The following is a 70,487-nucleotide window of genomic DNA, read 5'->3' as shown; positions in this document are numbered from 1 at the left end:
CCAAAAGCAGAAGAAAGAAGTAGAAAGAAGCAGCCGGGTGGCCAGATGAGGCGCGTGGGGCAAGTTCCCCCCCTTTCTGCCCTTTCCCCCCGTCTCTCCTCACTACCTCATGTTCGCAATGCAAGCGATGCAAACCTTGTATTCCCGCGCAGCCTGGATTAATTGCTTTGGAGGTGACATTTCTCTGCGGACCACCAAAATTTTCTCGCGGACCACCAGTGGTCCCCGGCCCACCGATTGGAGACCACTGTTCTAGACCAATCCCCTTTCTCAAATAGGACAGCCTATACTATTTCACAGGTGGCTGTCCAGTCTCTTTTTAAAAACCTCCAGTGACGAAGCCCCCACAACTTCTGAATGCAAACCTGGTTTATGGTGCTCACTTTCCGGATGTTTCTCCTTAATTCTGCGGGATTGTTTCTTGTCTTTGGAGAATAGCTTGGACTCCCTCTTCTTTGTGGCAGCCCCTGAGATATTGGAACACTGCTATCCTGTCTCCCCTGGTCCTTCTTTTCTCAAGACTAGCCATACCCAGTTCCTGCAACTGTTCATGTTTTAGTCTCCAGGCCTTTAATCATCTTAATTGCTCTTCTTTCTGCACTTTTTCCAAAGCCTCAATATCTTTTTTGTAATTGACCAAAACTAAAATGCAGTATTCCAGGTGTGGCCTTACTAAGTCTTTATAAAGTGGTACTAACACTTCGCATGACTTTGATTCTATGCCTTTGGTTATACAACCAAGGATTATATTAGCTTTCTTGGCTGCTGCCGCACACGGCTGGCTCATGTTTAAGTATTCTAAGGACACTTTGGTTGCCAAGTGCCCAAATGTTGATCACATGATTGTGGGGATGCTGGAACAGTTATGAGTGTAGGGACTGGCTATAAATCATTTTTTCAGCCCTGTAACTTGAAACGGTCGCTAAACTAATGATTCTAATGGACTTTTGTTCCAATTATGCTGTTTGGACTGTCTTGGTAGAAAAAGGGAAGTTTCTACTTCCCTCCAGTTCATACTGACAACTGCGACTTCCGCCATCTTTTCCCTGGTTAGAGACGACTTGTGGGAAAGAGGATCTTTGAATTTAATTGGCACAGTATTTTAAATCTGAAATGCACTGAACATCAATGACAACGTATGTCTGGGTTGCCTGCATTGCAGACCAAGCGTTTGTGAGTACTTTCAACATTACTAGTTATAGCAATGTTGTTTTTTCATCTTCATTGCATTTGGCCATGTTTATTTTTATTCTCAATCTTCCACGCCTGTCGAATGGGAATATTTACTGATCAGCTCCAGAAAGGAGCAATTGTGAAACCCATTGATCATTGGGGGAATCTGGGCTGACGACCTTTGACGTGTTACAAACAGCAGCTGCTCATCTATATTATATAAAATCCAAGTACCACTCACTCATCACGAAATCTCCAGAACCGTAAAGCCTACAAACTTGAAATTTGACACGTATGCTCCTCTTGGCTTCTAGGTGCTCGCTAAGAAAGGATTTTTCGAAATAGCAATGGCACTTAGACTTATATACCGCTTTATAGTGCTTCACAGCCCTCTCTAAGCAGTTTACAGAGTCAGCCTCTTGCCCCCAACAGTCTGGGTCCTCATTTTAGCCACCTCAGAAGGATGGAAGGCTGAGTCAACCTTGACCCTGGTGGGATTTGAATTGCCAAATTGTAGGCAGCTGGCTGCAGAAGTAGCTTGAAGTACTGCACTCTAACCACTGCGCCACAGAGGCTCTAAATGAAATGATGAAATGACCATCAGATCATTAGTATTTCTTATACAGTAATTAACACGCTCTGATGCTAAGGAGTTCTTACTCCCCTTTCCCGCCTGAAAAGAACTCTGTTCCAACTGCCAGTTGCCTCACATTCTATTACCTCAGCTCAAACTGGCAGACCTTCCCGTCCTTCACTCAGGCGCGGTCTGGGGCTCCTTACAGTACTAAACGTTGCTACCTCACCAAAATGTCTACGCCTTCCACCTATAGAACTGCTTCCAGACTCAAGGCGGCGGGAACGATATTCCCTTACGTGTTTCAGCCACCGACCGCCACTGAGCCAACCGATTGTGAACCGAATTTCTCCTGCATAGCCCACTCACATAGTTTCATCGCGAAGCACGGATATCCAGCTAATAGAACATTAAAAAAATCAAAGAACAATAGCACTTAACATTTAGACCAGGGTATCCCTAACCACCCCCCCCCCGGTCCATGGGAAAAAAACCCTCTCCACAGAACCAGTCCCTGGTGCCCAAAAGGTTGGTGGCCACTGATTTAGACTTACACCAGTAGTCCTCAACTTACGACCACAATGGAGCCCCAAATTGATAGCGCCAAGTGAGACATTTGTGAAGTGAGTTTTTCCCCGTTTTGAAATCTTTCTTAACACGATTGTTAAGGGAATCACTGCAGTTGTTACATTAGTAACCCGGTTGTTCAGTGAATCTGGCTTCCCCATTGACTTTGCTTGTCAGAAGGTCGTAAGAAGGTAAAAAAAATATTCCCAGGACATTGTAACCGTCATGAGTTGGTTACCAGGCATCTGAATTTTGATTGTGTGATCACGGGGGATGCTACAACGGTCGTTAAGTGTGAAAAATGGTCATATAAGTCCCTCTTTTCAGTGCCGCTGTAATTTTGAATGGTCACTAAACGAACTGTTGCAAGTTGAGGACTAACTGTAGCGAAACTCACTGAAATGTTTCACTTAGCAACGGAAATTTTGGGCTCCATTTCGGTCGCAAGTCAAGGACTGGCTGTATTCAGACCTGTTTAAAGCTGAACACAGAGGAATACATGATTACTTTGCACACACACACAGCCAACTTCTTCTCAGTGTCCTGACCTGATGAAATTCCACAACCGAAGCAACGTTTCTTCACCTCAGCAAATTTAAGATGTGTGAACTTCAGCTTCCAGAATTCCCCAGCAGGGTACAAAAGAAGCAATTTTCTTCCCCTTTTGGACAATGGGGGGAAAAAAGGGGGGGAATTATTGCTTGATCTCCAGAGCAAACACAAAAGGAGAAGAGAAGACTGGAAAGAGGAACAACCCAGAGGGAAAAAAAAAAAAAAGGCCAGTCACAGCAGAGAATGCAGAAAGTGAAACTGTGGGTCCAATCCGACCCTGAACAGTTGTTTTAATTTCTTTCTACTGCTTGTATCTTTTACATCTGTAAACTAGAACCGAGCCGCCTGCTAATTACTTTTGGAAACACCACTTTGAATTGGGTGAGAGTTTTCTTCAGCTAAAAAAAAAAATGGGTAAAAATAGAAGAATATTCTAGATTCTTCTAGAATCCCCTTGTTTCCAGATTTTGGAAGCTGTAACCCCAACATGTGAGAAGGGTTTCAAGCCAGAGAGAACTTCTCAGGCCTGCTGGTTTCATCAGATTACGAATGGTTTTGTGATCTCCCTTTCTAAAAGCATCCTTTGTTTCCGGCAGGGCAGCACAGAGCTCAAAACTTAATATTGGGATGGGAGACCAAAAGGAAATCCCAGCGTTGCAGATTAATCTGGGAAGTAAACAAAATACATTTCCAGAAAACAGTAGTGGTTAATTAAACCACTTCTGTTTTGCCCATGAGGAAATGGTAGGATAATAAAAGCCCCACAAGCTTAACTTTAAAAAAAAAATCCCTGCTTTATGAAATAACCCAATTAATTATTTTTTGAAAAAAAGCTCTCTTTGTAACTGCCCTTGAATATTCAGGCTCTTCTGAAGTAAGATTATAGGTAGTTCTTGACCACAACTGAATCCAAAATTTCTGTGGCTAAGTGAGACAATTGTTAAAGTGAGTTTTGCCCCATTTTATGACCTTTCTTACCACAGTCGTTAAGTGAATCACAACACTTAACTGTACTGTTAAATTAGTGGCAGGTTTGCTAAGAGAATCGGGCTTCCCAATCGATCTTGCTCATCAGAAAGTGACTGAAGGTTACAGAAAGCTACAAAAGGAATTCACACGACCTCAGTACACTGCAATCATTGTAAACCTGGGTAATCCTCAATTTAGGACCACAATTGAGCCCCAAATTCATGCGGCTAAGTGAGAAATTTGTTAAGTGGGTTTGCTCCATTTTACGACTTTTCCTTGCCACGTTTGTTAAGGGAATCACTGCAGTTGTTAAAGTAACACGGTTGTTAAGTGAATGTGGTTTCCCCATGGACTTTGCTTGTCAAAAAGTTGCATGGACACTACAACTGTCACAAACGTTGTCAAGCTGTCAAGCATCCAAATGTAAATCTGGTGACCCTGGGTATGCTGCAGTGTGAAAAATTGCATATAAGTCACTATTTCTAGTGCGGTTGTGCGATGACCCGGGGCGTGGCCCCAAAATAACAAAGTCACAAAAGTAGAATAAATTCCATTTAATATCTCCAACTTGGCCCCCGATGTCCAGTTATCATCAGCTGGAGATCAAACTCTTCCAAAAACAGTCTACAAAGGGAAGAAATGCAGTCCAAACCCAAAATACAGATAAATTTTTTAAAAAAAAATCAACACAAACCACGCTGAAGTAAATTAACATGACAGGCCAGGATAATAACCAAAACCCAGATAAGCCTCGACAAAGATAATGCACGCTTTGCTTCCAGCAAGGTGCTGTGTGCAAACGCCCTTCTTATATCCTGTTCTCCCAGCTGCAACTAATGAAAGGCATCAGGGCCCTTTTCTCTCCTGTAAGCCATGTTGCTCCCTTCTCTGTTCCTCCCTGCGTGCCCTAGATTGAAGAGGGGGTGGCCCTGGGTTTTCCTCTGACTGCCCAGCTGGACTGTGCCCTTCCCCTGTTTCTTCCACAGCCACCAGAGCCACCCTCCCACTCCCTGTCAGCTGCTCAATCTCCCCCTCAGAATCAGACTCCAACAAGGGCATGACAGGTTGTAACTTCTGCCATTAAATGAACTGTTGTAAGTCAAGGATTTACCCGTACAGCAAAAGTACCACAACCACTGCCAAGCAATGTCGTGTTAAGTGAGGTATACAACACTAAAGCAGAGACTTTTGTTGAGCAACTATGAAAATTTTGAGGAGAGAAAACACACACACACACACACACACACACACACACACACACACACACAAAAACGGCCCTTGGCCTGAAGCCCAAAAAGGACAACCCAGTCAAACCTGAGGAATGGCTAAGGTGAGAAGAGCCTTTTGCTTGAAACTCTGCAGCATGGCTGCCAGTGAATGGCTCAGTTCACACAACCCATTAAACCAGCAAAGGGAAAAAAAAACCTAGAAGTTGCATTTGCGAGATCTTTACACTCTGTGAAAACCAGTTCATTATTCACCTCTTGTGTGGCTCCGCGCATTGCGGAAACCTCCAAGTAGGTTAATTTATTGACTAGGTTAAACGTCTGTGGAGATTCTCAGTCACATCCAGGCCATGGTTGTCCCAAAGGTGCTTTTTTAAGAGGCAACTGGACTAAGAATGAGAATCGAAACGCTTTCAAAAGAAAAAAAACAACACAATACACCTTTGGGATATTGACCAATATTATAGACGTTGTGTGTATATAGCCATGAAGGGGCCTTCTACCATGAAGGGGCCTTTGGGCCTAGATTTCCGGCAACCACGGAGGATGATCAGGTTTGTCCTCACACCAACCAAACTGCAACCTAGTTACCAACTATGAGGCTAGTGTGTTGTGCAACTCACTAGCCCCATGCCTTGTGTGGTTTGCTGCATTGTGCAAAGGCTGGAAAAAACGGCTCCATTGAGGAAATCATCTCTTCATTAACCACAGATGTTGTCACACAACCATAGCAGGAGAGTTAAAAACTACCCTACTGAGCGGGGCTGCGAATCAGACAAAGCCGGGTAGACAATATTAAGTTAAGCACCCTTGAGAATTAGGCAGCCTCCTAAGCTGCTAGTCCTTTGCAGAAAGGCTGCAGATGAGCACCCTTGGTTTGCATCCCAAAGCAACCCACAATCCTTAAACTGCCAGAGGATAAAACAGGTAAATCCTCGACTTACAACAGTTCATTTCGTGACCGTTTCAAAGTTACGACGGCACTGAAGAAAGGGACCATTCAGGTGCTTTGGAAAATAAATTGATACCCTGTTTGTGGACCATTTTTCACACCTAAAACCATTGCAGCATCCCCATGGGCACGTAACCAAAATTCAGACACTTGGCAACTGAGTCATATTTGTGACAATCATAGCATTCCGGGATCACACAATCACCTTTTTTGCAACCTTCTGACAAGCAAAGTCACTTAACCACCAAGTTACTAACTTAAGGACTGCAACAATTGACTCAACAACTGTAGTCAAGAAGGCCGTAAAACGGGGCACAGCTCCCTTAGCAAATGCCTTCCTTAAGAGCATCTGCACCAGGACAAATTTCTTGTGTGTCCAATCACACTTGGCCAATAAAGAATTCTATTCCATTCCGTTCCATTCCATATTTTCTATTCTATTACTTTTCTATTCTGTATTTTCTATTCTATTCTAATTCCATATATCCTATTCTATTCTCTACATTCTATTCTATTAATTTTCTATTCTATATTTTCTATTCTAATTCTATTCTATTCTGTTCCATCTATTCTATCAGCAGCAATTTGGAGCTCCATTGTGGTTGTACGTCAAGGACTACCTCTATCTCAAAATTTGAGACCACTTCTTGAAGTATCCAAGAAAAAAAGGATCTGGGGTCTGTCTGAAAACAAACCTGAAGCCTTAAAAAAAATGGGACAGCCGGTATCCTCCCCCGGCGGGAGAGGAGAAAACTTTTCAGAGGGGGATTCCGCTATTCAATTGGACTTGTACTCATCTGAACTGAATCAGAATAAAGGTGGACATCCTATCCCACTTCAGACAAGTGACTTATCTACTCTCTTCTTAAAAACCTCCAGTGACCAAGCATCCAGTTTCTGAAGGCAAGCTTTTTCTGCTGGTTAACTGTCCTCACTTTTCGGAAGTTTCTCTTAAATTCCAGGTTGCTTTCTCTCCTTCATTAGTTTCCATCCACTGTTTCTTCTCCTGCCTTCAGGTGCTTTGGAAAATAAATTGATACCCTATTTGTGGCAGTCACTCAAATACCAAAATACTGCTATCATGCCTCCACCTCATAGTCCCTTTTTTTTTTTCTGGACTAGCCAAACCCAAATCCTCCAACCGTTTTTTTTTTTTTTCATGTGTTTTAGCCTCCAGCCCTTTAATCATCTTAGCTTGCTCTTCTCTGCGGGCTTTTAGAAGTCAAGCTGCAACCTTTGACTTTGAAAAGGGCAGACCGGGCTTACGAATCCATTTGCAGCCTTCCCACAATCATTTTTAAGATAACCAAGTTAAATCAGGCACCTCTACAGAGCTTTTCAGTCCTCCAGGGTCATGGAAATCATCCCCCTCCAAAACCCAGAAAGCCTCTTGGAAAAGGCAAACTATAATGCGTTTGCATTTTATTTTTATAGTTATTTATCGACTCTTTCCTAGTATGATTTGATTGCTTATTGTACCCTATGACTATCATTAAGTGTTGTACCTGATGATTCTTGACAAATGTATCTTTTCTTTTATGTACACTGAGAGCATTTGAACCAAGACAAATTCCTTGTGTGTCCAATCACACTTGCCCAATAAAAAGAACTGTATTCTATTCTGTTCTGTTCTGTTCTAACCTTATGATTCTTGATGAATGTATCTTTTCTTTTATGTACATTGAGAGCATTTGCACCAAGACGAATTCCTTGTGTGTCCGTCCAATCACACTTGGCCAATAAAAAGAATTCTAGGTACAATGAAGAGGGCATTTCATTTGTACGAGGTGCAATGGCAATAAAGTAAATTAAATACGAAATACGAAAAGCAACCTTTGGGTTAAACCCGACATTGCACAACCCAAACCCTCGACCCAGCCTAGCGCAAAAACCCAAAGCTGGCAACAGCAAGTCGTCTGAAGTACCCATCTTCCTCTCCCAGAACGGTATGGCTGTGGCTGATGGCCTTGGCTTGGTTAGACCTACTTACCTCTACGATTGGGTGAGAAGTGGGCTTCATGCGGGCTTGTGCCCGGTCTGCCCCCTTCCCTTTAAGGAACCCCAGACCCGATGCACCCCCCTCCGCTCTTTTGCACTGACGAGTCCGGCTCCCCACCCTCCGCCCGCAGCCGCCGCCGTCTCGGCTCGACTACGCACCGCCTTGCAAACTGCACATCCCGGAGTCTCAGGAGGAGAAATGCGCCGCCCACCCCACCCCCCTCCCGCACGCCCACAAATTCCCACGCCGCTCTAGGCCTCCAGGCTCGTTGGTTTTAACCGCGGCAGCTCCGTGGCTGGTAGGTCCCTCTCTCTCCCCCCTCTCTCTTTCTCCCATCTCGCATTTCCGGCCCCGGGGGTAGGGAGGGGGCCGGAAGGGGTTCCTTCACGTGATTCCCGTGGCGTCACGTGATCGCCCTTCCCTTGCAGGCCCGAGGAAGGGGCGGGGCGCAATGCGGCGCAGAGAAATGGGAATAAGGCGCCAATTTGTGATCCCCGACTTCTGACCTCCCCCCCCCATGGAGCCCAAAAGTTCTGTTGCTAAGCAATCGACATTGCTCAAGTGGACTTGGCCCTGGTTTATGACCTTCGTTGCTGAGGTTGTTAAGTGAATCGCCGCAGTTGTTAAGTTAGTAAGGTGGTGGTTGTGCGAATCTGGCTTGGCTATTGACCTTTGCTTGTCAGAAGGTCACAAAAAGGGACTCCCATGACCTTGGGACACTGCAACTGTCATAAATTCGATGTCAACTCATAAAAATATTTCTATGGTCTTTTAAGTGTTGCCAACAGAAAAGGGAGAGGGGAAAGGGGTTTGAAAGAGCACCGTGGCAGCTTGGAAATCAAAAGTGCATTCCATAAATAGTTTTTCAAAGATAGTTTCTAGCTGACTACTGTTTCTGCTGTGCAAAATTCTAATTGGAGAACATGATTGATGACTCTGGGCTATGGATGTGTCCCATTGGAGAATATGAATTACAATACACTCAGGGGTGGGGGGAAAACCAGGGTCAAGGGTGACAATGAATGATGTGTCGAGTCGGCTACACCCAGGCAGTGCCGGACATGTTAACTCCCAATAAATCCTTTTGAAGTTTTGGAAGTTTGGCTCAAGACTCATGATTTAAATGGGGGTAACTGCTGGAATCCTGGCATATGAGTTAATTACCAAGCATCGTGATCGATTATGTGACCATGAAGGATGCTGCAACAGTCATAAGTGTGAAAAAATGGTCATAAGTCCCTTTTTTCAGGGCCATTGTGACTTGGAATGGTCACTAAATGAACTGTGGTAAGTCAAGAACTACTTGTATTAAGTTGCCAAACCTAGGAATTGAGAGAGAGAGAGAGAGAGAAAGAGAGAGTTTAATCTACCCAAATATCCTCTGCTGGATTTGAATCAGTCATGGTTTTTTTTAATCATTTTAATGTACAAGTGGTCCTCTACTTAGGACCACAATTGAGCCCAAAATTCATGTTGAGTGAGAAATTTGTTAAGTGAGTTTTGCCCCATTTTACAACTTCTCGATTAAACATTCTCCTCCAGATGGTGGGGAGGCAGAAGTAGAGGTAGAGACGCCAGAAGGTATGAGTTTCCGACTCATTTTAAACGATTCAAGACCTTCAAATTCTTTTAAACTTTAATCCAATTGGTAAGGTAGACAATTATAATCCAAAATGGAAAAGCCCAATAGTAAAAAGCCCAATGGTAAAAAGGAAAAAAGAAAAGGAAAAAAAATTCTTCAGGTTCTTCTGGACCCTAATCCAATTATGAAATAATCCACAATAAAGGATAAAAATAAAAAGAAGGAAAAAGCCCAATGATAATAAAAAAAACAAAAGAAAAATTTCTTCAGGTTCTTCACACCTTAATCCAGTTAAAAAATCTCAATAATAAAAAAAACCCAAAATAGTCCAAGAACATGGATGGAAAAAGCAAAAATCCCAGTGGAAAAAGGGAAAAAAAGAAAAAGGAGAAAAATTCTGAGGCTTTCCCTTTAAAATAAAAAGCAAAAATAAAAATATTGCTAAAATAAAAGTTTACAGTAAAGCTGGTAAGGAGCGGTAGCACAACTAAAAGAAGATAAGAAAACACACTGCACTGTGTTTAATTGTCCAAGGCTCTTATTATGACTCTCTTCTCCACAAGCTTCAAAGCCAAACTTCAAGTGTTAAATTGTTGATAGAAGTCCGGAAGAACATCTGTAATAATATTCTGCCACGCTCTTCCCTCTTATCTTATCAAGTTGAAATGTCCTTGAGAAGGAGTCTTTCACAGTTCTTTCCACTTCAAGTAAAATATTTTCAAGCCTCTAGTTACAAAGTTTCTTAATTCTCACTTTCCCCCTCCTCCCAGGAAAACGTAATTGAGATTTAAAAAGAAGAGAAAATATATACTTGTATATATAAAAAGAAAAATAAGCAAAGGGAGCCTCTAGTCTTAAAAAAATTAAGGAATCAAGAAGGAGAATAAGAAAGTAAATATATATATAAAGGAAAATTCAGTCCGGTTAACTGCTAAGTCACAACAAAGTCCAGTAAAAAAAAGTAAGGAAAAAAAAAAGCCAAGCCTCACTTTGACGTCTCCCTTTAAAAGTCGCCGCTTATTCAGTTTTGTCAAAAATCTCACAGGTTTCTTCTAATACTGTTACATTTCTCTATCCTTACACTTACCTACAAACATCTGTTAATTTTCAGATTTAGGACGCTGTAAATTAAGCCTATGGACAAAAAAAAAACCCTTCCTAACCCAATTCTCCACATACACTTATTATTACCGTTGGTGAGTCGCACAGTCAGCCTGATGTTTACATTAGATGTGATATTTTTATCCCCAATCAAGTTCTTCCCAAGAGCCTGAGATAGGCAGTATTTTTAAATAATATTACAGGTATTGTTAGAGTGTAAACTATTTCAAATAAATGTCTATGGAGATTCACTTTGGGATGGTTGTCCCAAAGGTGTTTTTTTTTTTTCCAGAGGCAACCGGACTTTCTTCTTTTTCTTTAAAACCATTTCACTTTGCATCCAAGAAGATTCTTCAGCTCTGACTGAATGGTGGGGAATGGAAGGATTTATATTCCTTGCAGATAGCTGGTCATTTGTATTCTTTTAAAAGAGTCACTGAAGCTACTTGGAAGTTTGTCTATATCCTCAGGGTCACCTGAGTAGTGCAAAGGCTCCACACCCATTTGGAGAAGTGAAACATTTTCAAAGGAAAAACAAATACCCAAGAAAGTCCAGTTGCCTTCTGGAAAAAGCATCTTTGGGACAAACGTGACCTGGATGATTGAGAATCTCAATCATCTAGCTGGTTGACCTTGGATCAGTCTCTCTCTTTCAGTCCAACTCACAGGGCTGTTTGGGAAAAATAGGAGGAAGGAATATTAGGTATATGTACCACCTTGAGTTATTTATAAAAATAGCACAGGATTTTATGTATTTATTAAATGTATATGCTGCCCATATCGCTGCCCCTCTGGGTGGCTTATAAATAAATGTTATTATACAGGTAGTCCTTGACTTACAACAGTTTGCATATTGACCATTCGAAGATACAACGGCACTGGAAAAAAAATGACATGACCGTTTTTCAAACAACCGCTGCAGCATCCCTATGGTCACATGATCAAAAACCAGTTGCTTGGCAACTGGCTCATATTTATGACAGTTGCAATGTCCTGGGGTCAGAATAACTGAGTTGGAAGGGATCTTGTAGGTCATCTAGTCTAACCCCCCCAAAAGCAGGAGACCCTACATCAGGGGTGTCAAAACTTGATTTCATTGAAGGCCGCATCAGGATTGTATTTTACCTCGGAGGGCCGGAGTGGGCATGGCCAGAGTGGATGTGGTCAGCTCGACATCACTCGTATCAGGGGTGCCTGTGGTGGCCCGAGCCCTCTGCCAGAGAAAACAGGCTCCTGAGCTCTGTTTTCGGCTGCAACGGCCTCCTGTAAGTAACCCTCTGCCAATGAAAACAGAGCTCAAGAGGGCTGTGTGCAGCCCACCCGAGTTCTGTTTTTCCTAGCAGAGGCACCCACAGGCCAGTCTTTTGCTGTTTCCAGGGTGCAGATCTAATCATCCCACGTGCCAGATCTGGCCCCTGGGCCTTGAGTTTGACACCCCTGCCCTACATCATTTCTGACCAACGGCAGTCCAATCTCTTCTTGAAAGCTTCCAGTGATGAAGCTCCCACAACTTCTGAGGGCAACTTCTGTCCCACCGATGAATTGTTATGTCAGAAAATTTCTCCTTTTTTCCAGGTTAAATCTCTCCTTGTTCAGTTTCCATCCATTATTCCTTGTCTGGTCTACAGGTGTTTTTTAGAAAATAGTTTGACCTCCCCCACCCCTTCCTCTGTGTGGCAGCCCCTCAAATATTGGAAGACTGCTATCCTGTCTCCCCTGGTCCTTCTCTTCCCTAGACTAGCCAGGCCCAGTTCCTGTAACCATGTTTTAGTCCCCAGTCCCCTAATCTTCCTGGTTGCCCTTCTCTGTACTCTTTCTAGAGTAGGAGTCCCCAAATTTGTAGACTTCAGCTCCCAGAATTCTGGGAGTTGCAATCCACGAGTCTGAAAGTTGCCAAATTTGGAGACCTGTTCTAAAATCTCAGCATCTTTTTATAGTGTGGTGACCCAAACTGGATGCAGTACTCTAGGTGCGGTCTTACTAAGGCTTTAACAGAGTGGTATTAGCACCTCCCTTGATCTGGATTGTATCCCTCTGTTAATGCAGCTTAGGGTTGCATTAGCTTTTTTTGGCTTGTTTTTTTTTCTGGGTCGTAGGGACTCCATCACTAGAGGCTTTTAAAAAGAGGCTGGACAGCCACTTGTCTATAATGGTATCTGCTGGTGTTCTGCTGGAGGAGGGGGCTGGACTAGATGACCTCCAAGGTCCCTGATTGAAATTCTTTTAAAAAAAACAACAACAGATGACGTTTGTGGGGACGGGCAAACCAAGTGGTCTCCCCTTCCACAACTCGTGCCCGCAACGTGTCGCGTGGAAGGAACAACGGGGCAAGTCGTCGAAGGACGGGGAAAGGTTCCGCGCTTCCTTTCGGCGGCCGAAGCTCGGCCCGCCAAAGGGGTTTAAAAAAAAGAAGAAGAAGAAGAAGAAGGAGCAGCGCGCCGGCTTCCTAGAGCGGCCCCCCGGCTTCCTAGAGCGGCCCCCCCGGCGTCTGCGTCAGCGCGGCGCACAGAACGAGCGAGCGAGAGCCAACGTGAGAAGGAGCGTCCCAGCCCTCGCCTCGAAGCCCCGCCCCTTCCACTCCCCCTCCCACCACCACCACCACCACACCACCACCAACTCTTCTGGATTTTGAATTTCTCAACTCGGGAGGTTCGGCTGTGAGTTTCGGAGGCTGCTTTTGTCCGGCGGGAGGGGGGAGGGAGGAGGGAGGGAGTCGGAGAGGGAGGGAGGGGGGCGAGGAGACGGAGAGGGAGAATCGGGGTGGAGGGGGGGGAGAAGGAGGAGAGAGGCAGGATGGTCTAGTGGTTAAAGGCAGCGGGGCTGTAGGTAGAAAGGCGAGAGACGGCGAGGTCTGGTGCCGCCTTGGGCGTGAAAAGCCGGCTGGGCGACTTTGGGCCGGTTGCCTCTTTTCTTCGCTCCTCTCCACGGCAGGATCGGGAGGGGAGCCGGTGGGGCGGTGATCTGTTGGTCCCAAGCAACAGGGTCGATCCTGGGGTGATCCGGGGGGAAGGAAAAAGGGGGGAAAGGATCTCCTTTGAGGGGGGTGGGGGTGGGGGGAAGGATCTCCTTTTGGGGGTGGGGGAAAAGGGGTCTCCTTTTGGGGAATGGGAGGGATCTCCTTTGGGGGAATGGGGGTGGGGGAAGGGATCTCCTTTTTGGGGAGGAGGAGTGGGGGAAGGGATCTCCTTTTGGGGTGGGGGGAAAAGGGGTCTCCTTTTGGGGGAATGGGAGGGATCTCCTTTGGGGGGGAATGGGGGTGGGGGAAGGGATCTCCTTTTGGGGGAATGGGGGAGGTATCTCCTTTTGGGGGTATGGGGGTGGGGGAAAGGGGTCTCATTTTGGGGGGAATGGGGGAGGGATCTCCTTTTGGGGGAATGGGGGTGGGGGAAGGATCTCCTTTGGGGGAATGGGGGTGGGGGAAAAGGGTCTCCTTTGGGGGAGGAGGAGTGGGGGAAGGGATCTCCTTTGGGGGTGGGGGGAAAGGGGTCTCCTTTTTGGGGAATGGGAGGGATCTCCTTTTGGGGGAATGGGGGTGGGGGAAGGGATCTCCTTTGGGGGGGAATGGGGGAGGTATCTCCTTTTGGGGGTATGGGGGTGGGGAAAGGGGTCTCATTTTGGGGGAATGGGGGAGGGATCTCCTTTTGGGGGAATGGGGGTGGGGGAAGGGATCTCCTTTTGGGGGAATGGGGGAGGTATCTCCTTTGGGGGTATGGGGGTGGGGGAAAGGGGTCTCATTTTGGGGGGGAATGGGGGAGGGATCTCCTTTGGGGGGAATGGGGGGTGGGGGAAGGATCTCCTTTTGGGGGGAATGGGGGTGGGGGAAAGGGGTCTCCTTTTTGGGGAGGAGGAGTGGGGGAAGGGATCTCCTTTTGGGGGTGGGGGGAAAGGGGTCTCCTTTTTGGGGAGGGGGAATGGGGGCTGGGGTGGGGAAATCCAAAGTGGCCAGGGAGGGGTCCAAGGCTGGTTGGGTTTTTTTTGGGGGGGCTTGGGTTGGGATTGTACAGGTAAGTCCTCAACTTACGGCCACCAGTCGAGCCCAAAACATTTCTGCCGCTAAGCGAGACCTTGGCTGCCTGGGTTTTGGTCCCCTTGCACGACCTTCTTTTGCCAGGGAGCTGTCAAGAAGGGCAGTTTCGCTCGCTTAGTGACAAACGTCGTAAAGTGAATCCGGCTTCCCCTCCCCACCCCCAATTGACTTTGCTTTGAGGAAAAACACGCACGCACACGCACGCACACACACACACACACACCCCGAGATACTGCAACCGTCGTAAATGTGTCCGTCGATGGCCAGGCCCATTGTGACTTTCGATCACGTGACCCATTGGGGGGAGGCTGCAATGGTCGTAAGTGTGAAAAGTGGTCCTAAGTCCCTTTTTCCTCTCCCCTCCCCCTTTGAACGGTCACTAACCGAACTGTTGTAAGGGGAGGACTATCTCTCTGTGCTGTAATTAGTGCTCGGTTCTTTTCTTTTCGACCCAATTCAAAGCAAAAAAAAAAAGTATTTTATCCAGGCTGATCCTTGTTCAGGAAAACCAAAGCAGAGTGGGAAAGAAAGAATAAAAATAATTGTTTTTAAAAAAAATTGTTTTGGAAACAATTTCCCATGGGCTTGACCTACGACCACACCTGAGCCCCAAATTTATGTTGCTAAGTGAGACATTTGGGAAGTGAGTTTCGCCCCATGTTATCATCTTTCTCCCCACTGTTGTGAAGGGAATCACTGGGGTCATTAAGTTAGTAACCTGGTTGTTAAGTGACTTCGACTTCCCCGAATTGACTTGGCCGGTCAAAAAGTCGCAGAAAAAGGGCGGGGCACAGCAACAGCCACCATAAATATGAGCCAGTGAGCAAGTGTCTGAATTTTGATAACGCCACAATGGTTATATGTGTGAACAATGGTCCTAAGTTGCTTTTTTTTCAGTGCCTATCAGTCCGAGCTCCATTCAAAATCCAAGAAAGAAATACTTCGACTCCATAAATTAGAGTAAAGAAACTTTTACTGAATTTTAAAATGGTAGAATCTAAGAAATTAGGTGCGCAGATCACATATACAAAGGGGTGAAATTGATCCCACCCACCCCCAAAGTCCAAGATCTTCCTCCAATTAAAAGTCCTGAATGGGATCATGTGGGCATCTGCAGGTGGTGATGAGGCTTCTGTCCGTTGACCTTGACATATTTTGATAAAATTTAGAAGTTGCGCAGTAGAAAGACAGTTGAGCAAGGAAAGAGAAACTTAAGAACGAGAATTTTATACTCCCCCTCCTCCTCCTCATTTACAGCACAGGGATGTTACACCTCCAGCTTTCTCCCCTTCCAATCCCCCCCTCCCCGTTGCTAATGACAGCCGAAAGATGCAGAGCAGTAGTAGCAGTCACTAAACGATCAGTTGTAAGTTGAGGACTACCTGTATCAACCTAGCACGGGATGAACAAGCAGAAAGGCCATCGTTCTGTAATCCTGCTTCCTTCCTAGGACCTATTTTGCAGAAAACTAGCAAAATCCTTCCACTTAAGGCTGAGGATAAAAAAATAATACCACAGCTATTATTTCTTTGAAGAATGTTGGCCTTGGAGAGAGTTGACTCTACAGGTAATCCTCAACTTACAAACAGTTCCTTTAGTGACCCTTTGAAGTTACAACGGCATGGGGGAAAAAAGTGACTTATTACGGCTGTTTTTTTCAGTTAGAACTTTCGTAGCATCCCCGTCACCACGTGATCAAAATTCGGATGCTTGGGAACTATTTCATACTTACGACTGTTGCAGTGTCCTGAGGTCACGCGATCCCAAAGTCAATGGGGAAGTGAGATTCACTTAACAACCGGGTTAAACTAATTTAACCACTGCAGGGAGAAATAATGAAATAGGGCGAAACTCGCCTAACAAATTTCTCAGCAGCATAAATTCTGGGCTCAATTGTGGTCGTAAGTCGAGGACTACCTGTATTTGTATCACCTGAGAAATCATAAATTATGGCTAAAAAAACTGATCAAACGGGCATTTAAATTCCTTCCTTCCTTCCACTCTCCCTCCCTTCCTTCAGTTGAGGATAGAAAATTCTACAGCCATTGTGTGAAGTAGGTTGCTTTAAGATTCACTTAAATGTGCAAGAGAAATTGTAAAACAGGGCAAAACTCAACACATTTCTCCGCAACATAAACTTTTGGGCTCAATTGTGATCCTAAGTCAAAGACTACCTGTATTTGTATCACCTCAGAAAAGCATTTAACTTCCTTTCTCTTCCTTCCCCTTCCTTCCTTCCTTCCTTCCTTCCTTCCTTCCTTCCTTCCTTCCTTCCTTCCACTCTCCCTCCCTCCTGTCCTCCTTCCCTCCCTTCCTTCCTTCCTTCCTTCCTTCCTTCCTTCCTTCCTTCCTTCCTTCCTTCCTTCCTTCCCTCCCTCCTTCCCTGCCTCCCTCCCTCCCTCTCTTCCTTGGTTGAGGATAGAAAATTCCACAGCTATTATTGTATGAAGTAGGTTGGTCTGAGCCAGAGTGACTGTATTTGCATCACCTAAGAAACCATCAAGGATGGCTTACAAGCTATGACAAAACAGGCATTTAAGTCCTCTCCTCCCCCACTCCCTCCCCAACACAGCCCATGATGGGCTCATAATCCCACCACCAGCCCACCAGGATGTGGATTAAAGTTGAACCTAACTCTCTCAGCTCTTTGTTAACACCTTCCCTTCCAACATTTTTCCCAACAATTTGCGTTGTTTCCTTTCTTCTCACTAGAGAAAGGAGAAAATGGTAAAATAGTGACAACAGTGGTGAGAAGTCCTTGATCTTCCAGATGTGGTGCTTCAACTGCCAACAGCTGCACCTAGACTCCTCAAAGAATGTGCTGTGGGCACCCAGTTTCCGCATACCATTTTTCTCAAACTCGGCCAATTTTAAGGCGCTTCGCCCTTCCAATTCCCAGAATTTCCCAGCCAGCTAAGGCCACAGATCTTAAAAGTTGTTGCGGTCGAGAAACATTGAGCTAAGGGGTAGCAATAAGCTTACATTTGCTCCATCGTGGTTTATCGAATGAACCACCATCAGCTGGGTTCATCCGATGATCTTGGTCAAAACAGAAGGTGTAACATTTGATTTAGCACAGTGTGTAACCCAGTTAATGGTTGGGTTTTTTTTTTTTTGAATGGGAGAGCTGGAATTCTTTTTATCCAAAAGCAGGTTCAGCATTGTTTATATCTGTTCTGACCCACGCCTTTTTCCAACAAATCAAACACAATCCGAAAGGAACAGAAACCTTGTAATGCTTTTACAAAATAATTAGCTGTGATAAGCACAAGTCTTGCCAAAATGCGCGAGACTTGCCAAAAGATAACAGACAAGAAATAATTTGCAATACAAGAATCTTCAAATACAAACTCAGGATACTGGAATGTCCAAGAGGCTGGAGTTTCAAAACGTCTTTGCCTTCTGCAAAGTATGTTCGCTTCACAGCTGGCTTTTATCTTCTTGAAGGAGGGGCCATTACCTTGTAGCCTTACTCCTGAGTCGCCTGTGCTATTGTAGCTGCTTTTTCTTCCTAGCAATCCTGCACGCACACGCACTTGGCAAAGGCTCCTCGGGAACCTCCTCATCGCTGTTGCCAGCCCCTACAATCTCTGAAGGCAGCAGTCCACTCCCTAATGGTCCTGGCCCCTCATCTGAGTCCTCGCTCTCCTCAGCCATCCGTACCTGCTGCCGGCTAACCACAACAAGATCAAAACAATCAGATACAGGTAGTGCTCGACTTATGACCACAATTCATCCCAAAATTTCTAAGTGGCTAAGTGAAATATTGGTGAAGTAAAATGTATCCCATTTTACGAACTTTCTTGTCCCTGTGGTTAAGTGAATCACTGCAGTTGTTAAGTGAGTAACACGGTTGTTAAACGAATCTAGCTTCCCCCATTGACTTGGCTGGTCAGAAGGTCGCAAAAGGAGATCCCGTAACCCGAGGACATGCAACCCTCATAAATATTGCCAACCCTCTGAATTTTGATCATGTGTCCATGGGGATACTGCAGTGGTTGTAAGTGTGAAAAACAGTGATAAGTAAGTCCCTTTTTTTCAGTGTCATCATAACTTTGAACGATCACCAAATGAAACTGTTGTGTGATGACCTGGGAAGCAGCACACACGTAACACATTCACAAACGTAAATAAATGTCCTTTAATGTATCCAGCTTGGCCCAACTGTTCAGTTGTTCTTGGTTGGAGATTAAACTCTTTCCAAAACAGTCTCCAAAAGTAAGAAATACAGTCCAAACTTAATGAGCAGATAAAGGAGAAATAAAAAACCAAAACAAACCCATACAAGGAATTTCCACAACAGACCAAGATAATTAATTACAAAAATTACAAGAAGATAACAAGGCACAGTCCATTGGAAGAATGCCAATCAGGATAAACCTCAGCTTTGCTTCTAGCAACGCTGTGTTTTAAATGCCCCTCCTATATACTATTCCCCCAATGAAGGGGATCTTGGCCGCTTCCTCTCCCATAAGCCACGTTGTTCCCTTCTCCGTTCCTCCCTACGTGCCCTAGGATGAAGAGGGGGTGGACCTGGGTCTTCCTCTGACTGCCCAGCCGGCCTCTGCCCTTCCCCAGCCTCCTCCGGAGCCAACCTCCAGAGCTACACCTCCACTCCCTGTCGGCTGTTCCTCCCTCAGAGTCAGTCTCCAACAGGGGCATGACATGTTGTAAGTCGAGGCCTACTTGTCCTGGACTCGCATGGGCCCTCAGCCTACAGCCAGTCAATGCGATCTACGGTCACACTGAGGGGAAGATACAGTCAACTCATAAAACGTTCCTATGCCTGTTTTAGTAGTTGCCATAAAAAAGGGGGCGGGATCTGGAAGAGGAGTGCAGCAGTTTGAAAGCAAAAGTACATTCCAACTCTTATCTTTAAAAGATTGTAACTAAAATACCAGAGCTTTTGCCCATGAATATATTTAATTGGAGAACATGAATGATGACACCCAGCCCATGAACGTGCTCAATTGGAGAATCTGGTTTATGAGACACCCAGGGAGGGAGAGGGGAAACAGAGTGACCGGGGACTGTACATTTCGTATGCCAGAGTTGGCTTCACACAGGGCAGTGCCAGTATGCCACCGCTAATGAATCCTTTTGAAGTTTGGCTCGAGAATCATATGATTTCATTAGGGCGATTGCTGGAATCCTGACAGATGCCCCATTTTGGTAAGCGATAGCAATTGTCCCTGATAATTATCCATTGATGAATGTCAACTGACTTTATTTATTTGTGTGTCTTTGTGCGTGTGTGTGTGTGTGTGTGTGTGATCCCAGGCATACCCCAAGGATGAAAACGGAAAAGGAAGCTGCGGGCAGCCCCACTGCTGAATCTGAGGGGAGCCTCCAGCTTGTGGTGACCGGCATTGTGGGAGAGGATTTGCCTGTAGCGATGCCGTCGCAGGTTAAAATGGAACCGGAAGAAGGACAGGTGAATTCTTGGGAGGACCGGTGGCAGAATTTCCTCAAGGAAGCCGAGTCCTCTTGCTCCATGTGGGGGAACATGGACTCCTCGGAAAGACACCAGGATCTCCGTGGGAGAAGGATCATCACCGTCCCGCCCTCCTTCAAGCAGGATGAACACCCCGATTCCGAGGAAGCCCATCGCCAGCATTTCAGGAGGTTCTGCTACCAACCGTCCGAAGGACCCCGAATGGCTTGCAGATGGCTGAAGAAATTCTGCTGGGGGTGGCTGCAACCAGAGAAACGCACCAAAGACCAGATCCTGGAGCTGGTGATCCTCGAGCAGTTCCTGGAGATCCTGCCTCTGGAGATCCAGAGAAGAATTCGGGGATACGGAGCGGAGACCTGTTCGCTGGCAGTAGCTCTGGCGGAGGAGTTCTTGATAAAGCAGCAAGAGACGGAGCGGCCGGAAGAACAGGTGAGAGGACAGGTAGCCCTCGATGTACAACACTCCATTTAGTGGCCGTTCAGAGTGACAAAAACATTGAAAAAGTGACTTACGGCCGTTTTTCACACTTATGACCTAAGTAGCATCCCCACGGTCACGTGATTTACATTGGGATGCTTGGGAATGGACGTCCTGATCAGGGCTCCCACCTGCCCTTCAAATAGGAGTTGTGAGTCCAGGAAGATTCCCCCCCCCAAAAAATAAATAAATAAATAAATTTATGCATCATTCTTGAATGGGAAAGTGTGACCCATCCAAGGTCAAAGTTGAGGTACCCCCACCCCAATGACCCCTAAGGTTCTTTCTAATGCTAGAGTTGTTTTTAATCTGGTTGTTCATGTTTAATATTCTTTAAGGCAAGAAGGGGACTCGATGGCTCAGTGACTTAAGACTCTGTGTCAACTCAAAAGATGCTCTTTTGGTTTTTCTAGTTGCCAGAAAAAGTGATTGTGGGAAAACAAGGCATTCTTGAAATGCCTAGATAATCACCTCAGCGGCCCAAAGTTGTCGGAGCATAAGAAGGTTATTGGAGAACATGATGGATGACTCTTGGAGACGGATGTGTCCCATTGGAGGAGTCACATCCAGCGGGTGGGGGAAAGACCAGGGTCAAAGGGGAAATGTATAATGTGATTTAGTACCAGGTGCACCCAGCAACGCACCAACATGGCAAGTTCTAATAAACCAATTTATTTTTCCTGAGATGCGGCTAGACTTTTGCTTTGAATGACGGGGATTTGTTGGAGCCCTGACACTCTTGAGCTTGTCGATCGGAAAAGTCGGCAGTTCGGCGGTTCAAATCCCTAGCGCCGCATAACAGAGCGAGCTCCCGTTACTTGTCCCAGCTTCTGCCAACCTAGCCATTCGAAAGCACGTAAAAAAATGCAAGTAGAAAAATAGGGACCCCTTTGGTGGGAAGGTAATAGCGTTCTGTGCCCCTTTGAACCTTTATTCATGCCGGCCACATGACCACGGAGACGTCCTCGGACAGCGCTGGCTCTTCAGCTTTGTAACGGAGATGAGCACCGCTCCCTAGAGCCGGAAACAACTAGCACGCATGCGCGAGGGGAACCTTTACCTTTAAGGCAAGAAGAAACCAGAATACAAGAAAAACGCCCTTGAGCAATACTGTATATCTCAACATTCAACAATAGCTTTCAAATAGCACTAAATTTATCAAAAGAGAAGTTATTGTTGTTAGTTATCAATTCGCCGTTATAGCATCTGTAGTAACATCTGATAAAAATTAGTCTGGATTTGAATTTTAGCAGTTAGAACTTACCTCAGCATGCCAATTATCTGAGGATAGATTGTCTGAAAATTTCCACTTTTGAGCAATTCTTAATTTTGCAATCAAGGGTAAAAATACAATTAACTCCTTTGTGGTTGGTTTCGACCGTTCTCTGTCAAAAAAAAAAAAGGTGTAATAATCCCAACTCTCAAATTCTAATCTTCTGTCTTTTTTCTTTCTTTCTTTCCCTTCCTTTAGATCCCAAGTCCAGCTGATGAACCGGCTGGAGAATTCTGTGATTCTGGAGAGCCTTTGGTGGGGACCCCAGAGAGACCTCCCTATAAAGAGATGAAACTGGAGGGAAACGAAGACGCTTCCTTATTAGGTCAGCATTTTCTGTTTCTTCAGCTCTGGATTCTAGGTTAAGAAGACCAAATACTTTTTAGAATCCTTTTTAGAGTAGTGATTGGAACGTGTGTTCTGTTTAACTGTGCTTGATTGTTGGCTTTCAATTCCCGGATTTTTTGTGATTGTCAATCCAGTATGTCAGTGTTCCAAGTAATGGACCCATCGAACTCCGAGGCAGGCAGATTCCTCAAAGAACAGGTTTATTGGATATACCTTATTGTTAAGGTAAAAGTTCCCCTCGCACATACGTCCTAGTCGTTCCCGGCTCTAGGGGGCGGTGCTCATCTCCGTTACAAAGCTGAAGAGCCAAAGATGTCTCCGTGGTCATGTGCCCAGCATGACTAAACGCCGAAGACACACGGAACGCTGTTACCTCAGGTGGCTTTTACCTCAGGTGGCTGTTACCTTCCCACCAAAGTCGTCCCTATTTTTCTACTTGCATTTTTACATGCTTTCGAACTGCTAGGTTGGCAGAAGCTGGGACAAGTGACAGGAGCTCACTCTGTTACACAGTGCTAAGGATTCGAACCGCCAAACTGCCAACCTTTCTGATCGACAAGCGCAGTGTCTTAGCCAATGAGCCACCGCATCCCTCATTGATTCAACTGGTGAAGACTGACTTTAAAATTTCCCGCTGTTTTCACTTAATTAAAAACTAAAAAGTTCCCCCCCATCCCCAGTCAGTCGCATTATCCAATGGGTTGCTGGCTGGTTGCTTGGTTACTCCACTCCCCCTGTCTCAGCCACCCGATGAAGTGACCTTGGTTCCCACAGGAAAACTTTCTGACGGCCAAGCCAGGCTATCTACTTCCTCTCTCCCTTCTGCCTTGGGGCAACCATGAAGCAGCAAAAAGATGGCTCCAGCAAGGTTCACTTCAGGGTTGACATAATACATGTTAGCCTATGCAGTTAGGGCAAAAGGGTTAACCTTTCCATTTTCCTCTTTTTTTTATTTTTTATTTTTAAATCTTTCTAGGCGTCAGAGATCATGGCTGAGGGAGCCACTTATAGGGGTGTGACTCACGTTTTGGGTTTGCCCTGTGTGCAGGGGGGGGACGCTACCGCTTCTGGCCGGTTCTAAAGAACCGGTAGCTCTGAAGAGCAGCAGACACCAAACCGGTTCTGTGTTTGCTGCTGTTTGGCCCACCCGCCTGCCTGGGCTCCTATCTGTCCTTTATTTCCTGCTTTTTCAACCTCAGCTGCTTTGTGCGGCACAACTGAGATTGAAAAAGCAGGGAAAAAGAGGATTTTCAGCTGTCCGGGTGGCACAACCGATGGTTTTTTTGCACGCGCAAAATGTAGTCCCGGAACTGATAGTAATACCAGTTGAATCCCATCCCTGCCTGTGTGTCTGTTTGCATATGTGCTTTATTCATGCTATTTATTTAAATATTGACATTGTTTCGTGTAGTTTTTCTCAGCCTTTCCAAGATTTGTGACGTGTGGACTTCAACTCCCAGAATTCCCCATTGCCAGTGTGGGAAGTTGAAATCCACACATCTGGAAAGTTCCGAAGGTTGAGAAACACTGGAATAGCTAAGTTATTCAGTGTATATGTTCAGCTCTGCATAGTCAAACTTATGCTTACAAACATTAACATTTTAGGAATTATAATACAGGTAGTCCCTGACTTTACGACCACAATGGAGCCCCCAAATATCTGTTGTTAAGTGAGACATTTGTTAAGTGAGCTTTCTTGCCCCATTTTACGACCTTTCTTGTCCCACCATTGTTAAGTGAATCACTGCAGTTGATAAGTGAGTGACATGGTCGTTAAGTGAATCTGGTTTCCCCCGTTGACTGTGCTTGTCAGAAGGTCGCAAAAGGGAATCACATGATACACACACCCCACAGACACTTCAACTGTCATAAATGTGAACCAGTTGCCAAGCATCTGAATTTGGATCACAAGATTCAGGGGTTGCTAGCAAAGGTCGTAACTGTGGGAAAACGGCCACAAGTCACCTTTGTCAGTGCTGCCGTAACTTTGAACAGTCACTAAATGAAGCAAGTCAAGAACTACTTGTAATATTGACATAAACCAGGGGTGTCAAACTTGATTTCATTGAGGGCCGCACCAGGGTTGTGTTTTACCTCAGGTGGCTCACCCACCTGAGGTAAAACACAACCCTGGTGCGCCCTCAGTGAAATCAAATTTGACACCCCTGGCTTATGTCAATATTACAAGTAGTCCTTGACTTACTTCATTGTGGGCGTGGAGGTGGGTATGGCCAGCTTGACGTCACTCATATCGGGGGTCCCATGTGGTGGCCTGAGGGCTCTGCTAGGGAAAACAGAGTTCCGTTGGCTGCAGGAAGGCCGTCACAGCCAAAAATGCATGCAGCCCTTCCAAGCTCTGTTTTCGCTGGCAGAGGCACCGTGGGCCGGTCTTTCACTGTTGTTTCGAGAGCGGCCCCGCAGGCCAGATCTAAGGACCTTTTGACTGAGTTTGAAACCCCTGGCATAAACCCTTTTTTATCTTTAAAGGCTTAAGTTAGCCAAATCATCAGAACGTTCATGATCTGTATAAATACAGGAGAACCTCCAGTGACGACCCTAATCCGTTCCGAGAATTCGGTCGCCAACCAATTTGGTTGTCACCGGAAGCGCATGCGCTTTAAAAAAAAAATGACTCGGAGTGGAAGGGCAAATTGCGGCGGCTTTGTTCGCCACCCGAGCACCTGTTTGTGTCAAGAGGTTAAAAAAAAGTTGGCCGTCACCCAATTTGGTCGTGAACGGAAGCGTTTGCGACCAGAGGTTCTACTGTATTATTGCCACCAAACAATATGGTGTATTACTTGTGTTTTTCAACAATAACATAAAACAGTATTATAACATTGTACATTTCCCACCCGCCCCTTCATTCTAGAAAGCGACCAAGAGGTGTATCAGTCTATCGAGGAAGATCAGACAGATACTTTTGACAAGTCAGAGATCGAAGATGTGGTCATCGACTATCCCGAAGAAAACGAAATGCAGAATTCAGAAGAGGCACCTGTTAGTGAGCTAGACGGGGTCAACCTCTGGCGGTTCACTGTCCCCCCAAGACAGCACAAAGACGGGCCACGGCACAGCTGCCTCCTTTGTGGGAGAGCCTTCACCCGAAAATCAAGCCTGAATAGACACCTCATTATTCATACCGGAGAGAAGCCCTACAAATGTGCTCACTGCGGGAAAAGCTTCAATCGAAAGACCAACCTGCTCTCCCACGAGATGGTCCACGCCAGAGACAAGTCGTATCAGTGTTCGGACTGTGGGAAAAACTTCAAGCCAAAGTGGGGCGTCAACGCCTACCAGATAGACCACACCGGAGAGAAGGTGTACAAGTGTATTTCTTGTAAGAAGAGCTTCAGGCAAAGATTAGAATTGGGGCGGTTGTTCAATGGGCAGAAGAAGGAGATCACTGCAGGGCAGTTGAAAGGGGAGTGGAAAGATGGGGTCTTTGGCCCTCTAGAAGACCATGAGAAACAGGTGGACGGCGAGATGGCCGAAGAAAAAAATGTAGCCCTGATCAACCCGTACAACGACCTCGATAAAATGAACAGCTCGCCGGCGTTGTATAAGGGAAGGCAGGGGAGTCCCTGCCCGATTTGTGGGAAGGTCTTTGCCACGCAGTCGAGTGTGAACCGACACAAGAGAATCCACACGGGAGAGAAGCCGTATCAGTGCTCCGACTGCGGGAGAAGCTTCAACCAGAAGACGACGCTTCTAACCCACATTGTGATCCACACCGAGCAAAAGCCGTATCAGTGCTCCGAGTGTGGGAAGCACTTCCGGCATTCCTCGGGCCTGTTGGTGCACCAGAGGATGCACACGGGAGAGAAGCCTTACAAGTGTGCCATCTGCCGGAAGAACTTCACCCAGCGGGCACACGTGGTCAAGCACTTTGTGAGAAAGCATGCGCGAGAGAAGCCATCGGCTTACCTTTCTCAGTCCACCCAGTAGTGGCGGCCGCTGTAATAGGATGGGCCCTCTTTCGCCCTCGAGTCCGGAAATCGGCTTCTCCTCAGGAGCTCCCCTCTTTGGTGTCCGCACAACTTCGATTCCTTGTAGTTCACAGCACTGAGCACTTAAAACCACCAGGAATGCGTGACCCGCAGCCTCAGGTCACAAGGGGTGGGTTGCCATTTTGCAGAAGAAACGCTCAAATTAAGATCTGAAATAGACTTGACTGTGCTTTAAAACAGCTTCTCCTGAAACTCGGTTTGTGGCGGGGGGACTTTGGGCCACAAAAATAACACTGAATACAAAGATGAAACTGTCAGCTGCCTTGGCAAAATGGCTGAGCCCCGCGAAACAACGGCTGATTTGAAGATTCCCAAAGACAGTGAAAGAACGTCTCAATTGTGTGGGCAGTCCTCGTTTACTGGCTGCTTCATTCAGTGACCAGTTAAAGTCACATCAGTGCTGAAAAGCTAACTTTACAACTAATGCCTGCCCTTAACGACCTCCATAGAGTTCCTCGGTTACGTGATCGGTCTTTTACAGTCAGTATACTTTGTCCTGGGCCTGACCTGTTGTTTTTCCTTTTTCCTTTTTTTTTTCCCCTCTTTTTTCTTGCAGATTGGAGAGATTGAAGAAGATGACAAGAGAGTAAGCCAGCACATGATGGGGAATACACATTAAAAGCAATGTAGTGGCAATAGCAGCAGGTGTATTCTCCATTATGTACCCGCTTACTCTCTTGTAATCCCTTCCTCTTCAAACTCCACTGTGTAAACAGGGCAGGGAGAAAACAGGTCAGGCATAGGAGAGCTTGCCTACAGAAAACCTTCTTTCCTGCCCCCCCGCCTCACAGATCGGAGAAATGAGGAAATTACAAGAGAGTAAGCAGAGCACCCAATGGGGAATACTTTGGGATGCTTACTTAGCCAGAACCAAGACGTTGATTTCAATGTCTATTCCCTATTGTGTGCTTGTTTACCCTCTTGCAATCCCTTTCTCTCCAATAAATGTAAATATTACGTGTTAATTCCCTTTTTGCTTATTATCCCAGGGCCAGGCTTGGCATTCCAGAGGATTGGGAAAATAGAGAAAAGGGAAGCCCAGTGACAAGTCCTGTGATTTCTCACTTAGTGACTGCTTCGCTTAACAGCTGCTGGGCTAAACGCAGACTACCGGTGTCCCAGAATACGGTAGCCGTATAAAAGAATTGGCAAGTTTTTGAGTGACTGCAATGTATAACCGGTTGTAGGTAACCCTGGCGTTCTATTTGCATTGTAGCTCTTTCCAATGAAATGCTCAAGTTTTTATGTTACTCCTAGGCATCATCCATAGTGTATGTTGTGGAGAGGAAAATGATGAAAGCACGTGTGACATAAGCTCCACCCCTTTAGTAAATGTGCCAAGGATATACACACCTAAGAAAGGGACAGTGGTTGGTCAGCAATGCTACAACACTGCTTTCATCGTGTTCATCCGGGTTCGCATATGAACACTTTTTAATACTTTTTAAAAATTGGAATTCCCGTGAGAATTTCAAACGTTCACATAGAGTGCCGCTGGTGCCATTTTAACAGGCCTATAATGTCAGGTTTCAAACTCTTTCCCAGGTGCTGTGCTGGCGGTGTTGCTTTAAACCTTGGCAACATGAAGTGGTGGGTACTTCGGCAAGCGGAAACCTTTCCTCTGAAATATCACCTAGACATTTTTATTCTTTAGTATTGACCGATTTGGCTGCTCTAAGTAGGAGGAACTGAATGACTTTTTTACTCGGCCGTTTTCTTAATCCAGCCACCCAATATGTATAGCAAACATCCCTTTGGAAAGAAGTGAATCTGTTCAGTTTCCTTAATCATCATTAACCTGATGCTTGTTTTCACGCTCTGCATTTCTGCTTTCCTGCTGAGAAAATATTCTCAGGCATTTAGTTTCTCTTTGGTTCTCTGTGGCAAGTAAGTGACGGGCACAATCTTTGTCGATGGAGAGGGAAGGTAGAAATGTGTTACTCTTCGCAGAAGCTGATTAGAATAATAAACCTAATAAGAACATTGGATCAGAAGCAACCTGTCTTTCATGTGTCAAGGGCAGGAATTTTTGCAACAGAAAGAGGAAAACTGTCTCTCATATTCTTGCTTTCTTCAAGAGTCCGATTGTTGTGATGGCATTTCCCCACCACCACCCTCCGGGCAAAGAAATATTCATTGGTGTGGCGAAGTAGTGAAATATAGGTAGTCCTCAATTTACAACTTTACTTTATTGTCATTGCACCTCGTACAACGAAATCAAACACCATCTTCAGTGTACATCATGACCATGAAAATAAACACAAACACACATCCTTCACCCTCCACACATTGAATCTAAAACCCCTGACACCACAACAACACTACACTATACAGCAGAATTCAGTAGAGTTACTGCCCTGGGACAGAAGCTGTTTTTCAGCCAATTTGTCCTTGTTTTTATTATTCTGTACCGTCTGCCAGATGGTAATAGCTCAAAAAAGGGTTCCCGGGATGAGATGGATCTTTGGGAATGTTTTGAACTTTCTTAAGGCAGCGGGAGCTATAAAGCTCTTCCAAAGAGGGGAGAGGGCAACCCGTGATCCCCTGGGCAATAACATTAACCCTCTGGAGGGCTTTCCTATCTGCCACTGCAATTGGCAAACCATACAGAGGTGCAGTAAGTTAAAATGCTCTCTATGGTGCAGCGGTAGGTGGTCAGCAGTTTTTCATTCAGTTGTTGTTTTCTGAGAAGTCTCAGGTGGTATATAACCTCTGCTGGGCCCTTTTGACCAGGGCTGCAATGTGAGCATTGCAGTTCATTTAGTGATCGTTCAGAGTTAGAAGGCACTGAAGAAAGAGACTTATCACCATTTTTCACACTTACAACCCTTGCAGCATCCCCCATGGTCACATCATTCACATTCCGACGCTTGGCAACTGACTCACATTTATGATGCTCACAGTGTCCCGGGGTCACGTGATCCCCACGTGAACCTTCCAACAAGCAATGGAGAAACGAGATTCATTTAATAACAGTGTTATTCATTTAACAACTGCTGGGATTCACTCAACAAACATGGCAAGAAAATGGGGCAAAACTCACTTAACAAATGTCTCACTTAGCAACCTAAATTTTGGGCTCTGTTGTCGTAAGTCGAGCACTACCTATAATACATATATGCATACATATCATATAGCATCTATCATATATGTGTGTGTATATATATAAAAGCAACATACCACTCATGCATCATCACAAAATCTCCAGAACCATAAAGCCTACAAACTTGAAATTAGGCACGTATGTTCCTCTTGGCTTCTAGGTGCTCACTAAGAAAGGATTTTTTGAAATGACCATCAGAACATTAGTATTTCCTATATTATTATTATTAACACGCTCTGATGCTAAGGAGTTCTACTCCCCCTCCCCACCTGAAAAGAAATGTTTTAAATGCAAAACACAAGCAGAGGAGTTTCAGTTTCACAGGGCCAAGCAGTGAAACTAAAGGTACAGAACAGTTGAGCTAAGCCACGGCCAGGCTCCTTGCTGTCTCTTTGCTCACACAGCAAATACCGTTTCAGTTTCCAAACAGCCCTCAACTCACACTGACAGGACACTAACCAGATGAATACCAATGGATCTTGTAGGCAGAGGCAGAATTTTTCCCCTCTTATTTTCCTCCCCCCAAACTAAGCCCAATCACATAGTTTCGTAGCGAAGCATGGGTATTAAGCTAGTATATCATATATATCTATAAATCATATATATGAATTTGTACAAGAGCATAACATATCTCCACTTAATATCAGACTGGATTTTTAGGGAATACTACTCTCAAGGTTTGGTTTTTTTTAAAAAAAAAATAGCCATTTTTTTAATTAAGGAAAAGATTGAAGTCTGAGTCTTCTTTTCAAAGACCACATCAGAACTTGGAGGGATGAGGAGCTCACATTTCATGAGAAATCTTGTGAAATTTCAAGATCTACGTTTAAAAAAATGATTTCATTTTTTTCTTAATGCACGCACACATCTGCATGCGCACACATACACACACACACACACACACACACCATGAACTAAAACTCTGTTTCCTGTAACCTTTAAGTGGGCAAAAGGATGCACTGCAGGCTAAAACCTTTTGAATCGAGGTACCTCAGACAGACTAACTTTTTAGAATGCACCTGTGGAATTGAGATTTTGCAAAACTATTAAAACATTTTATGGCGTAGGCATTATACTCATAGCCGGTTTGGTCTGGTGGTTAAGACATTGGACTAGAAAGTGGGAGACCATGAGTTCAAGTCCCATCTTAGCCTGCTGGGTTACTTTGGGTAGCCCAGCCCACCTCACAGGATGGTACTTGCGAGGAAAATATTGTTCCTTACTGGAATTTGGAATTTACCTTCATTGTCATTGCAGTCCACGAATACAATGAAATTTGAAAGCCACTCCAGCACAGTGCCCCAAACACCACATCACAATCACACAAGTATTTAAAAATTAAAATAATTAATAATAATAATAATTAAAAACCCAGTCTAAAACCTATCCAAAACATTTAGCAAGTTAAATAGTTTTTAAAAAATGCCACTATATACATAGGACTAGATCACAAATGTGCTGTTTGATTCAAGACCTTGAGATAATTTGTAAAAATCATACAGGCAGCATGTAAATATAAATCATACCAAATGTCACAAAACATTTCCTATCTGCTGATGTTTGGCTGGCATACAGTTACAGATGGGTTCTTATTCTGGAGGCAAGTTGTTCCACAGATAAATTGTTCTGTCAGGGAATTTCTCCTTAGTTCTAGGTTGCTTCTCTCCTTGATCAGTTTCCATCCATTGCTTCTTGTCCTGCCCTCAGGTGCTTTGGAAAATAGCTTGACTAGCTTTTCTTTGTGGCAGCCCCTGAGATATTGGAGCAACGAATTGTTAATTGTTCTCACAAACAGGAAATTTCTCCTTATTTTTAGGTCGCTTCTCTCTTTGCTTAGTTTCCATCTGTTGTTCCTTTTCCTGCCTTCAGGTGCTTTGGAGAATAGCTTGACCCCTTCTTCTTTGTAGCAGTGCCTCAAATTACTCAAACACTGTCTCCCCGGCCCTTCTTTTCACTAGAGTAGACCTACCCAATTCCTTCATCTGTGAATGTATCCCAGATACATTCCAAGTGAAGAGAGTACCTTAGAATCTCTTGTCATTGTTGAAGGCATTGAGGAAACTGATAAAAGAAAAATCTCGGAAAGGACGATCCAATAGATCACAGCTTCTCTAGGAAAGAGAGAGAGAGATTATTTAAGAGTTGTCAACCCTGGGCCAAACACTTCAGGTGTCCAGGGAGGGCAAGGATGATCAAACATGCCTTGTGATGTCATAATTCAAACCCTGTGGTTTACATGTTGATGCTGGGAGGCGAGTGCGAGAGGGGATCTGCAATGCAAGGTCATTTTTTGTCATTTTTTTTTCATCGTTGCACGTAGTAGTTGCAGGGGCCTATCAAGGGGAGACATTACAGCATCGTTCCAATATTTTAGGGGCTGCCACGAAGAGGAGGAGGGGGCCTATCTGTTATCCAAAGCACCAGAAGGCAAGGCAAGAAACAACGAGTGGAAACTAATCAAGGAGAGAACCTAGAACTAAGGAGATATGTCCTAACCGTGAGGACAATTAACCAGTGGAATTGCTTGCCTTCAAAAGTTGTGGGTGCCTCCATCACTGGAAGCTTTTAAGAAGAGACTGGGCAGCCATTTGTCCAAAATGGTACAGGGATTCCTGGTTGAGCAGGGGGTTGGATTAGATGACCTCCGAGGTCACTTCCAACTCTGTTATTCCGTTAAGTTTATGGAGACTAAATATTTTAGGATCGCACAGTGGTTCCGGATTTGAACCCGCAAAATTGAATGAACGCATAACCTTTCTGCAACACACAGCAGTCTTTTCCCACATATTCCAAAATATTTTTCAGAAATCAAATCAAAAACCACGTTATTTTGCACAATCTGCTCCTGAAAAGAATGCCAGCTTCCATTCAGTGTCTCTGTAATGATAGAAGGGCTCATCTCTTCAAAACATCTAAAAGGGTTGAAATATTTTATATACTGTATGTATGTATGTATGTATGTATGTATGTATGTATATATGTATATGTATATGTTTTCTGAGGTTCTCGCGGGTATTTGTATGTGGATCTTTGGTTGTTCGGGTTTCTCCCCTGCGTAAGATTCGAAGTATCTAGGCAACGTTTCGATGAAGTCTCATTCATCATCTTCAGGCTTCTGTCTTCGACTCTTGCTTCTCAGAGTGATCTCATCAGAGCTTCTCATCACTCTGAGAAGCAGAGCAGAAGAAGCCTGAAGATGATGAATGAGCTCATCGAATCGTCCAGATACTCTCAAATCTTACGCGGAGAAACCCGAACAACTCAAAGATCCGTATATGTATATGTATATATATATATATATATATATATATATTCACACACAGGCTGTTGAGTGTAATAAGACTTAGAGGGGGAAAGTATATTGTATTCTTAAACCACTACGGCAATGTGTCTCAACCTTCAAATGTGTGGATTTCAACTCCCAGAATCAAATGGGGAATTAAAGTAGCCAAGGCTGAGATCCACTGGATTATAGCAATAGCACTTACACTTATGTACCGCTTCCCAGTGCTTTTACAGCCCTCTCTAAGCGATTTACAGTTGCCTCCAACAATTTGGGTCCTCATTTTACCCACTTCGGAAGGATGGAAGGCTGAGTCAACCTTGAGCCTTAATTGTAGAAATAGACATGAGGTAAATATCCACTTCTGTTGAAACTTGGCAGTCAAAAGAGTCAGAATGGACTGTGAAGATCGAGCAATATTTTTTCACTATGGTCTAATTCACTATCTCCCAAAATTAGCTTGAAAGTCCAAACTTACACCCCTCAACTCCTGGAAATCCCTAGCCAGCATGCTGAGGAATTCTGGGAGTTGAAGTCCATGTTTCTTAAAAGTTGCCAAGTTTAAGAAACATTGGTCTAATACAGAGGTTTCTCAAACCATGGCCTCTTTTAGGAGGCCGACCCATTACAAATCAAGAATTACAGGCATATTTCCCTACTAAATGCAGATTATAAAATTTTTGCTTCAATATTGGCAGAAAGACGTAAAAAATACCTAAATAATTTTATTCACTCGGACCAAAATGGATTCCTGCCAAAGAGACAAATTAAAGACAATATGAGAGTAATTTTGGACACTTTGGAATACTATGAGGCACACCCTGAAAAACAAATGGCTTTGATATTCTTAGATACACAAAGGCATTTGACAATGTGGCGATTCATGTTATTAGAGCTGGAACAGATGGGTTTTGGTAAAAAATTCATCCAAGCAATAGAAGCTATATAACATAAACAAACAGCAAAGATAATGATAGAGGGAGAATTAACGGAAAATTAAGCGGGAAAATTAAAACTTTTGCAAGATGCTAGAATAAGAGGAGGATTTGGTTTGCCTAATTGGGAGTTGTACTACTAAGCTACAAATTTGATGTGGGTTAAGGAATGGATAACATTAAGAAATGCTAGATTGTTGACATTAGAAGGACATGATCTGTTGTTGGGGTGGCATGCTTTTTTATGGTATAAAGGAACTAAAACACAGGGGTATTTTAGAAGACATCATATACGGGAGACTCTGTGGTTAAACTGGGAGAAGACTAAAAGGCAATGTTATTTGAAAATTCAAGTCTGGCTATCGACGATTGAAGCTTTTTCCTATCCTATAATATACAAAAAGGAACAAACAGATATGGTGAAATATTCAATGAAAAGGGTGAACTTAAATCTATGCAAAAATTAGAGGAACAAGATATAAAGATGAATTTGTTTTCATATGCGCAAATGAATTCAAGGTATGATAAAGTTTCTAAAACAGATGGTTTCTATGATAAATTGACTGATTTAGATAAGATTTTGACAGGTACTGATGAAAAGGTGATTAAAAAATTGTATAGATATTTCTTAGAAATTAAACTAGAAGAAGAACAAGTTAAAGAAACAATGATTGCTTAGAGGAAGAATTTTGGATATGGGATTGATCTAGAGAAATGGCAAAAATTGTGGTCTCAAAATTATAAAATGACATTGTCAACAGCATATAAAGAAAATTTGTATAAGATATTTTACAGGTGTCATTTCCCCCGAACAAGAATAGCAAGAATATTCAAGACCAAATCTGAAAAACGTTGGAAATGTCATGAGGTACCTGGCTCATATTACCATATGGGGTGGACTTGTGCAGATGCCAAAAATATTGGACTAAATCCACACATGGTTGGAAAAATGACCAAAAAGCATATAGACTTGAAACCAGAGATATTTTTATTGGGATTTTTCCAGAAATATATAGTAAAGAATTGAAATATCTGGTTGTAAATCTATTAACAGCGGCTAGGATTGTATTTGTCAAAAACTGGAAAAATGAGAAAATACCATCACAGGAGGAAATTATTAAGAAAATATTGGAATGTGCTGAAATGAGTAGATTGACATTTGAAATCAAAGAAAAAGATGATAAACAATTTTATAAAATTTGGGATCTATTCTATCAATGGTTAGACAATAAAACATGGTAATGAAATATGTAGACTTTTAGAACATAATGAATATATAAAGATGTATTTTTTTATTATATCTACAAAATGATTGTAGGATAGATCTGAGATGATAATATGAACTGTCATAAAAAATTAATTAAAATATGGATTATCTCGTCAAACATGAATGAATAATAGTATAGTCAAATGATTGATTAATAATGATATTCATGTATTTGGGAATATTTGATTAACAATATGAGAATACATACAATGTAATTGTCAGCTGGTGCTCCATTCAAAATCCAAGAAAGAAATACTTAGACTCCTTTAATCAGAGAAAAGATATCTTTTACTGGAAATCAAGTGTAGCAACAAAATAATTCTGAATCTGAGAAAATGGGCGCGTAAATCACATATGCAAAGTAATGGCGACATTCCCACCCCCAATAGTTCAATTGGCTCCTCCAATTAAAAGTTGTGTATATCATCATGTGGGCATCTCCAGGTGGTGATGAGGCTTCTGTCCGTTGACCTTGACATAGTTTGATAAAGAGTTGCAGCTACACACAGCATAGGATAGAAACCTAAGCAACAATGTACCCCACCCCAGTTTATACAATTCTGGTTTATAACACCTCCAGCTCACTTCCCATAACCATATTCCCCCCTCCTCCCCTCCCCACCCCGTTACTTATGACAGCCAAAAGATGCAAAGCAAAGGGAGAAAATCTTGAAGGCTGATATTCGGCCCTCCTGCAAAAGAGACGTCAGTCCAGTGAGTCATCTTCTGATTCGGATTCACTCTCTTCTGAAGAGGTTGGAGTTCCCAGCTCCTCTCCTTTCGGAGGGACGATCTCTACAACCTCCTCTGCTTTAAGCGCCATTTTGCGAGGCTTTGCTGGGGGTTTTCCAGGTGTTCTTCCTCCTCCTGGCGCCCCCTTTGGCTCTAGCTTGACACGGCAATCTGGAGCCCAGTGGCCTTCCTTCCCACATCGGAAGCATGCAGTGGTCTTGGATTTTGCCGCCATTCCTCCCTTTTGAGGTTTTAAGGCTTCTCGAGGGCTGGTGGGGGAGGACTTGTTCCAACCAAGACACACACCCCCGGCATCTGTTTCGGGTCAGATCAATTTCCACCTCTGCTGCCAGCACGTACCACAGCGGCAGCTCACTGGGGTCTCTTCTGGCAATACAGCTTCAATAAATATCTTCATTCAACCCATCTTTAAAAGCTTCTATCAGGACTCCCTGGGACCAGCCTCGAATACGACACGCCAGCCCTCTAAATTCCTGGATGTAGCTGGCCACCGATCTCCGCCCCTGATTTAGGGTCTTCATCCTAATCCTGGCCTTACGTTCAGCAAGTGGGTCTTCAAACCTGGCCCGCAGCGCAGTCATGAACAGGTCATAATTCATCAGCTGAGGGGCATTACCATTATGCAAAGTCACCATCCACTCTGCAGCTGTTCCCTCCAGAGCCCTGGTAACACATCTAACTTTGGATGCATCTGAGGAAAAATCCCCTCCGTATTCCTCCATCTGGCTCCAGACTCGGGCCAGGAAGAATCCTAACTCCTTGGGACCCCCCCATATTTTACTTCCAATGGAGGCACCTTTGCTGCTGCCTGTTGTGCTAGCCCTGGTTGATTTATGGGGGTGGCTGCTCTGATTGTTCTGGCTGGGTCTGCCTCCCCCTCCTCTCCCTCATGCCTTTGATCAGTTTGAGGTTCTCCGATAGCTTCATTTAGAAGATGCATGGCTTGAGTTAGTAAAAAATTCTTTCTTTCCTTCTCCTGCCATGGCTCCTCTCTTCCACACCGATGGGTAGTGGTCACTCCTGGAGGAGGCTTTTCCTCAGGATCCTTCCAGCCGACTCCCAGGGACCATTTGGGTTTTACAGCTTGTTTTCCCCCAAGATTTAGTTCTGCTAACAAGTCGGCTTCCTCTGCTTCCTCTAGCAGCAGAGAATCTTGTCCTCCAGGTGCTCCCAGGTCTTCTTGGTCGCTGGCTGGATTTGGCATTGTGTTCAGACCCCCTCGAAAGAAAATGTATTATTTCTCCAGGTGGGCTGGTAATGTGGAGATTCAGAATAATGTCAGCTGGTGCTCCATTCAAAATCCAAGAAAGAGGTCATGCAAGGAAACCGAGAAATATTGGCAAAAAATTAGGCACTGGCTAGAGGAGATAACCAAGGAACAAACTGAGTACAAACCAGAGTCCGTCCTTCTAGGAATTTTTGATAAACAAATATCCAAAAAATCGAAGTATATTACAATTCATATCCTAACCGCGGCCAGACTGGCATTCGCCCAGTGCTGGATATTACCTTCCATCCCCACTGAACTTATGGTTATCCAGAAAATTTTACAATGCGCCGAAATGGACAAACTAACCCAATCATTAAAAAATAAAGAATCCTCAACCTATTATAACAATTGGAATCCTTGGTATAATTGGCTAAATCAAAGATAGACCACTTCTAGGAAAATTAAGGCCGAGGGCTTCCTAAGCAGAGATAAAGAAAAGCACCGCCGACGATATTTTTGAGGAAGAAAGAATTTTACAGACAGTCACAAAAAATATGGTTTTATTTTAATTGTTTTCCCTATTCTACCCTCCCCTTCCCTTACTCTTCCCTCTTTCCTCTCAAGCCTTCCTCTCTTTCCCTCTTGGCCTATGCTAAGGCCTGTTTGTCTTTTTGTTGTACATAATTTGTAGTTGTGTTGTAAGAAAGAAATACTTAGACTCCTTTAATCAGAGAAAAGATATATTTTACTGGAAATCAAGTGGTAGCAACAAAAGAATTCTGAAGCTGAGAAAATGGGCGCGTAAATCACATATGCAAAGTAATGGCAACCGTTCCCACCCCCAATAGTTCAATTGGCTCCTCCAATTAAAAGTTGTGTATATCATCATGTGGGCATCTCCATGTGGTGATGAGGCCTCTGTCCGTTGACCTTGACATATTTTGATAAAGAGTTGCAGCTGCGCACAGCATAGGATAGAAACCTAAGCAAGAATCTACCCCCACACCCCAGCTTATACAGTTCTGGTTTGTAACACCTCCAGCTCACTTCCCATAACCATATCCCCCCCCCTCCTCCCCACCGTTACTTATGGTAGCCGAAAGATGCAAAGCAAAGGAGGAACATCTTGAAGGCCGACAGTAATTGTAATTGAAGACTACGACGTGGAAGCACAAAACAGTTTGTAAACCAACTGACACACTGTATGCATATATATATGGAAGATGACTTGATGTTTTTATGTTTTGTTTATCTATGTTTGTCTTAAAAAACAATAAAACTTTAAAAAACAAACAAACCATGGCCTCTTTTATGACTTGCGGACTTCAACTCCCAGAATTCCCCAGCATGCTGGCTAGGGATTTCCAGGAGTTGAAGAGGATGAGTCATGGCTGGCTCAGGAATTCTGGAAGTTGAAGTCCTCAAGTCATTAAAAGGGCCACGTTCCCTACCCTTAAATAATTTGGAAAAGGACAGAAGTAGTTTTATGGACTAGATGACCTATAAGGTCCCTTCCAACTCTGATTATCTGTTTATCTGTTAAGACTCGGACACCATCTCTTTTTTTTGGGAGGGGGGGAAGAGTCTTCCTCGCGCGTGAAAAACTACATTTCCCAGGAATCCCCACGAGGCTCAAAGGAGGCTTTTCTTCCCTTCTCGTACCCCCCTTTCCTTTTTTGCAAAGTGCGATCCGAGCAAAGAAGGAGCTTCAAAAAAAGAGAGAGAAAGAGAGAGAGAAAAAAAGAAAGAGAGGGGGGTGGGGAAATCGACCTGAGCATCGAAGGAAGGGAAGGGGTGCAAGGAAAAATAAAACAATATTTTCACACTGGGATCCCATTGTTTCTTTTATTTTTTTTTATTTTTCTTATATGTATCCATGTACTCATAACTGTGTTTTTACTTATTCCTATTATCTTGTAAGCAATCGACAAACCAGATAGATAGATAGATAGATAGATAGATAGATAGATAGATATAGAAATATATAGAGACAGAGACATAAAGATATAGAAGTATGATACATAGATATGATAGACAGTCAGACAGACAGACAGACAGATAGATGTGGAGATATACAGAAATACAGATAGATAAAGATAGAGGTATGATATGTAGATGATAGATCGATCAATCGATAGATCGATCGATAGACATACAGAGAGAGATAAAGATATAGAGGTATGATACATAGATATGATACAGACAGACAGAGAGATGGATGTGGAGATATACAGAAATACAGAGCTAAAGATATAGAGGTTTGATAGATAGATAGATAGATAGATAGATAGATAGATAGATAGATAGATAGATAGATAGATAGATAGAGAGATAGATATAGAGGTATGATACATAGATATGATAGACAGACAGATAGATGTGGAGATATATAGAAATACAGATAGCTAAAGATACAGAGATTTGATGTGTAGATGATAGATAGATAGATATAGATAGATGTAGAGATATATAGAGACAGAGAGATAAAGATATAGAAGTATGATACATAGATATGATAGATAGATAGACAGACGGACAGACAGATAGATGTGGAGATATACAGAAATACAGATAGATAAAGATAGAGGTATGATATGTAGATGATAGATCGATCGATCGATAGACATACAGAGAGAGATAAAGATATAGAGATATGATACATAGATATGATAGACAGACAGACAGAGAGATGAATGTGGAGATATACAGAAATACAGAGCTAAAGATATAGAGGTTTGATATGTAGATGATAGATAGATAGATAGATAGATAGATAGATAGATAGATAGATAGATAGATAGATAGATAGATAGATAGATATACAGAAATAGAGATAAAGATATAGAGGTATGATACATAGATATGATAGACAGACAGACAGACAGATAGATAGATAGACAGATAGATGTGGAGATATACAGAAATACACATAGCTAAAGATATAGAGGTATGATATGTAGATGATAGATAGGTAGATATACAGAAATAGAGATAGAGAGATATATAGAGGTATGATACATAGATATGATAGACAGACAGATAGATGTGGAGATATATAGAAATACAGATAGCTAAAGATACAGAGATTTGATGTGTAGATGATAGATAGATAGATAGATAAATTAATTCTGGGTGGGAAACCTTTTGCAAAAATCACCGCACGGAAAGCTCTTTCAAAAGCTCCCCTCTGCCCCCTCCCCACCGCAATGGCGGGATGTGGGGGGGAGAGAGAAATTTAAAAAGTGCATTTCGGAGGCAATTTGCTATTCGACTCGGAGGAGCCTCACCCCTTCCTGCTCAGAGCCCTCCCACGGAAGCAGCTGTATTTGTTTAATACTTCTGGCTTCGCAGCGAGCTCCGCTTCCTCAATAGAAGGAGGGGTGGGGGAAGAGGCGTCCTCGTCTCCGAGTCGGGGGGTCTCCGGCAGGAATCCGGGTGAGTGGCCGAATTCGGAGCGCGGGGTCCGAAGGCTCAAAAGGGGTTAAAAAGTGAACCCCCCCCCCGCTCCCCTTTGATTTCGATGGGGAATGACTTCCCAACCCCAAAGCCCGGGAAATCCAAGGCAGATGGACTTCCTCGCAGCTCAAGAGTTGCCTCTTGAGCCATTTTCAAGGGGGCGGGGGAGACGTTTTTGGGTTGGGGGGCGTGTATGGGAACCAGGGTCTGGAAAAAAAACCCCTCCCCTTCTCTTCAGCTACCGAAGCTATTGGGACCTTTTGGTCCGGTCCCGTCCCCCCACTTTCAGCCCCAGAGCCAGGATGGGGGAAGAAGTGGGGAGACCCAATTCTACTCCCCCCCCTCTTTCTTATTTTATTTTATTTGTTTATTTGGTTTGTCAATCGCTTACAAGATAATAGGTATCATCAGTATAAACATAGTTATGAATTCATGAAGAGAAATAAAAAGAAGCAATAGGGCAGGGACGGTAGGCTTATGCATGCCACCTATTTAACCAGGAGAATTAACCATAATTCTTAACCATGGTAGCTTATTGGTGGGGGAAACGAGGGTCCTACTGGGGCAACAGTCTTGCAGTATTTGAGGGGCTGCCACCAAGAGGAGGTGGAGGGGCTCAACTTATTTTCCAAAGTACCTGAAGGCAGGACAAGCCACAACGGGTGGAAACTAACCGAGGAGAGAAAGCAACCTGGGATTAAGGAGAAACTTCCCAAGAGTGAGGACAGTTCACCTGTGGAGCAGCTTGCCACCAGAAGTTGTACGTGCTCCAACGCTGGAGGTGTTGAAGGAGAGACTTGTCTGAAATCAGGGGTTGCCACAAAGAAGAGAGAGTCAAGCTATTCTCCAAAGCTGCTGAAGGCAGGGTAAGGAGAGAAGCAGCTTAGAACGAAGGAGAAATTTCCTGAGAGTTAGAACAATTACTCCGTGGAACAACTTGCCTCCAGAAGTTGTGGATGCTCCGACACTGGAAGTGTTTAAAACGATGTGGGATAACCATTTGTCTGAAGTGGTGTAAGGTTTCCTGCCTAGGCAGGGGGTTGGACTAGAACCGTGATGGCGAACCTATGGCACGCATGCCACAGGTGGCACGCAGAGCCATTTGTGCCGGCACGTGAGCTGCGGGCAAACTTACCTCACTGTGCCTGTGCGCGCCTCACAGTTGATTGAGGCCTTTTTCGGCCTTTGGGCTTAAGGAAGGCTTCTGCAGGCTTCTGCAAGCTTTGCAGGCCGAAAACTAGCCCCGTTTAGTCACTTCTGGTATTTTCGGAAAAACAGGAAGTGATGAAACGGGGCTAGTTTTCGGCCTGCGAAGCCTGCAGAAGCCTTCCTCAAGCCTTTGGGAGGCCAAAAAAAGGCCTCAAGCCGGCTGAAAATCAGCTGTGAGGTGCAGTGCAGGTAAGGGGTGGGCGGACTGCACATGCAAATGTGGGGGGGCACATTGCCTTCTGGGTGCTGGCACGTGAGCATGAGCGTGCAAGCGCGTGCACAATTTTTGACACAGGAGCCCAAAAAGGTTAGCCACCATTGGACTAGAAGATCTCCAATGTCCCTTCCACCTATTCAATTCCAATTCCTATTCTGGATGGAATCTCCTGCTTGAGCTGGGGGCTGGACTAGAAGACCTCTAAGGTCCCTTCCAGATCTATTCTGACTCTGATTCAGTCCTTCTCTTATAGCTCAATCTATTTGGGAGTGGGGTGGGGTAGAAACTGGGGTGTTCTCTCTGACCTCCTTGAGTTTCTAAAAGAAATGCTTAAACTCCTATGTGGAGTTCAGCCAGTACTTTGAATTGTAACTGCATCTGAGGTGCCAAGTCACAAAAGACTTGCCAAGGTGAAGATGCTCTGCAAATACAGGTAGCTCTCGACATATACCCACCTGTAAGCGTTGGACTTTTTCCCTTCAACCGAAAAGAATGAACTTCTGAAAACTAGGTGTTTCAAAAGGAATTCTTTATTGAAAGGGATTTAGTCCCAACACTAGTCAAAGCAGAGTCTAAAATATTTCCAGGCATACAGTCATAGATAAAGGAAGTTAGAATCCCTCCCCTTATTTAGATGGGGATTTAGTCAAACAAAGAACCAACATGTTAATTCCCCCTTCCGCTTCTCCGAGAACGTATTTTAGCAGAGTTCCCAGGAGTGTCTTCCAGAACTGGAATTTTTATGGTCTCTTCTCATTTTGTCATCTCTTCAAGAGGTGACAAGTTTCTAGACATCTGGCTCCACTCCTCCAGTTTTATATCATATGCAAGTTATACAGAATCAATATAAGATTTAATATATTCAGGTTACATCAAAAAGGATTACTTGTACCAACTCCCCCCCCTTCTTCTTCCATTGAAGAATGGCAGATACACGGATCTGACTCTTGTTGAAGTCCACAAGTTTTAAAAGTTGCCAAGTCTTAAAGTTGCCAAGAATTCTGTGGGTTGAAGTCCACAAGTCTTCAAGTTGCCAAGTTTGATAACCTCTGGAATAACCGCACATCAGAATTGTAGAAACGGAAAAAAATTAAAATGGATTAGACATAAAGCAATAAGAGGAGCTGGTGAAATAGATATATTGGATATTACTTATTTTATTCATGTGGGAATGTGATTATTGCTATATTGATAAGAAGAGTATTAATATAAATTGTAAGCACCCGGAATATGTACCTAATCGACACACGGTTGAAATGGAATGGATTTATTGTATGTAAAAGTTAAAAAAAAATATTGGGAGGGAAAAAATGTTATAAACAGTAGAAACACCAGCATTGCCAGCACAAATTGGGGAGAAAAACGGAGTTAGTCCTCACAACAGTTCATTCAGTGACTATTTGAAGTTACAATGGCACTGAAAAAAGTGACTTATGACCATTTTCACACTTAATGACCGTTGCAGCGTCCCCCGTGGTCATGTGATCAAAATTCAGGTGCTTGGCAACTGACTCCTATTTATGGTTACAATGTCCTGAGGTCATGTGATCCTGTTTTGCGACCCTCTTGACAAGACAATGGGGGAGGCAGATTCACTTAACTGTGTTACTAATTTAACCACCACAGTGGTTTCAGTTAACAACTGTGGCAAAAAAAAGTCAAAAAAATGGGGCAAAACCTGCTTACCATCAATTTTGGAGTCAATGGTCATAAGTTGAGGACTACATGTATTTTCCTACTATTAGTTCAGAATTTATCTCCATCCAGTTTTTAAATACTGACCAAGTTCCCTGAAAGGTGGCTGCTGTTTTTTTTTTAACCCTCTGGGAGTCTTCTCCTGGAGTTGTGGGTTCGATTCCTACCTCCATCCCCCTCAATGTTGTATTTTTTTTAAAAAAAATAGCAATTGGGACTGGAATTATTGTTGCTAGGTGATGCAAAATCACATATCTGCGCTGCTTAGCAACAGCTATTCTGGCAGTCCCAGTTGTTAATTGTTAAGCTAGAACAGGGGTCCCCAAACTTGGCAACTTGAAGACTTGTGGACTTCAACTCCCAGAATTCCTGGCAACTTGAAGACTTGTGGACTTCCACCCCCAGAATTCCTGGCAGCTTTAAGAATTGGCAACTTGAAGGCTTGTGGACTTCCAGAATTCCAGGCAACTTGAAAACTTGGCAATTTGAAGACTTATGGACTTCAAGTCCCAGAATTCCTGGCAACTTGAAGACTTGGCAAATTGAAGACTTGTGGACTTCAACCCCCAGATTTCCTGGCAACTTTAAGACTGGTCAACTTGAAGACTTGTGGACTTCAACTCCCAGAATTCTTGGCAGCTTGAAGATTTGTCAACTTGAAGGCTTGTGGACTTCAACTCCCAGAATTCCTCGCAGCTTGAAGACTTGTCAACTTGAAGGCTTGTGGACTTCATCTCCCAGAATTCCTCGCAGCTTGAAGACTTGTGGACTGTGCTGGGTAGAGAATTCCGGGAGTTGAAGTCCACAAGTCTTCAAGTTGCCAAGTTTGGAGACCTCTGAGCTAGAAGCATGTGGGTTCTTAAGTGAGGACCTCACAGGATTGTGACTGTCTGCCAGCTTGCCCGTTCTTTGCTTGTGGGAAACCGGCAAGGAACATCCGAAATCATGATTAAGTGACCCTGGGACTCTGCAAAAGTTGGAACTCAGAAGTATCACTCGTTCAGAGCCATCCTACCTTTGAATGGTTGCTGAATGAACGGTTCTAAGTCAACAACGAATGTCCCTGACAGTTCGCTTAGTTGACCATTTGAAGTTACAACGGCACTGGTAAAGAGAGACTTATGACCAGTTTTCACACTTACGACTGTGGCAATGTTCCCATGATCCTGCGATCAAAAGTTTGGGCCCTTGCAACTGTGATCACCATTTGTAATCAACCGAAGTGAGGGAGGAGCCAGATTCACTTAATGACCTCATGATTCGCTGAACAACCGCAGTGAGTCACTAAAGCACTGGGGCAAAAGACTGTAGATTAGATTAACAAGAGTTGGAAGGGACTTTGTAGGTCATCTAGTCCAACCCCCCCCTCCGTCCAAGCAGGAGACCCTACACCATTTCTGACAAAATGGCCGTCCAGTCTCTTCTTGAAAGCCTCCAGGGATGAAGCTCCCACAACTTCCGAGGGCAACTTCTGTTCCATGGGTTGATTGCTCTGTCAGAAAAACGTCGTAAAGTGAGGCAAACTTCACTCACTTAAGCAACGCAAATTTGAGGTTCAGTTTGTTATCCGTTGAAGACTACCTTTGATGTGTCAAACAAGCTTCAGGGCCCCCTGTTTGATTGACAGGAATTGGCCTAGAAGGTCCCTTCCAACCCTGCTATTCTGTTAAAGTTCTTTTTGTTCAGAAAAAGTTTTTTTTTTTAATTTTTATAACAAAAACAAACAAAACCATCTTTCAGTTTTCCAGCGTTGTCGGTTGGGTACATATACCTTGTGCCCATAACAATATCATACATTTCTTACTTAATTTGTAATTATAACCATTCTAATCGCTATTTTATATCACACTGGTCAATCGTATTATCGTTAACCTATAATTATTCTCTTTCAAAAGTATATTCCATCCTTGCCTAAGTTACATTCATTCTCTTATTCAATCCTAATCCATCAGTTATTTTATTGCTATTATCACATATTCAATTTCTTACTCTTCTGTCTATCTATTCATGTTAATAAATTCTAAATCTTATAATACACGTTTTCTTCCTGCTCTCTTTTAAAATTCTGTTTAAAGACAGGCAGGTTCTCTTCTCTTGCTGATTTACAAGTTGGTGGGCTTTGGGGTGGAGGGGCAGCTTCTCTTCCGTAGTTTAGGTGACTTCCCTCCCCTCTTTCTTTCCTTAAGGACTTGGTTCCTTCTTTTAAATAACTCCCTGAAGAGATCTTTTAGAGAAAAGATCCCTGGCTTCCGCCTAGTTTCCACAGGGCCCATCCCGTTTCTCTCCTGTGGGAAGGGTGGAAGTGTGACTTGAGAGTCAGGGGAGGCTAGAAGTGTTCGGAAACTGAGGCACTGGAGACTAAAACATACGATGAACGGTTGCAGGAACTGGGCCTGACTAGTCTAGTGAAGAGAAGGACCAGGGGAGACAGGATAGAAGTCTTTCAATATTTGAGGGGCTGCCACAGAGAGGAAGGGGGTCAAGCTATTTTCTAAAGCACCTGCAGGCCAGACAAGGAACAATGGATGGAAACTGATCAAGGAGAGAGATTCAACCTGGAAATAAGGAGAAATTTTCTGACAGTGAGAACAATCCACCAATGGAACAGAAGTTGTCCTCGGAAGTTGTGGGAGCTTCATCACTTGAGGCTTTCAAGAAGAGATTGGACTCTCCTCTGTCAGAAATGGTGTAGGGTCTCCCACTTGGGTGGGGAGGGTGGACTAGATGACCTACAAAGGTCCCTTCCAACTCTGATGATCTGTTATTATCTGTCTTTTGTCCCCCTACAGAACGCCAGAAAAAGCATCTTTGGCTATCGACCGTAGGTTTTTCCCTTCAGGGATCGTCTTGTCTCAGTTTGGAGAGATTCCGGCTCGTCCATTGCCGCACAAATTCCATGGCCGACAGAGAGGTGCCCCGGACGGGATTCAGCCTGCAGTTGCAAGCTGCTTTGGAGAAGTGGATGCAGCCGGGGTTCAAGAGGCAGGATCTGGGCCGAGCGGCTTCCAAATCGGGCGAGGAGTTGGAAGGAGACCGGAAGAGCTGCAGAGGGCCCGAGGGAGCAGAGCAACTGGTCAAACAGGAACCGGACCTGGTCTCTCAGCAGTGGGAAGCCCAGTGGCAGGAATTCCTGAAGATGTCTGAATCCCAGCAGCCCTGGGGTTTTGTGTCCCTGGTCCAGGAGGAGCCGCCCCCCTGGGATGACGCCAAGGCCTTCCTGGCTTCCTTCGAGCAGGTAGCCGAGGCCTGCCAGTGGCCCAGGGAGGAGTGGGCATCCCACCTGTTGCCCGCCCTCCGAGGAGAAGCCGAGCGCGCCTATTGCAGCCTTGGAAGCGCCGAGCGAGAGGATTATGGGAAAGTGAAGGCGGCCATTTTGCACAGGGACGCCCTCGGCCGCGAGAAGCTGCGCCAGCACTTCCGCCGCTTCTGCTACCAGGAGGCCGAGGGCCCACGGGGGGCATACAGCCGTCTGCAGGAGCTTTGCCATCAATGGCTGAAGGTGGAGCACCACTCCAAGGAGCAGATCCTGGAACTGTTGATCCTGGAGCAATTTTTGGCCATCCTGCCGCCCGAGATCCAGAACTGGGTCCGTGGAAACAGCCCCGAGACTTGCATCCAGGCGGTGTCTCTGGCTGAGGACTTTCTGCAAATGCAAGCGGAAGGTCACCAGCATCAAGAACAGGAGGTAAGTCGACCTTCTTTGCAGTATTATGACCCAGACCGAACAGAATCATGAAACAGACACCTTGTCCTGAAAAAAAAAACCCTTTTAATTTGGTTAATGTGAATTCCTGGCATTCACACACCCAGAAAAGTTCCGGCAATAATCCTGCAAGAACAGGCCTTATCAGTCCTTGGATAGTTGCCAGGCTGGGAGCTTCCGGTCGCAACGCTGTAAATTAATTCCTGACAAGGAGTCTCTGAGGCACAAACCACGATAAGCCAATCTTCATCATAATAAGTGAACTAATGGTCTCTTACAACCACCATTCCCCTTTTGCTTCTATTTATTCCCCAGGGAGGGGTCATTCAGCGTCCACGTATGCCGTTCTTTCTTAGTTGGCCTCTGTTCCTTAGTTGTTCCCTTCTCCTGACAGCTCTGCGCATACGCCCATCTGGAATAGGCTCCAGCTGTTCTTCTTCCACACTTATCTCCAACTCCATAGGCAGCTGGGAAATGTCGGATGGCCCTGGCCTCATCTCTGGGTCTGACGCAGAACACCCGTTAGAGCAGGGGTAGTCAACCTTTTTATACCTACCACCCACTTTTGTATCTCTGTTAGTAGTAAAATTTTCTGTAACCGCCCACTGGTTCCACAGTAATGGTGATTTATAAAGTAGGGGACAAAACCCTTACCGCCCACCATGAAAGCTGGAACGCCCACTAGTGGGCTGTAGGGACCAGGTTGATTACCACCGCATTAGAGCCTTCCCCAGACACCAGGACTGGCCAGAGTTCCTCCCCAGCCTCCTCACTGTCTGAGTCCGCCGCCAGCGCTGCTGGTAGCTGGTGGGGCACAACACCAGGTGTGTGACACAAGAGATACGAGTCAAATGTTCAGGACAGGCAGCTGCGCCCTCAAAAGAATTCAGGGCCTGGCGGAACGCCGAGTCCAGAACCTGCCATTACCTAAAGTGGTTCCAGGATATGCCAGCCCTTCCACTTAATCTAGACCAGAAGTCTCCAACGGTAGCAACTTGAAGACCCCTCTTCCCCATCTCTCTCCCCGCCTTGTTGAAACAGATGTTTTCTCCTGTTTCCAGGTGCTCAAGGAAGTGAGGGATGCTGCAGAGGATTGTGGGAAGGGACCACTGTTCAGGGAGGCTAATCATGAGGGGAACTCTGGAGATGCCGGTGAGTGATACAAACGGACGAGTTAAAGCCAGTTGGTCAAATACTTGGATGCGGCGCAGTTCCTTTGGGGTGGATATTTTCATTCCATCCCTTCCTTTCTTCAGCTCCCTTCCCATTACTATCCACCTGCCAAACGGCTCCAAAACATTTTCTTTAGCTGATCACCTGGCGTTGCCCGGGTATTTATTTATCCTAAACCTGTATTAGATAGGAAAAGCCTTGATTTCGGCAATCCGGAAGAAACGTAATTTCTAATGTTGGATCTTCCCCGTTACCAGAGAGAGCCCCCTTGTGGAGTACTGTGAAGCCGTTACCATGGCAACTCCACAGCGCTGTACAGTAGAAGCCATTTTAAAGCACAACTGGCTGTATCTTAACAGACCACAAGAACACAGACACCCCCGAGGAGTGTTAGGGGTGTCTTACCCCCATAGTATATTTTTTTTTTCAGAGATTAATCAATATGTCAAGTTTGGTTGAAATTGCTCAAGGCGTTCCAGAGATATGCTGAAAAACACACATACACACACACTTCTATATATATAGATTTGGGATTATTATTATTTTTTTCATTTCTCCCATAGGTGAAGGCAGTAGAGGCATTGACAAAATTGAGAAATACACGCTGGAGAATTCTGAGCCCGAAACATCACACGAGATGCTCAGCGGGAGAATGGAAGCGCAGGCAGCTCAGTTCGGTGAACAGGAAAACCTTTCCCAAAGCCAAGATAGACTCATCTGGCCGCAGAAATTCCTTCCCAAGGAGATGGGCAATAGCGCCGTTCCTTGCCGAGGAAGTTACAGGGAGCTTGGCCAGTCCAAGACGCCCATGGTTAAGAAGTACGCGGCCTCCAGCGTCATCGCCAGGAGTTTCTACCATAAATCAAACTTCACTAAGCAAAAAAAAATCCACCCGGGGGAAAAAACCTACAGCTGTTTGAATTGCGGGCGGCGATTCAGTCGCAGGTCGAATCTTAAACGCCACGAGGGGATCCACACGGGGGAGAGACCCCATGAGTGCTTGGAGTGTGGGAAGAAATTCACTCGGAAGTCTTACCTCCTTAAACACAGCACTGTTCACATGTACGGAGGATCGACTTAGCGGTTGGGGAGAAAAGTGGCGGATAGAAAAATCGATAACTGTGTGGCGAAAACGAGTCAGAAAGGGGGATTTGATTCTCCTTCAGATCTTGATTGTTCTCAGGGAGCATCTATTGCCGGCTACGTTGGGAATCCTGGGAAATACTAAGGTCTTGGGAAAATGTTAATTTGGGATACACAATATGGAGGATCCCTCCAGAGTGTCATAAAAAAAATTTTTTTTGGGGGGGGAGGGAACTCATCGTTCACAAGAGGGAGGGATTACACAAATCTTGATTAGATGCCAGTCTGTTTCCACCTCATTCCTTCTTGAGTTACAGGATGCCGTAACTCGGTTCCAAGACCATTATTATTTGGGATTTTGCTATTTGTTTTTGGGGGGCTATTTCGCCTGTTAAAACAGAAGACGTATATGCCAAAGCTTAAATCTGAACGTCTATTTGGAAGGCTGAAAAGTTTCTATAGAACAGCACAGAAGATCTTAAATATAACTGTAATAAACTTTGAATTCCATCAGCAGATCAGTCCACGAGGAACAGCTGCCAGGCAGAGAAGCTGTTCCTCGGAGAATTAGAAATGCTCCAGCATCAAATCTGAGTGTTCCAAATCCACTCGTAATAATCTGAGCAGATTGGTTACTTCCAACATGATAAGAGGGCAGTGGTGTCAAACTGGTGGCCTCCATGGGCTGGATGCATTACGTGGCGCCCATGCCCGCTCTGGCTCCGCAAAGGCAAAAAAAATGTCACAATACGTCACGGGATGTCATCAAGTTTGACACCTATGATATACGGAATGAAATTCCCCTCCCCCATCCCCCCAATAGCCATTTTACCTGTATAGTTTTTCCTTGGTGGTTTGATCTATTTCAATGGTTCTGAACCTTGGCAAATTTAAGATGTGCGGGTGGCAGACATCTTAAAGTGGCCGACATCCAGAAATGCCGGTTTATTCGATTCAATTGATACGATCGCCTTCCTTTCCCCAAGTGAATGGCTCATAGTGTTAAAAACACAATAATATCCACCCCCACCCCAAATCCAGGTCAGGAAATCATGACCGAAGAAAACGCATCGAAACTTCTGTGGCGCCAGGAGCAAACTTCACCAGAAGTATATTAATGCATCCGAAGAGCTCCAGGGCTGTTTTGTTCAATTTGTGAGGGAAAAACCAGGTTTTTGGGGGGTATCCTAAAGGCTGTGGCAGAGCTGGGAATCACGTGGTTGTCAAAATCAAGATGTGGATTTGGGAAAATGCTCCTTCGCAGAAGAGCCTCTTTGAAGAAGAAAATCCAGTTAGAACTTTTTGAGGAATGGTGGTTCTTCACCCCTGTCTGGTTTGGGGGAGCTCCTTATTTGAGACGCTTGCAAGGACGCCCAACTGGGTCTCCATGGATCAATGTCCAGCTCGAATTCCCAATCCAGCCCCTCTCCCCACTTTCTACTATTCCTGCCGGCCCTTTTAAAGCAGCGTTTTTCACCTTTGCCTCATTTTAAAATGAGTGGACTTCGACTCCCAGAATTCCTCTGCCAGCGTGGTTGACTGGGGGAATCCTGGGAACGGAAGTCCACGCGCATCTTTAAAGTCGCCAGACTTGAGAAACACTGCTTCAGAAAGCTCCCAGCTGTCTTCTGCTTTCTCCATCTCTCTGTTCAGAGCCTGCTAGATGTAAATCCACCTTTCTTTTTTTTTTTCCCCCATGCACACACATTAAACTAAAAGCTTGCAGTCTAATTGTAGTTGTTTTAAGTAATTATCGCCCCTCTTTAGAGAAGTTATTCTCCTTTTATTTGCCGGAAATAAACCCGGGCAGGCAGTATACCTGAATTTTATTTTATTTTTCCTGTTCCTGGCGTGGGTTCAGGTAAGGGTATGAAAAAGGTTGCATGATTACCAGGGTGAAGTCAAAAAAAAACCAGGGAATTTTTGAGCTGGTCTTCTGTTCCCAGAGCTACTGCGGGCCCTTTTGAAGTCTTGAAAAAAAAGACAGTGAATGTAAAGATGCCTTTAGTGGAATTGGGATGAATAAAGTTCTCTAAACAACCATGCCATTTTTTTTTTCACTTGAGTTAAATCACTTGCTATCAAGATTGCCTGTTCTAATGGATCGCCCAGCTTAAACCGAAAGATTAACTTAATCTTAACAGTCAAACAGTTAAAAAGAAGAAGAAATTCTTGTCCATAGATCTCTCTTGTGGGAATCCAGCCATTGTTTAACTGCATCGTAGCAATTGGGCCGTTATCTTAAATCAGTGTCAACTTTAACCTATGTGGACTTCAACTCCCAGAATTCCCCAGCCAAGCTATGTTGGCTTGGCTGGGGAATTCTGGGAGTTGAAGTCCACATAACTTAAAAGTTGCCAAGGTTAACGCTGCCTTAAAACAATAGGCATAGCATGCTATATGAACACAAGTGGTTTGTTACTGAAGATCGAAGATTATATGTAATGTCTGAATGTAGCCATTGGGAAAGCTGAGAGTGGAAGGATAAAGGAACAACAGGAGTATCTTAAACATTACCATTTAGCAGAGTGATCTGCAACACAAGTTTGTAGTGTAGCAATTCAAAACTGGCCAAGCTTAAATGTCAGGATTCCAGCAGTTACTCCCGTTTAAATCATGAGTCTTGAGCCAAACTTCTAAAACTTCAAAAGGATTTATTGGGAGTTAACATGTCCGGCACTGCCTGGGTGTAGCCAACTCTGAGACACATCATTCATTGCCACTTTTGACCCTGGTTTTCCTCCCACCCCGAGTGTATCGTAATTCATATTCTCCAATGGGACACATCCATAGCCCAGAGTCATCAGTCATGCTTTCCAGTTAGACTTTTGCACAACAGAAACTTCAGTCACCTAGTTACGAACTTGGAAAACTATGGAATGCAATTTTGGTTTCCAAGCTGCCGCACTGCTCTTTCCCCCTTCCCTTTCTGTTGTAACTCTAAAACAACCATAGAAATATTTTATGAGTTGACGCAAGCCTTGTGTTCCCGCAGGCCATGTGGGCAGCGCGGCCTTGTGTTCCCGCACAGCCTGGATTAATTGCTTTGGGGAGTGACATTTCTCTGCGGACCACCCAAATTTTCTCACAGACCACCAGTGGTCCACGACCCACTGGTTGGCAACCATTGGGCTAAGTCATATAAACGTCACCTTATTCATGATCCGTGGAGCATGGATTTTGTTCCCTAGTTGGGTAATGAAACATCTGCAAGAAAACAGCCAAGTTCAAAAGGGCACCAAGCTCGGCTCTTACAAATGTTATCAGTATCTGGTTCATAGGTACCTTTTGGGAGGGTTGCTAAGCAATGGGTCATATAGGTCTTTAGAGACCTATAGAATTGCAGAATTGGGATATATAACAACCCAAAGACACTTGAATTCTTCCTCTCCTCCACGAGGAGGACAAACCAACCAGGGGTAAGTCAATTCAAGCGATGGGAACCGAGTCAGAAAAAGAGAGCTAAAAGTCAGGGCCACCTCTGGCCATCTTCCAGTAAGCCAGCACAGAAGGCTCACTAGAGGAAAACTGGAATACAGGTTAACAACAACCCATTTAGCGACCGTTCAAAGTCACAACCACCCTGAAAAAAGTGACTTAGGACCGTTTTTTTCACATATACAACCATTGCAGCATTCCCACGGTCACCTGAAATCTGGACGCTTGGCAACCGGTTCGTATTTATGACTCTTGTTGTGTCCCGAGGTCACACGATCCCCTTTTGCGACCATACGACTAAGCAAAGTCAATGGGGGAAGCCAAATTCACTTCACAACCGCGTTGCTAACGTAACAACTGCGGTGATTCGCTTAACAATGGTGGCAAGAAAGGTCGCAAAATGGGCAACACTCGGCTGTCTCGCTTAGCGACAGAAATTTTGGGCTCAATGATGGTCATAAATTGAGGACTACCCGTACTCTTTTTTTTTTTCTTCTTCCACCAAGAACTTGCAAAGATCTCGGTTTCCTGTGGCCGAGAAAACCCAGGGTCACTGGTAGGGGAAGCATGAGAGTGGGGAGTCCCAGAGTATCACTCCTCCCGCTTAGTCACAGGACTCCGATGGCTATTCCCCCTCTTCAGTCGCAGAATCAGTGTGGGGTATTCGAGAAGATGCTTGGCTTTGAGTAGGAGACACCAACTCTCGTAAACTTGAACTTTGATGTCCACATTCCTAGTCTAAGATAATAATCCACAGCACATTGTCAGTGGCGGGATTCAAAATATTTTACTATCGGTTCTGTGGGCATGGCTTGGCTTGGTGGACATGGCAGAGGAAGGATACTGCAAAATCCCCATTCCCTCCCCACCCCACTAACCTGCTTTCCAGCTCCGTTCTCCTGTGCGGGGCAACCAAAGGTGTCAAGCCCGAAATTGAATTTATGTGTAGCCATTTTAGTTAGGATTAGTATATATTCTTTTTCTTACTTTCTCTATGGCCGCGGGGAAGAGTTTCAGGCTTGCCGGGGGAAGGAGTGGAGATAAGAGTTGTTTAGGCTAGGTGATTCTTCTTCCCGTGGGAAAATGAGCTGTCCGTGCTTAGGTCCCTTGAGGTGGAGATTTATGACATCAAGCAACGTTGAATTACTTCTATTGGAGAATGTGACTTTGGGGGGGTTGTTTCTAACTTTTAATATTGTGGGGCAATTCTGGGTTGGGTCAGATCTGGAATTACCGTGGACTTTGGCAATCTGATGCTTTCCTAAATAAAATAAATTGCTTTGGAAGATGGACTTTGTTCTTTTCTTTTTAAATGGATTTCATCACTTGGAAACTTGACATTATTCCGGAAACCTGACAGAGGACCCAGCCAATTAGCTGGAACTTGGGAGACATAGAATAGATGGGGGCGGGGCCAGTCAGAGGTGGTATTTGTTGGTTCTCCAAACTACTCAAAATTCCCGCTACCGGTTCTCCAGAACCAGTCAGAATCGGCTGAATACCACCTCTGCACATCGTCCACAAATTGGCAGTTGTGTCCACAAGAGCAAACCCAGCACACTTCAGGCCGCATTCAAAGGCTGCCATTTTAATTTTTTTTGAGAGCCGCCTCCTCCTCCCCCAACCCTAATGACTCACTGCGCCATACCCATAAAAATTTCAATTGTGATGTTTATAATAAGCAGTCTCCAACTTTTGTCACTTGGTGGCCCGGCGAGGGAAGAGGGGAACAAAGCAGTGATCTTTTGCACACGTATGCGTGTAGTTCGACTTGCACAATCGGTGGGCCGGAGCACAAGCACATGTGTGTGCAGATGATTGCACAAGTTGAGCTGCATGCACCTACGTACGGGCACATTTGCACAAGTTACGTGTGTGCTTAACACTGGCGTGGCCTGGTTGCAAATACGCCTTGATCTGTTAGTGGGCCCCGGCCCCGGGGGTTGAGGGACCCCTGATTTATATTAAATTGCTTATTTTGATAGCAGACTTCAGTTGTGATTTATTCTGCCTATGGTAAACTACTAGTTGTTCTTCAGAGCTGTGTGGTTCAGTATAAAAGCACTTGAAATCCATAGATAAAACAATTCAGAGGAATTGTCTTGTGTAAATGAGCTTTACTTCCATTTATTTTTTTCTATAATCTACCACCATGATGGCGAACCTTGTGCAAGCACACGAGCCTTAGCCAAATTTACCTGCACTGCGCATGTGCGCGCCTCCCAGCTGATTTTCGGCCCGTTTGAGGCCTTTTTCGCCCTCACAGAGGCTCGAGAGAAGCCTCTGCAGCCTCAGGAGGCTGAAAAATGGGCCTTCTGGAAATACCGGAAGTGCCCCAAAACGGGCCCGTTTTCAGCCTCACAAGGCTGCAGAGGCATCCCTCAAGCCCCCAGGAGGGCGAAAATGGCCTCCCCCAGCTCCAGAGGCCCTCTGGAGGCTGAAAACAGCCACTTCCGGTATTTCCGGAAGGCCCATTTTTTGGCTTCCAGAGGCTGCAGAGGCTTCCCTCGAGCCCCCAGGAGGGTGAAAATGGCTTCAAACGGGCTGAAAATCGGCTGGGAGGTGCGCACACGCACAGTGCAGGTAAGGGGCCATGACGGAGGTGTTGCGTACGCATGCGCAGGAGCGGCAGGGCGCATTGTATTTTTAGGTGCCGGCACGCATCCGCTTTCAGCACACCACAACAAAAAGGTTCGCCAGTCACTGATCTACCAAATGTCATTTTCCTACAAAAAAAGTGGCAGAGAGGGTTCTACCTGTTTGATCATTTTCCTTATGAAATATATAGAAAACCACCTGGGAAAATGTATAAGGTAGGTAGTCCTCGACTTACAATGGTTCACTTAGTGACCATTCAAAAATGCAACAGTACCGAAAAAAGTTGACTTATGGCTGTCTTTCCACACTTATATCCTTTGTAGCATCCCCATGATCCTGGGTTCGAAATGCAGGTGCTTGGCCACCAACTCATACTTATGACCGTTGCTGTGTCCCCCAAGGTCTTGTGGTCCCCTTTTGTGACCTTCTGACGAGCAAAGTCAACGGGGAAACCAGATTCATTGAACATCAAAGTTACTAACTTAACAACCCGAGGATGCCGCAACCATCATAAATATGAGTCAGTTGCAAAGTGTCGGAATTTTGATCAGGTGACCATAGGGATGGTGCAATGGTCGTTAACTGTGAAAAACGGTCATTTGTCATGTTTTTCACGCCATTGTTAATTTTGAATGGTGATTAAACACACCGTTGTAAGTGAAGGACGAGTTGTATAGGATTCCCTGCTTGAGCGTGGGGGTTAGACTAAGACCTTCCAAGTACTTTCCAACCCTAATTATTGGCAGAAACAAAAGGAAGTTGACAGAGCAAATTTTCCACTGCTTCGCCTTCCAGCCATCCTTGTGTCCCCTTCTCTCCAAAAATCTTTTCAGCCAAGGCACAGTTTCAATCTTCCCACAGGAAAAACCAAGAAATTTTGGGGAATTCCCTACTTAAGCATTCTTCCGCTGCTCGCTTGGAATTCCTAACGCCAGCACAGCAACCGTTTCTCTGCGACAGAAGCAGATAACAGATAATCAGAGTTGGAAGGGACCTTGTAGGTCATCTAGTCCAACCCCCTGCCCAAGTGGGAGACCCTACACCATTTCCGACAGATGGATGTCCAATCTCTTCTTGACAGTCTCAAGTGATGGCGTTCCCACAACTTCCAAGGGCAACTTCTGTTCCATTGGTTGATTGTTCTCACTGTCAGAAAGTTTCTCCTTATTTCCAGGTCAAATCTCTCCTTGTTCAGTTTCCATCCATTATTCCTTGTCTGGCCTACAGGAGCTTTAGAAAATAGCTTCACTCCTTCCTCTCTGTGGCACCCCTCAAATATTAGAAGACTGCAATCATGTCTCCCCTGGTCCTTCTCTTCACTAGACTAGCCAGGCTCAGTTCCTGTAATATGTTTTAGTCTCCAGTCCCCTGATCATCCTGGTTGCTCTTCTCTGTACTTTTTCTAGAGTCTTAACCTCTTTTTTATAATGTGGTGACCAAAACTGGATGCAGTACTCTAGGTGTGGTCTTACTAAGGCTTTACAGAGTGGTATTAGTACCTCACTTGATCTCGATTGTATCCCTCTGTTAATGCAACTTAAGATTGCATTGGCTTTTTTGGCTGCTGCTGCACACTGCTGGCTCCTATTTAGCTGGTTGTCCACTAAGACTCCAAGATCCCTCTCACAGCTACTGCTATTGAGCCTGGTTTCACCCAGTCTATATGTGTACTTTTTTTAGTTGCAATTAAAGCGAGTTTTCCGATGCCGGATGAGTTGCAGGCTCTGGTTGAAGCTTTTCCCGCAATCGGAGCATTTGTAGGGCTTCTCTCCTGTGTGAATCCGCTGATGCCGGATGAGGTTCGTGGCCTGGTTAAAACGCTCCCCACAATACGAGCAGCCATACGGCTTCTCACCCGTGTGAGTCCGCCAGTGACGTTTCAGGTTTGAGTTGTAGCTGAAAGTCTTCCCACAGATGTCGCAAATCTTCCGGCTTTTCGCCTTCCGGGTTCTCGGAAGCTCCGGGGAGCGAGGGAACCCGGGTCCCTGAGCAGCCGATCGGTCCTGCCGGCTGTCGGCAGGTTCGGCCTCTGATTGAATCTGCGGGTCCTGGTTTGTGAAGGCAGCCAATAACTCCTGAGGAGCGTCTCTCGCCCAGGGTTGCCTGCTCCAAGAGCTCACAGCTTCTGGAGAAGGGGGAAAAACAATAAAATCCAGAATTGTTCACACAAGACAATCGCTTCTGAACCAGAAGGGACAAACTGGGCTGAGGAAACTCTTCAGCACCAGCGGCTAAATTTAACAGAATAACAGAATTGGACGGGACCTTGGAGGTCTTCTAGTTCAGGGGTCGCCAACCTTTTGGACCTCAGGGACCACCAAACTCATAATTTGAAATCCCGGGGACCACTAACCGGTTCTGTGGACATGGCTTAATTTGTGGGTGTGTCTTGGTGGTCATGTGACAGGCTGGGTATGGCTTGTATGTAAATGTTATAAATATTTATATAAATATATTTTTTTTCATAAAAAAGAGCAACTTTTACCCAAAATCAGGCAAAGCAGGCAGGCAGATTGAGTTGCTCACAGAATCACAGATTCACTTAGAGATCTATGTTTCTGCCATCGGCTAGCTCAGTCTCCACTGCTTCAGTCCTAAGGAAGATTCGGCTCATCTAAAGATTAGCTAGAAAGCAAGAAATCCAACGATTTCCTGCTTTCTAGCTAATCTAAATCTTCCGGCACAGAACACCTGATGGTAGGAAAAAGGAAAAATAGCAATTTAGCAGGCAAGTTTTCCAGGTAAGGAGTGAGTGGGCGGGAAGTGTTCCGCAGCCTGTGCAGCCTGGATTAATTGCTTTAGGGGGGTGCTCTGGGGGTGACATTTCTCTGCGGACCACCAAAATTTTCTCGCGGACCACCAGTGGGCTGCGGTCCACCAGTTGGCGACCACTGGCATAGAACACAATGAAACATAACTGAATACAATATAATGAAATGGTATGGAACAGAATAGAATGAAACATAACCAAACATAACGCAGACAGACTTCAGTGGGATATAAATGGAATAAATATTCAACAAAATATAATAAACTATTGCCCTGAGCTCCTTGAAGAAAGGGAGGAGCAGGGGCTCAGCGGTTAAGATGCTGGTAAAGCTGGCAGCCCAGGTTTGAGACCCAAGTGCCACATGACTGAGTGAGTTCCCATCCTAGCCTCAGCTCCTGCCCACCTAGCAGTTCGAAAGCATCCTAATGCAAGTAGATAAATAGGTACCACTTCGGTGGAAAGGTAACAGTCCTCCGTGACTTCATGCAGGCCACATGACTGCGGAAATGTCTTTGGACAGCCCTGGGTTCAGTGCCCTTGAAAAGGAGATGGGCATCACTGCCTATAGTCAGATACAACTGGCGGAATAAAATCCATGAGGCGACTCCTTTTTTTTTAACCTTGAAGAAAAGACTCTGTTAGCCTATACATTCGGCCACTGGCAAAGAGGAGGCAATGCAGTGGTGGTATTCTACTGGTTCGGCCTGGTTCGACCGAACCGGTAGTAAAGAAACAGCTACCGGTTTGGCTGAACCGGTATTTCTTTTCCTTTCCCTCCCAACGATCAGCTGTTCTGACAATCAGCTGTTCCGGGATCCCCCTTGCTGTCTTACTGCTTCACCCAGGAGGCTTCCCTGAGGCCCAGGAGGCAAAAAGGTGTGTGTGTGTGTGTGTGTGTGTGTGTGTGTGTGTGCGCGCTGCCCCCCCCATGCTCCGTTTTTTTGCCTCCTGGGCCTCAGGGAAGCCTCCTGGGAGCAAAATGGGCTCCGTTTTTGCGGGGGGATGCATAAAAAGAAAGCCACACCCACCCAGTCACATGGCCACGCCCACTTAGCCACGCCCACAGAACCCGTAATAAAAATATTTGCATCCCACCCCTGAGGCAAGGACAGCAAATGTGAAATTCTTACCCAGAGTCACATCTCCTTTTCTTTCAGTCTCCGCCTCCCTGCCTGGGCTCCTGTAGGGTTTTTTAGAAGATTCCTCCTCTCCAACTGGGAAATTCACCGTCAACACTTGGAACAGGATCTGAAAAAAAAGAGAGGCTTGGCTGAGTTCTTAGCCAAAGACAAAGGGCCTGCGGAGGGAGCCCATGTCAGGAAGGATGGCAGGATTGGCATTATGACGGAAGCCCCGCCTCTTTGGGGGAAGAGTTTCCACCCCCACCGGCCATCTTGCAAATTACAACCTTGTACAGACCAACACGAAAGGGGAGATTTTCTCCTCTCATAATGTCAGAATTTGCAGTTGGGAGGGAGGGATGGAGATTCACCAACCAATCTAAAGAAGGCCGGGTTTTACACAACTTGCAGCCAAACACATTTCTGAGAGCAGTGCGGTTGGTCCTCAACTTCTGACCACAACGGAGCCCAAAATTTCCACCGCTAAGCAAGACGACAGTGATTGAGTTTTGTCCCGTTTCACAAACTCTCTGTTGTGGTTCGCCAGCAGCCTGTGCAGATTGGCAGCAGAATCGGACAGTGGGAAAGAATGGGGACGAATCCAGGAGTCTGGAGAGGACTCGGATGAGGGTCCTACGTCTGATGCAGAGATGGGGCCAGGACCATGTGGGAGTGGGGTGCTGACTCCGGAGCCTCTGGAGTCTGGCAACAGTGAGGCAGAGGACCCAGGGGAGCCCGTTCCCAGTGCGCGTGTGCGCAGAGCTGCTAGAAGGCAACAGCAGCTGAGACAAAAGGGGCGACGCGGGATTAAGGCTTGGAGGTGATTGCCCCTCCCATAAGGGATAAAGGTCAGGCAAAGGTGAAGAAACCTTTGCAGGAAGCAAAGTCATTCATTCTGTTCGGATTAAACCTTGAAACTCCGTGTGGACTTTGTACTTAGGTTGGGGTTGTTGTTTTTTAACTTCATTTGGCAGTTTAGTTGTTGGCAGCAATTCAAAGGAGAGAAAGGTGGGTGCTTATCTTGAGGGACTGTTTGGGACTCATTACAGGCTGGGAATGAACATAATTCCCAGCGTTGAAATAAAACAAGAGTTTTAACTAAGCGTGGGCTTAATTACAGTCTCAGGAAGCCTTGGTCAGAACACTCTCTTGCCACAGTGGTCGCAGAAGGGGGGAATAAAATGACCCCCGGAGACTGTGAAGGTCATAAATATGAGTCAGTTGCCAAGCGTCTGACTTTTGACCAGGTGACCACGGGGAATTTAGTAGCATAATATTAGAGCTGCCAATTTGCAGGAATAAATTGCAGTTCCCTATTAAAAGTCAACACTTTCTGGCAACGCCCCAAATTAAATATGTTAATATTGTAGTCAAAGGCAACTATACAAGGAGGTGCTCAATTTCAATTGTACAGGTTGTCCTGTTCAATGGAGCCCGAAGTTTGTAAACAAGACCGGTTGCTAAGTGAGTTTTGCCTCATTTTTACAACCTTTCTGGCCAAACTTTCTTGATAAGTTAATCACTGCAGCTGTTACACATAGTAACACGGATATTAAGTGAATCTGGCTTCCCCATTGACTTTGGTTATCCGAAGGTCACAAAAGAGGGTCATATGTCCCTGCGACACTGCAACTGTCATAAATATGAATCAGTTGCTAAGTGCTTAACTTTCCCTCCCCATTCCCCCCAGAGCCCACCCCGTGTTTTTGGATTTTTATTTTTAAAATATACATCAACATCAATACATGAACAGTGTGGCATCTGAGTATCATTCATTTTGGGACAAGTGCCATATGAAGAAGGAGAAGGAGAAGAAGGGAGGAGGAGGAAGAGGAAGAGGAAGAGGAGGAGGAGGAGGAGGGGAGGAAGAAGAGGAAGTGAAAGAGAAGGAGGAGGAATAAGGAGGAGGAGGAGGAGGAGGAGGAGGAGGAGGAGAGGAAGAGAAGAAGGAGGAGGGGAGGAAGAAGAGGAAGTGAAAGAGAAGGAGGAGGAATAAGGAGGAGGAAGGAGGAGGAGGAGGAGAAGAGGAAGAGAAGAAGAAGGAGGGGAAAAGAAGGGGAGGAGGGTGCAGAAGAAGAAGAGGGAGAGGAGGAGGGGAGGAAGAAGTGAAAGAGAAGGAGGAATAAGGAGGAGGAGGAGGAGGAGGAGGAGGAGGAAGAAGAAGAAGAGGAAGAAGAAGAAGAAGAAGAAGAAGAAGAAGAAGAAGAAGAAGAAGAAGAAGAAGAAGAAGAAGAAGAAGAAGAAGAAGAAGAAGAAGAAGAAGAAGAAGAAGAAGAATTGACCATTTGACTTGGGAACGCTGCAACCCTCATCACTATGAAAAATGGTGTCGAGTCACTTTTAACAATGCCCTGTAACTTCAACCTGTCACCAAACGAACTGTTGTAAGTTGAGGACTACCCACACAAAATCTTTCTCACTTCTTTACCGACCGGTTTGCTGCGACAGAAGCCCGGCTCTTACCGTCTGCATCTGCCTCTTATTTTCCTGCTGCTTCAGCAGGAAATCCTCCGCCAGGGCGACTGCTTGGGAACAGGTCTCGGGGTGTCTTCTCTTCACCCAGCCCTGCATTTCGGGGGGCAGGATGGTCAGGAAGTGCTCCAGGATCAACAGATCCAGGATTTGCTCTTTGGTATGCTTCTCTGGCTTCAACCACTGATGGCAAAGGTACCCCAGCCGGCAAAGAGCCTCTCGGGGACCCTCGGCTTCCTGGTAGCAGAACTGGCGGAAGTGCTGGCGTTGCAATTCCGCGCTTCTCACTTCCTCCTCCAGAGCTGCTGCTTCTTCTCCTTCTCTTTTTTTCTTAAGCTTCCTGATGTCTCCATCTCTCTCCCGCCTACGAGACTCTGGATTCTTTCCAGCGTGCTGGGATGACTGCTTCGCCCTCTGCTCTTTGGCTGCTGGGCATCTCTCTTGCTCCACAGAGGGGGAAAAATCGGGAATATTGTCTCGTTGTGCGGCCTCCGATGGCTCCACGTTTCCCCATCCGGAACGTGAGGATTGCATGGTGTGCAGGAATGCCTGCCACTGAGTCTCCCAGCAATCGGACAGTCCCTTCTCCGGTTCCTGAGGTGCGGGCTCTTTCAGATACCCCCCGATGGTCCCCACTTGCATGACTCGAGGGAAGCCCGCCTCCCCGCTGGAAGTCTGAATTCCAGTCCATTCCTGTTTCTCCGTTTTGATGGCGGCTGTCGCTTGGCACTCTGGAGGCCGAGCGTCTGAATCTGGAGCGGACATCTTGTTCTGCTTGGTGGACATTTTCTTTCCTAGAACCGGTTACGTTTCACCAAGAAGACGAAGGGTCTGGACTGCAGAGGTTAAAGCCTGACGGGGAAAAAAAAAGATATTGAAGATGTTCAACGAGTTCTTTGTGACTTTTGATTGGTGGAGCCAATCAATTGACTTTTTTTTATTTTTTTTTTAATTTTAAACAACAAACATAAACAAACACAAAACATGCAACATTAAATAAAATCTTCTTTCCATTATACAGTGTATCTCTTGTGCACAATATCAGCAGTCATATCTTCCTGTTTTTATATTACAATTCATACTGTATATAACTACTATTCGTTTCGTATCATATTATTATCAAATCAATTTTTTTTGTAAAAAGTTTTTTTTTAATTTTTACACATCTCTTCATGTGAGCGACATGTTTCCAGCTTATAACACTTGTACATAATCATACTTTCATTTCCATTAATCTTATATAATATCATCTCATATTATTATCCATTTCACTCATCTTTAAATAAATTTGCATTTCATATTTCAATTCATTAATTCAATATCAATATCATTTCATCCACACATAGGTTTTCAATTCTTTATCCCCTATTATTTCCATTTTCAGCTTACCACCTATTTTATTTTACATTACACATCGTTATTATCCTTAATTTTCTCTGAGCTGATGTATAATAAACAATCTAAAAACAGTAAAAATAGAATAAAGCCAATATATTTAGGAGCCACATATTTTCCATTCCCCTACTTTAATCCTAATAAAATATTCTGATTATACACTTCTAATATCCATTAAATAATCAACTGTATATTTTAAAATGTATATATTTTAAAGTGTCCCTTCCAATCAATCGCTAAAATAAATATGTCTCATTTTATCACTTAAATTCATTAATAATCATATATATTTTTAATTCATTTAGATTCCCCTATTTTAGTCCTCCAAAAAAAGGGTTCATAACAGCATAATTCATATACAGTTCTATCTATCTATCTATCTATCTATCTATCTACACGGATCTTTGGTTATTCGGGTTTTCTCCCGCGTAAGATTGGAAGTATCTAGGCAACGTTTCGATGAAGTCTCATTCATCATCTTCAGGCTTGTGTCTTCGGCTCTGTGCTTCTCAGAGTGAAGCACATTGAGAAGCACAGAGCCGAAGACACAAGCCTGAAGATGATGAATGAGACTTCATCGAAACGCTGCCTAGATACTTCCAATCTTACGCGAGAAAACCCAATAACCAAAGATCCACAAATACCCATGAGAACCTCAGAAAACAAATACACACACACACACACACAAACACACACATATACATATATATATATATACACACACATACACACATACATACATACATACATACTGTATATATAGTTATACATTCCTAAAATATTTCCCAGCAGGTTTTAAACTAAATACCAATATACATTCCATGTGGTATCCCCTTTGAAGAATCCCTAACCCTTATCTCTAAATTTTTTGGCTTTATTATTTCTTTTAATTTTAGTCAGCTTTCCCTTTTCTGGATTTCCCCAGTTTTTCTTCTTTTTTCCTTCTAGTATTTCACCCATCTTCTCCCCCACCCTTTCCTGTTCTCTTTTTTGAAGTTTCTTCTTGTAGAACTTCTTCTTTTGTTTAATCCTGGGAACATTTTCTCTTTTATTTATTAACTCTGTCATCAATGTCATAGTTTTAATTCCTTTGATATCTTTTGGCAATATCTCTTGTTCTCCATGTTCATCTGAGTCACGTTCTTCTTCCTTTAACTCCACCTCTTCTTCTACAAATTGCATCGCCATTATTTTCTTTGCCAGTGTCCAATAATTCCCTTCTGTCAGATTCGTGTATCTGTCATTTCTTCGGTGGAAGAAGAAAAGGGTGGGGGGGACTGATAAAGAAATCCTTTCTTGATGTAACCTGAATATATTTAATCTTATATCGAATTTGTATAACCCACACATGATACAATGGCGGGAGGAAACCCAGATAGCCGGAACCTATCACCTCTGAGAGGCACAGCCAGGAGATGAGAAGACCATAAAAATTCCACAGTGAGATGTGTCCTGAGAACCTCTGGAAAACTTCGTTCTGAAAGGGGGTGAGGGGAAATTAGGTATGCTCTGGGAAATTGTGAAAAAGATCGTTCCTTACGAAAGGGATGGGAGGGGAATTAACATACTGGCTTTTGTTTCACTAAATACACATCGAGATAAGGGGAGGGGTTCTACACTCCCTTATCTCTCCCTATATGCCTGAGAGATCTTAGACGCTGCTTTGAACTCCTACATGAATTGTCTCATCTCAATAAAGGATTCCTTTTTTGATACATTTGGTTTTCAGAAGTTCATTCTTGTTAATTGAATGAGAAAAAGTTCTGTAGCCTGACACCTTCTTTCTTTCAGCATTCCTCTTACAATTTGCAATTCCAACTTAAAGTCTTTGCTTATTTCTTCCATATTTTAAATCTGTTATTAAATTTGGCAATCCGTGCCAAAAATCTACTTTTATCTTTGTTTCCCTTATTAATCCTTCTGTCACAATCAACACCCAACAGTCCCAGGAAATTGCATTTGTATATCCTTTTAATACAATTTCTCCCCTCTTTTTTTAAGTTTCCGGGTTTTTTGTTATTTTATTAGTCTTTTATCTCATAACAATTATAAGACCAGTAATTTTCCATGAAATTCTGTAGGAAAAATTCTTTAACCATTAGATGATGTTCTGTATCACTTTCCACTTTTCAAAGTTTTCTTTTCTCTCTTCAATTATATTATATTAATTATATTAACGTTATTTTCAATCATTTCCACTGTTAGCTTTCTTAAAAATAGTCAATTCCAGGCAAGTCCAGCATTTTATCCAATGCCTAATTAATGCCAAATTATATATATTATTCCAGATTTAGCCTCTAATTCTGCTGTAGGTTTTTATACTCCAATTTTGTTTACCTTATATTTTCCTCTTATTTTCTGTTCACCGCTATGATACTCTTAAGCAAGGGCTCTTTCTTTCTGCTTCTCAGGGTTGTTAAGAAGGAATCAAGTTCTTTTATCTGGTTACAAGTCGCTCACCGCTTCACCTCTCCAGCGCATGCTTAAGTCCCGGTAGCTTTCCGTCTTCAAGGCTGCCATTAAACTGCCGTTTCTCTCTGTTTTCCAGGGGAGTAATGCCTAGCTAGGGAGGGGAGATGCAGCTCCCCTCGACCCAGCAGGCAGTCTCCCCCTCTTCCCCCCCTCCGCAAGGTGGGTCAGATGACTCCGGTCCCAGTGGGGACCCTTCCACCAAGGTAAACCCGGATCAAAGCCACACACGATTGCAGACTGATCCATCGTCGACGGAAATGCCACCGGAAGTCCCTTTATTATCAAATCATTATCGCACTGTAATTACAAATTCATCTCATCTTTTTTGGAGCAAGAATCAACTAATATAAAGCCTAGTTTATAGTATCATTAATTTCCAAATAATCAAGCATAGAAAATCATATTATAATTCTTTCCATAGTAATCACTTGTAACATATTTTTACATTATATTATTTTAACTATTATGTTATATTTATATTTCTCTAATTTCTTGTCTAACCACTGATAAAAATAAATCCCATATTTTATAATATTCTTTTCTTCTTGCTCTCTAACGGCAAATGTCAATCTACTCATTTCTGCACATTCCATTTTTTCTTTATCACTTCATCCTCTTGTTGGAGCTTTTTCATTTTTCCAGTTTTGCACAAATACAATTCTAGCTTCTGTCAAAATATTAACAAACAAATATGTCAATTCTTTACTGTATCCTTCAGGTAATATGCCCAATAAAAATATCTCTGGTTTCAAATCTATATGCTGTTTTGTCATTTTTTCCAACCATGTATGAATTTTAGTTCAATCAATGGTCTTTTCAACTGGATGTTTCTGTTAGGAGGAAAAGAAGTAAGGGAATAAGTTAAGGCACCCAAATCACTGCTTTTTCTCCTGTGAAGGAAGCCACCCCACTTCCCAGACAGAAGAAGAAACCATGAGGCAGCAAATAATCCAAACACAATACAAATAATTAAATCATAAAGGGAAGAAAAGCCCTGTTTGGCTCATTAGCAGAACTCATACCTCAGGCAAGCTCAAGTGTAAACACTTGAGATAAATCTAACCACAAAAAACACAATTAGCACTAGAATGTAGCAAAAGAGCAAACATAATAGCTGTTGCTTGTTAGACCAATTACCAGAACAAATAGACATAGGAATTAGATTTCTCAACCTGGCTTTCTTTCTTGAACAGAGATTAATCTTCCTCCTTCCAGAAAGAATTGAATAGGGAAAATTACCCCATCAATAAACACAGGATTCAACATCACCAAGCACAGACTTAAACCAAAAACCAGTTTTAGACAAAAACTCAAAGGGTATAGAACAATCACAATTAGAATATCAGTCTTTTTAGCTAGCCAAGAAACTTTGCTGAATGTCACTTGTCTTGGTTTCTTGCCATTAAAAGACCCCTTTCTGGCAACTCTGCTTCGTTATTCTATTTATTCTCCAAAGCGTTGTTTCCCGGCTGGAAGAATCCTCATCGGGAGGCATTTTTCTCCCAACACTTGTAAGATCACTTCTGTGTCTTTTCAACGTCTTTGGCTGCGTCTAGGAAGGAAGATGCTATAGATTTGCTTTGCGCTTCCTCTCCATGAACCTATAGATTTGCTTTGCGCTTCCTCTCCATGAACCTTCCAACACCGCGTTCCCTCATCCTTGGCAGCTTCAAGCTGGCTGGGGAATTCTGGGAGTTGAAGTCTACACATCTTGAAGTTGCCAAGGTTGAGAAACACCGCTCTAATATTAACAGATTAACAGAGTTGGAAGGGGACCTTGTAGGTCATCTAGTCCAACCCCCTGCCCAAGCAGATCCTACACCGTTTCTGACAAATGGCAGTCCAGTCTCTTCCTGAAAGCTTCCAGTGATGAAGCTCCCACAACTTCCGAAGGCAAAGCTATTAATTGGTTTATTGTTCCCACTGTCAGAAAATTTCTCCTTATTTCTAGGTTGAATCTCTCCTTGATTAGTTTATCATATCAGAATCAGAATAGAGCTGGAAGGGACCTTAGAGGTCTTCTAGTCAAACCCCCTGCTCAGGCAGGAGACCCTATACCATTTCAGACAAGTGATCAGTCTCTTCTTAAAAACCTCCAGAGATGAAGCACCCATCACTTCTGAGGGGAAGCTGTTCCACTGGTTAATTGTCCTCACTGTTATGAAGTTTCTCCTCAATTCCAGGTTGCTTCTCACCGTGATTAGTTTCCATCCATTGTTTCTTCTCTTGCCTTCTGGTGCTTTGGAAAATAAGTTGACCTCCTCCTCTTTGTGGCAGCCCCTCAAATCTTGGAATACTGCTATTATATCTCCCACAAATCCTTCTTTTTTCTAGATGAGCCAAACCCAAACCTTGCAATCATTTGTCATGTTTTAATCTCCAGGCCTTTAATCATCTTAGCTGCTCTTCTCTGAACTTTTTATCTATTTTTTTCCTCCTAGCAGAATCCACAAGGAGATAGTTTTATACACACACACATAAAATCTCCTTCTCTGAACTATCTATCTATCTATCTATCTATCTATCTATCTATCTATCTATCATCTATCTATCTATCTATCTATCTATCTATCTATCTATCTATCTATCTATCATCTTAACATGGTGAGGTTTGTATTTGCAGTTTCATTTTAATCCTAGGATTGTTTTCATTAAGTTTCCTCTAATAGGAATTCTGGGTGCTGATCAGCAGGAGAATCAGAGCTCAAATAGGATCCCCGGAATAAGCTTGGGACAACAATTCCCTGAGAGTCATAAATTCACAGAAGCGTAAGAATATATGTAGAACAAAAACTCACATGGGGCTAGGGGAAGATTCCCACTACAAATGTTTAGAAAACATAGAACACGGAAAACAAAATATATAAATAGCAATTACAGGTAGGCCTCAATTTACAAGCACAACTGAGCCCCCAAATCCTGTTGCTAAGTGAAACAGTTGCAAAGTAACTTTTGCTCCATTTTATGACATTTCTTGCCACCGTTGTTAAGTGAATCACTGCAGTTGTGAAATTAGTAACTTAATGGTTTGAGGTGAATCTGGCTTCCCCACTGATTTACTTATCAGAAGGTCACAAAAAGGGATCATACTGCCACCATCATAAATGTGAGGCAGCTGCCAAGTGTTTGCATTTTCATCACTTGTCCATGGAGATACGGCAATGGTTGTAAATGTGAAAAACGGTCACGGGTCACTTTTTTTTCCCCAGTGTCATAACTTGGAACGGTCACTAAACAATTGGTAGTAAGTCGAATTCCCTTAAAATTTTGTACCAAGTCCCTCAAAGTGTCCCCTGCAGAAGTAGCTGTGGGGGAAAAAAAAATACTACAATAGCTCAGCAACAAGACAGAAACGAGAGCGAAACCCCATCGAAGCCAGGCGCAGCGTATAAAAACACGCTCTTCAGCACCAGAGCGTGACACACGCCCACGTGAACCGAGATTCCCATCCATAAGGACTAGAAACTTGTTTGTCACCGTTGCAAAGTTATTTCCCCGAGCTGCTGTATACGCACGCACGTGGTGCCGAACTAACGAATCTGCTGCCCCAATCCCAATGCAACTGGAAAGCCCTCTGGAGAAACTGGGAGGGAATATCAATCCAACAATCGGTCAATCAATTCAAACCAACTTTCTGTACTGCAAAATTTGCATTATACTTCCATGCACGCTCCCGCTCTGCCCGCCCTGGACTTACAGGTCCGCCTTCTCTCTGTTCCAGCCAAACCAAGCTCACTTTGCTTTAATAATACTTTGCTAGTGGGCTGGACAGGAAGAGACAACACCCCCCCCACACCCCACCAACCACAATCCCTTTGATTTATTACCCACAGCCCCTTATCCCTCCTCTCTAGCCGCTTCATCTCGGTGGCTCCATTCTTCTGGCACGGTGGTCTTTGAACCCAGAGAGTTCTCCTTGCCTAGAGCGGAAGGGGGGGGGGTAACAGTGAAGTTGGAGAGCTCATTGCCTTCCCCTCCTCCGGTCCTTATTAGTTGTAAGTGTATGAATTATCTTTAGAAAGAGGCTGGAGGTGGGTGGCATTGGGAGAGACTTTCAAGAAGAGATTGGACTGCCATTTTTTTAGAAATGGTGTAGGGCAAGGGTCCCCAAACTTGGCAACTTGAAGACTTGTGGACTTCAACTCCCAGCTGGCTGGAGAATTCTGGGGGTTGAAGTCCACAAGTCTTTTTTTTAAAGTTTTTTTTTATTTTTTAACGACATAGACAAACACAAACATAAACTCAGAACATAAAACCATCCTTCCATAATGTCGTGGGTTGGTACATATCTCTTGTGCACAATATACTTGAATACACAATTCTTGAATACAGCTCATCAGTCTGGAACCCACATTACGTATCTGATATTAACACAGTTGAGAAAGTCCAGAAATATTTCACAAGAAGAGTTCTCCACTCCTCTATTCTTAGCAGAATACCTTATGCCACCAGACTTGAAATTCTAGACCTAGAAAACCGAGAACTATTCCGCCTTCGGTCCAATCTAAGTATAGTATATAAAATCATACATTGCAATGTCCTACCTGTCAATGAATACTTCAGCTTCAATCATAACAATACAAGAGCAAACAATGGATACAAACTCAAGGGTAATTGCACCAAACTTGATTGCAGGAATGGCGCTCCCACAGCTTCTGAAGGCAAAGCCGTTGATTGTTCTCACTGTCAGAAAGTTTCTCCTTATTTCCAGGTTGAATCTCTCCTTGTTCAGTTTCCATCCATTATTCCTTGTCTGGCCTTCGGGTGCTTGATTCCTTCCTCTCTGTGGCAGCCCCTCAAATATTGGAAGACTACTATCATGTCTCCCCTGGTCCTTCTCTTCACTAGACTA

The 70,487-nt window shown here is 44.2% G+C and overlaps 4 protein-coding genes across 6 annotated transcripts in view; 2 read left to right on the top strand and 2 right to left on the bottom strand.

The window, feature by feature from the left end:
- LOC113450947 (uncharacterized) overlaps positions 1-8,264 on the bottom strand; it is a 17,696-nt gene extending 9,432 nt beyond the window's left edge. Inside the window, exon 1 of the mRNA XM_026722281.2 lies at positions 8,004-8,264. The gene's annotated coding sequence lies outside the window, so the exon portion shown is untranslated. The remainder of the gene's footprint in view (positions 1-8,003) is intronic.
- Positions 8,265-13,196: 4,932 nt separating this feature from the next.
- LOC113450952 (uncharacterized) lies at positions 13,197-28,276 on the top strand. Its single transcript, XM_026722293.2, has 4 exons — positions 13,197-13,352; positions 20,003-20,606; positions 22,126-22,252; positions 25,145-28,276. Exons 2-4 carry the CDS (start codon positions 20,016-20,018, stop codon positions 26,218-26,220), a joined length of 1,794 nt encoding a protein of 597 aa, XP_026578078.2. The 5' UTR covers positions 13,197-13,352; positions 20,003-20,015; the 3' UTR covers positions 26,221-28,276.
- An 11,876-nt stretch (positions 28,277-40,152) lies between these two features.
- On the top strand, positions 40,153-51,412 carry LOC113450955 (zinc finger protein 483-like). 3 transcript variants are annotated; one of them, XM_026722299.2, is made up of 4 exons: positions 40,180-40,268; positions 46,200-47,095; positions 48,175-48,265; positions 48,850-51,412. In XM_026722299.2, exons 2-4 carry the CDS (start codon positions 46,307-46,309, stop codon positions 49,365-49,367), a joined length of 1,398 nt encoding a protein of 465 aa, XP_026578084.2. In that variant the 5' UTR covers positions 40,180-40,268; positions 46,200-46,306; the 3' UTR covers positions 49,368-51,412. The 3 variants fall into 3 exon arrangements, with proteins under 3 accessions (XP_087784422.1, XP_026578084.2, XP_087784421.1); XM_087928295.1 differs by lacking the exon at positions 40,180-40,268 and adding an exon at positions 40,910-41,155; XM_087928296.1 differs by lacking the exon at positions 48,175-48,265 and having other exon boundaries at positions 40,153-40,268.
- A 5,318-nt stretch (positions 51,413-56,730) lies between these two features.
- On the bottom strand, positions 56,731-69,401 carry LOC148126610 (zinc finger protein 24-like). Its single transcript, XM_087928326.1, has 4 exons — positions 69,333-69,401; positions 61,760-62,620; positions 59,306-59,423; positions 56,731-57,530 (listed from the first exon to the last, which is right to left on the bottom strand). The coding sequence occupies exons 2-4, from the start codon at positions 62,552-62,554 to the stop codon at positions 57,082-57,084; spliced, it is 1,362 nt and encodes a 453-aa protein (XP_087784452.1). The 5' UTR covers positions 62,555-62,620; positions 69,333-69,401; the 3' UTR covers positions 56,731-57,081.
- Between the last annotated feature and the right edge of the window lie 1,086 nt (positions 69,402-70,487).

The sequence above is a fragment of the Pseudonaja textilis genome, chromosome 2, assembly GCF_049901715.1.
Source record: "Pseudonaja textilis isolate UNSWEBS1 chromosome 2, rPseTex1.2, whole genome shotgun sequence".
Taxonomy (NCBI): domain Eukaryota; kingdom Metazoa; phylum Chordata; class Lepidosauria; order Squamata; family Elapidae; genus Pseudonaja; species Pseudonaja textilis.
Note: the sequence above shows the minus strand (reverse complement) of the source record. Positions and strands in the feature narration are given on the sequence as shown.

What these genes read in the sequence shown, in the direction of transcription:
- LOC113450955 (XM_026722299.2), top strand. Translation starts at nt 46,307, where the DNA reads ATGGCCGACAGAGAGGTGCCCCGGACGGGATTCAGCCTGCAGTTGCAA. An exon ending in ACCAGCATCAAGAACAGGAG is followed by an intron (nt 47,096 to 48,174) that starts GTAAGTCGACCT and finishes TCCTGTTTCCAG; the next exon opens with GTGCTCAAGGAAGTGAGGGA. An exon ending in GGGGAACTCTGGAGATGCCG is followed by an intron (nt 48,266 to 48,849) that starts GTGAGTGATACA and finishes TTTCTCCCATAG; the next exon opens with GTGAAGGCAGTAGAGGCATT.
- LOC113450952 (XM_026722293.2), top strand. Translation starts at nt 20,016, where the DNA reads ATGAAAACGGAAAAGGAAGCTGCGGGCAGCCCCACTGCTGAATCTGAG. An exon ending in CGGAGCGGCCGGAAGAACAG is followed by an intron (nt 20,607 to 22,125) that starts GTGAGAGGACAG and finishes CCCTTCCTTTAG; the next exon opens with ATCCCAAGTCCAGCTGATGA. An exon ending in CGAAGACGCTTCCTTATTAG is followed by an intron (nt 22,253 to 25,144) that starts GTCAGCATTTTC and finishes CCTTCATTCTAG; the next exon opens with AAAGCGACCAAGAGGTGTAT.
- LOC148126610 (XM_087928326.1), bottom strand. Translation starts at nt 62,554, where the DNA reads ATGTCCACCAAGCAGAACAAGATGTCCGCTCCAGATTCAGACGCTCGG. An exon ending in ATAAGAGGCAGATGCAGACG is followed by an intron (nt 59,424 to 61,759) that starts GTAAGAGCCGGG and finishes CTTTTTTTTCAG; the next exon opens with ATCCTGTTCCAAGTGTTGAC. An exon ending in AAAAGGAGATGTGACTCTGG is followed by an intron (nt 57,531 to 59,305) that starts GTAAGAATTTCA and finishes CCCCTTCTCCAG; the next exon opens with AAGCTGTGAGCTCTTGGAGC.